Below are 63963 nucleotides of genomic sequence, written 5' to 3' on the forward strand. Positions count from 1 at the left end.
CAACCTGTTTGGCTTCAGAATGAATGAATGAACGTGTCGAGCCACCGTGCCACTGAATTTCACTGAGATCTGAGATCTAGATGTTGTTGATGAGGAGGAGGACAGGAAAACCACATTATTTTGTTGTCACAGTAAAAGTAGAAAAATAAATAGTATAAAATAAAGAGAGTGAGTGGCAGCACGCCGTTGCTGCGCGGAACGCCGTGAGTTCCCCGGTGCAACAGGGGGACACACGTCCCCCCGTCTTTTCAAAATCATGTTTATTTTCCCCTTACTTTTTACAGTTTAAAAACTAACGGTAGGCTCAGCCTTAAATTGCAAATTATCAAGACACTGTATGAAAGCGATACGAGAACGGCCCCGCAGCCCTGCTTCACCACCAATCCCCCCCGCTCCCCCTCCTCCTCTCTCCCCTCAGAGCGGCTCAGGGCGGGTTTATGGTTCTGCGTCACCAACGCAGAGCCTACGGCGTAGGTGCGCGTCGCCGCGTACCCTACGCCGTAGGCTCTGCGTCGTTTTAACGCGGGGCCATAATTTAGGCACCATACACCCGCACGTAAAGGTTTCACGCGCCCGTAAAACTCATATATATGAAAACAAATCTGAGTCCCTTTAGGGAAGAAATGAGGGGCTCCGTGGGGCTCCCTAAACGCAGCCCCTCATTTGTTCTGTCCTAAAGCGGTGAAGGAGGTTCCCGGCGTGTCACCGCGGCTGCAGCTCCAGCAGCACCAGAGTCCTGACTGACAGCTTCACACACAGAGGAACACGATCAGCGCTATATTATTTTATTTTATTACTTTATTATTTTAAGTCTGATATATTTTGTGATATGTGATGACATTATTAAGAGTATGACATGAATCTGGCTTCATTTCACCACCTCACAGCCTGCGTCGCCAGTTCCCCGTGTCTTAAGTAAATTCTTACGGGAGGGTCCTAGTTGCCGTAAAGATAAGCAGATTTTTCGGTTAGTTTTTTCTTTTTAGATCCGAGGATTTGCGTAGAAGGCGGCTTCCGCAACTTTCAGGCGCTTTTTCTGCGCAAGCAAGCTTTATAGATGAGGCCCCTGGACTTTAGCTGTGTATAAATGACTGTATTATCAGGCGTGCACACAAGCCAGTGCTTGAGGACCCGTCTGCTGTGTGTTTTAGATGTTTCCCTGCAGTGGGTTCGGAAATTCATTCAGACCATATGCATAGCAAGGAATTATATTATTACTTTTCAGTATTATCAAGTGCTCTGAGATCAAAAATAGGCCCCACCACACGAACAACGTTTGTTACATTTAATTGGGAATACATTTCCTCTGAGACCTAGATGAACCATGGCAGGTAACCAAATTACTCAGTAGGTTTCTGTTCATGTACATGGAACTGCTGACCAATTTGAGTTTGCTTTCATAATCAATACCCCACCAAGCACCAGTTGTAACATATGGAGTTAACTTTAAGCTCAAAAAGCTCTGCACTTCTGCATGGATTTATAAAGTCCACTTCTTGCTTCAGGAAACCCTAGAAGCTGACACTGCAAATAGCTTTGTTTGCAACACTTGTCGGTCTCAAGATAGGTGTTCATCGCCACTGCAAATCAGCCATACAGATAAAAAGGTATTTTTTCCAAAAGGAAAATATTCTCCTTCCACAGAAACTGGAACGAACGTCTCTAGATAGGGTGACTGCCAGTTAATCTAGCCAACTAGAAAGGACTGGCCCTGTGCACAATGTTCATATTTACTGTTAGACCAAAAACATTTGGAGTAGGTACAGTACACACAGATACGCACATGCACAGGGTCTGTATAATGCATATATAGAAGACAGTGAATAACTGCAGGGAAGAGCACTCAGTGCATGTGAAATTTGGTTCAGTATGGCATCTTTAATTAAACATGCAAATACAGCAGAAAAACCTATGGTTAGAATAACTAGTGTTGTCCCAGAAGAGACTCTTAACACAGAACACCTCCCTTCTCCTTGAGCTTGATGGGGCCCAGTGAAGGAACCCCTCAGAATGCTGATAACTCCCCCACACTATTCACCAGCTCTCTGGTTCATATTTTTGTGGAGGTCCATTGACTTTCTCCTTTTCAGTCTCCCTTTAATCCCTGGGTCTGTGTCCTCGGTGGTTCTCCACAGAGGGGCCATTATTCAGAGCCTTATTACTGCGCCCCTCGCGGCTTATCTCCTTCCTGGTGACAGTCTTTTCAAGCCTCTCCCTAATGACCTGGGGAAGCTCACATGCTCAACTTCCCAGGCCTGCGGGGCCTCGCTGATGTCAGAGGGGGTGGCCCCCCAGGCAAGGTCTCCTGGTCCTGTCAAAGAGAAAAAGGAAGACAAGATCCTGGCAGAACAACCGACACATCACACTTTCATCATGTTCTCTGCCTTCTTCTTCTCACGCAGGTGACACAGCCATGTCTAGCACGCAGGAGGACTAGCGTGCAACCACAATAAAATGAGTTCAGAGGTCATATCAGAGTCTATTTGGACTGGGTATATGCAATACAATTGCTTGTGACTGTTTCCTGTATTGGCAGGAAAACATTTCTGTAAATCTAAAGATACATGAAGATGGGGAAAACAATAATGATATGTTTGTTGAAAGATACTAAATTCAAGTTGATATTCAGAAGTGGTCCGTTGGCACACATTATGTTACATCCTGCTTTCTGAAGTCTTGATTAAAAGTCTTCTAAAGCCACTCATTTATCTTTGTCAAGACTAGTTGGAGGGGGGTTAAATGTTTTTCATTCTGCTAACATTTCCTTTTTGCGGTAAATCAAAGGATTGGAACCCCAGCCGAGACTTTGTGCTAGAATGCCTAAAACCCTATTCAAGGGTTTCAAAAACATGGCATTGCTATGTATAGCAATATCACGTAGAGGCTGTTGGAGTTCAGAAAACTGCAGATCAGCTTGTCCATTCACTTGTGATTTCAATTCACATCAAAGCTGTGAGTCAATGAGGGGGAACGAACTTTCTTTAAGGTGATTGTTGGTGAACATGGTATCCTACTGGCACACCTCCTAATTATCATCCACACCTCCTTGCTAGACCCCTTGGCATCCATGGAAAAGTTCAAAAAGAGCATGACAGGCCAATAAGCTTTCATGTGGAACTGCTCTTCATGAAACAACAAGGCTAATATGATTCAGCCCGTCCAGCAGACAGTCTACTGTATATAGAAAACAGGGAAAATGTGAAGGCAGGTGTTTTCCTGCCTCCTCACATGGTATGCAGACCTGTCATCCTGAGGCCAAGGGGGAAACAACAGACTTTTTTGTTTGTGGTTTTGAATCATAAACTGTTAAAAGACTGTGAGAAAAATGAACTAGTCCATTTAAAAAACGTAATGACTTTAGTAGAGCTATTTACAGCAAAGAAGAACAAGAGGCATGCAGGGAAAGCCCTGGAGGAGGGGATGGAGTTTTCTCTTTGGCTTTTTTTTTCATCCTGCCCTTTTTTTAATTCTTTCCTTCTTTCCCACCTAGTATGTTTTTTATAGCTGTAAAGATAAAATACCCTGGAATACTCCACTAGTGCTGTCTGGTGGACTAATCCAAATACAAATGTATGTATGTATCTTAGTAAATCTGTGTCCTTTTTTGCCCTCTTTATTTCTGTTTCTTAAAGGTTCTAATATCCATCCATCCATCCATCCATTTGCTATACCCCCATTATCCTTTGCAGGGTCACAGGGGTCTGCTGGAGCCTATCCTAGCTAATTTCAGGCGAGAGGCAGGGGTTCACCCTGGACAGGCCGCCAGTCCATCACAGGGCCAGATTCTAATATACAAGCAGTTAGACGTTTATTATGGAATAGAAGATGGAACAAAAACATGATTTAAAGGGGACCTATTATGAAAAACTCGTTTTCTTTTGCTTTAACATATGTGGTCTCCCCTCAGCCTATCAACTCAGAGAAGGAGGAAAGCAACCAAATTCTGCAGTGTCTGTACAGCCGCCCGGATGAGCCGTCCAGTGTGATGTGGCTTCTACGAGCCGTTCAGATTCTGCTCCCGTCGTTACGTAACGACGGGAGCGATGCGTGAAACCACACCCACAACTAACTCTGGCCGGAACAACAACTCCGCCAGCCGGAGCTTCCGCCATTTCCTACGCGTCATTCAGGCAGCCAATCAGCACAGAGCCTCATTATCATAGCCTCCCTGCCCACTCAGAATCCCTCATAGATTATAGGTTAGAGAATAAGTTAGAGAAGACATGGCTCAGAGGCTGAATTTCTAATTTATTTAGCAAAAAAAATCAAAAGCTTGTTTTTAAGACATTCAAGGCCTGTTTAAAATAGGTATTAGATGCCATAATAGGTCCCCTTTAAACTGTTCATTACTAACATATACCACAGAAAATTGATCTGCATATCCCTAGTCATGTCCTGGTGGGGTATATGAGAATGCAAATACCCCCAACTTTTGCCCATGACTGCTGTGGTAGACTAACTAGCTAAATGCCTATTTATGATAATAACTAGCAACTCTAGCAACTAGAAATACCTTTGAAAACTTATTTCAAACTTCAAACTTATAACTGGACCTAACTCCACTGTGACCGGGAGAGAGGCGGGATACACCTGACCCTCGACAGGCAGCCACACCATCAGAGGGTCACACAAGAGAAACAGAAAAATAAAAAAAATAAAAAAACATAGATAAAACATGCCTGATAACATCAAACACTCCTTAATTAATAATACAATGCTTTGTCAATGATTTAATGTTGAAATATGTCTTGCCTGACTTTTCATTTCCATTTCAACAGTAACAACAGTCTTGAGTTGAAGGACATCACAGGCTCCCTGCTCGATCCCCTGCAGTTTGCCTACCGGGCAAACAGGTCGGTGGATGACGCAGTCAACATTGGACTGCACCACATCCTGCGTCACCTCGACACCCCAGGGACTTACGCGAGGACCCTGTTCGTGGACTTCAGCTCGGCGTTCAACACCATCGCTCCTGAAATCCTCCACCAGAAGCTCACCCAGCTCACCGTGCTGCCTCCACCTGTCAGTGGATTACCAGCTTCCTGAGTGACAGGAGGCAGCAGGTGAGGCTGGGGAGCATCACATCCAGCACCCGCACCATCAGCACAGGCGCCCCCCAGGGGTGCGTCCTCTCACCACTGCTCTTCTCCCTCTACACCAACGACTGCACCTCAGGGGACTCTTCTGTGAAGCTCCTGAAGTACGCGGACGACACCACCGTCATCGGCCTGACCTGGGAAGGTGACGAGTCCGCGTGGAGACGGGAGGTGGAACAGCTGGTCCACTGGTGCAGTCAGAACCACCTGGAGCTGAACCCACTTAAGACTGTGGAGATGACAGTGGACTTCAGGAAAAACCCACTGCCACTCCCCCCTCACCATCCTCAACAGCACTGTCCCCACCACAGACTCCTTCAGGTTCCTGGGGTCCACAATCTCCCGGGACCTGAAGTGGTCCACCCACATCAACTCTGTCAGGAAGAAGCTCAGCAGAGGTTGTACTTCCTGCGTCAGCTCAGGGAGTTTAACCTGCCACAGGAACTGCTGGTCACATTCTACTCTGCCGTCATACAGTCTGTTCTCTGCACGTCCATCACTCTCTGGTTCGGATCGGCCACCAAACTGGACAGGCACAGACTTCAACGGAGAATCAGGTCTGCAGAGAGGATAATTGGGACTAACCTCCCATCTATCCATGACCTGTACCGGTCCAGGACCAGGAAACAGGCAGGTATCATCTCTGCAAACCCTTCATACCCAGGACACAGTCTGTCTGAACTCCTCCCCTCTTGACGGCGCTACAGAGCACTGTACGCTAAAACCTCCAGACACAAGGACAGTTTCTTCCCCCAAGCTGTTGCTCTGATGAACTCTCACAATTAATAGAGTCTCAGAGAAACCAATCACGTGCAATAACAATGATAGCAGTTACATGCTGTAACAATGCACCTTCCGGCAATAATCATGTCTGCCTCACTCTGCTGCACCTCTCACTTTTTTGTCAAAGCAGCAAGAGGGGTCGAATGGGCAGTAGGGCATGCCCATATCAAAATTTCCAGAAATTTTCTAGTTATATATATGTTATTTTATTCAGAGCCTTAATTTTTTCTACCTCATACTGCTGCACCTTCAGTTCTTTAATTGTATATATGTCAATAAGTGCCACATTTATTTATTTACTGTTTGATATTCTTTAAATCTAAAGAGCAAAATAACTGGAGTCAAATTCCTTGTTGGACAATGTTCGAACCTGGCCAATAAGGACGATTCTGATTCCTCGTGTACACATTATCTTAAGCACGTGTGAAGCGTGCACATTATTACTGTAGATTCATCCTTTATTCTATGCACACAAAAAAATGCACGTGTTTTTTGTTTATAAACATAATTTAACTATTTAGCTAAGTGGTAGCAGTTTCAAATCAGACAGACACAATCTTGGTAACTTACCAGAGTATAAAAGATGAAATAACTGCCAGTCAACCATTTTATGAAGTGGCTATATTATGCTTCTTTGTGTTTACCAACTTGTATACATAGTTATTACAATGAATGCTTACATTTGTCTGGAGCACAGGAAAAAATAAATTAAAACAGGGAGGCTCACACATGTTGTTGTATTCCTGTGAACAAAATACTCTTCTTCAAAATAGTCTTCAGCATGCTAAGAGCACTTAATTCTGGAGTGTTTCTGGCATTGGCTCCTTAAGATGTCATAGAGGGTGGTATGGTCATTTCTTGTTGTAACAAGGTCAAAAACTTCAGTGGTCAATTTAAAAGTGGAAGTTTATAACTACGCAGCAAGAAATAAGTACGTTCCAGTCGGTCATCTACTACTTCTTATTTTTTTTGTTTTCAAGATGTCTCCATTTTCAAGAGGTCCATCTCGAAAACAAATTATTCTTTTGATAATAATGTAATTTATTTATTTTGGATCCATTTAGTTTTGCTTTTCTGTAATTTCTTTTTTTCCATATCTACTGCATTCATTTTCCCTCCAGCTTTAACTCTAAGGCCACTGGGTTTGAACAACAGTTGGCTTTATAATCTGAGTTACTAAAGCATGAGTTGACTGCTTTACGCACTATTTGATATTTGAAAATCTCTTTTAAAACCCATTTCAGGAAATAAATAAAATCTTCGATTGCAGAAATATACTGTGAATATAATGTCGACATTTTTTTAATTAATGTATTTATTTTTCTGATGTAACAGCAAATTCTGTGACCCATCAGATTTTATGCCTCAATGTGACACGACCCCACAATACACAACACTCAAAGGATCTTTCGCAACCCATCCTTGGATGGTGAAGATACCGTTCAAATAATGGTGTTTGTCCATGGCATTACCGGTTAAATTTGTTTTGGCAGCAAAAATAGGGCAGAGAGGTCATAATGTTGTGGATTAATGGTGTATAAGTATGGGAGATTTGTTTTTAATCCAAATCCATTTAGCTCCCCGTCCAACAACTCAAAAATGCACAAAGGTTTCAGATTCTATAAAAGCCTTTGGAGCAGTCCGCTGATGCCCTTTGACCTTTTGCTTTGGATTTTCATTGGGGCTTTTAGCCACACCTTAACCCAAAACGAATTACCAAAAACACTCATCCCCTCCACTTCCATTACCAGGGTTACTGAGGTGAGGGATGAACGTGCAGGCAGAGAGGTAAGGTGACACAGAAAATGGACAAAGATCTGTATAGTGGAAGTTCAGAATCAGAAAACTGACTGATGGCAGATGAAAGCAGATCCCAATGATTAGACTGAAAAAAAAAAAAAAACATATTTAGTACACAAATTGCCCATATGCAAATGATGGCACTCAGTTGCGCTTTTTCACAGGTTTAATTTCTGCCACATTAAGGCTCTACCGCTAAGTAAGAGTTTTCTTTTATAAATCTGATGTTTTATTTCCCACAATCATAAAATATACAGTGAATAAACAAATAATTTTGCTTAACTAAGAAATAGCTGTTACTTCAGGAGGAGACCTGAGCTCAGTGCAGGGCCCTCCCGGGGTTGGTAGAGGATGGCAATTCCCAGGACTGTTAGGTAGGAGCACTGGGTGGTAAAATAGGGAAAAAACCGGGAAAAAAAAAAGAAATAGCTGTTACTTTACTAAAATAAAAACATTAAGGCGCATCAAGTTCAGGGTTTTTTTTCAGGTTTTTGGCCAAACGTATGACTTTAAACTGCAGAGTTTGATCGTTTTTCTTGTATATGTCAATTTGCTTTTTTTTAATGCTAAAAGCTGGTTGCAAAATTAAATAGTGAACTGTTTCCAGTAAATAATAACATCTTGAAAGTGCAAGTAAAAGAAAGAAAGAAAGTTACATACTGTGTGATGGAGTCTTAAATGTGATAAGTCCAGAGTACATCCTGCTACCAGACACAGTCATTCTGTTCCCTGGCACAAACGTGTACTAATGCTTTTGTGGAACCTGAAAACCAAGTTGAGCTCAAAAAGAGCCAAGGACTTTGTTCATGTGTGGAAACAACTGGCATCAAAGGAAATGTTGGAAAGGAGGCTCTGATAATAATGGAGAGTGTTTTGACATCCAGGTCTAAGTAATTATTGGATTTGGATAAGAGGGGAATTCCATCCGATGTGAGGTAAAACAAACAAAATAGGAGATTTCAATTTATTCCACCGACAACAGACGTCCCGCTGTACCTGCAGGGCAGCTCTAGGAAACTCATTACGTCATGGATTTGATCATACATGGAACAAAGGACAAAATGCATGTTGCTACAGCGCTGGAGAACTTTCTAGCCTTACTGCAGGGTCAGAAATGGGGCGCGTGAAGTTTATTGCACCACAGAAAAACGAAAAGGAAAGCTTCCTTCTGTAAATGAGTGGTGACATGTGCGATTCTGACACCAAACCAACTGTGACCGAACTTGTTCCACATCCTCTTAATCCGTGTGTTCTCTAATTAGAAATTTTACAACAAAATATAACATATAATCATGGGTTCAGAAGCACTGGTTCTTCTTTTTCTCCCAGATGCAGACAGAGACAAATACAAATTATGTTGAAGAAAATTTTTAGTTTCAACATGCAGACGCAAAAGCCTGTAAATAAATATTGCAAACTGAACAAACTGCCTTCCCGTGTCTAAGGAAACACATTCTCATGTACAACATGCAGTTATGAAAATGGGTTGATTGGCTGTGCAGTGTCCAAAAATCACCAAACTTTCTTTTCCTCACTTCAAAGCTCCCATCAGGTGATTCTGAATACTGATCCAAGCCCAAAATAAAATAATCTCTGTGTTGAAGAGAAGATAAACTGAAGAGTTCAGTGATAATTATTTCTTTCTGACCCCAGACACATGTCATTTCATTCATTGGTAATCAAAATGATCTCATGCCATGGTTTATACTATTGTGCTGTCATGCTCCATTTTTTACGGGTAAATAACTAAGACTAACTAGTTCTTTTCTTTGAAAGTGTTTTCAATATTATATCTGTACATGTTCAAAGGTAAGAAGTAGCTAGAGTCATATAGCTGCTAAAAAATCACCAAATACAAATTAAAAAGTCCTGTAGACAGTATGTGAATTTAGCCAGGTCATTCTCAAACAACTCTGACATTGTTTTTTCATCTTTTGGGGGGGGAAATAGTTCCCAATACTCTCCGCTACCAATTAAACATCATGTATCTCCAGTTGGCTGCAGACAGAGACAAGTGTAGTCAGTAGCCTTTAACCACAGACTATGATGATTACTGTCTGAAAGGATGATCTCTCTCCTGACATGTCAAAAAAAAATACCACAGACATTTTCCCATAGCAAGCTGCTCCCCAATTAAAAAAAAAAAAAGTCTGCTAGCTCTCCACATCCATCGCTTTTAAAACAGACCAGGTGAGTATTTGTGGGCATTTGTCACTGCATCAGTTAACTCTGGCAGCTTTCACAAACACCTTTGTCTGTCATCTTTATCTATGGGGAACCTATGTTGTGGTTTATGGCAAGAATATTACAGCTGCCATTAAACATTCCCAGGTTCAGTGAGGCACATCAATCCCTTTAGAAAGTTTGTGGCGTGACGCTATCGCCATGCTCAAAATTCTGGATGAGACACAACCTCTTTGTTTCAAAATGATTTTCGTTTCCCTGTTGGCGAAAATCCTAATTCCTTATTTTAAGGACTTTTATATAGCAGCTTTATCTTGGCAGCTCAGAATCTGGTTCACAAGTGACAGAAGCATTAGATAAAGAGACTTATCTTTATCCTCATATTTTGAAAGCAATACACATAACACTGAAAAGTAAAATAACACAATAAACAATGGTTTTGTTTCTTATTTCATATGCTATACTCAGTTGCAACGTTAGCATGCATAGCTACTACGTAAACTCATAGACCGCACCAGTAAAAGTCAGATTACCAAAGAAACCAAAATTAGCTCAATTTTGTTTGGAGTGACATATTGTTAAAAAAAAAAAAAATAATAATAATAATTTTCATTTTCTTTAGATAAAAACAAAACCAAAATGTTGGAATTCTGGGGCTAGTCACCAAATGTGTGCGTGGCAAAATCAGAAATCAATGGGATTAGCTCATGATTTGAAGGTGACATTAGAGCGAAGCGTTTTCAAGCTCAGGTTTGGATGTAAAAAAAATTTGTTTTTGGGGTCTATCCAAGTTTTAAAACTAATTATCTAAAATTGAGTCTACATGTCGTGACAGAATTATTCAAAAGAAGATCTGTTGATGTTCATCCATCTGGCAAAGGTTAAGAACGTCAAGATGTGTAATTTTCTGGCTAATGTTATTAAGCATGAATCTTTCAGGATATCACTGCACAATGTTGGTGATCAACAAGTAATCAGTGAAAGGTGGAGTTAGTATCATGATTTGTGCCTACTGCTTCCTTCAGAACAGCTTGGCATCATTTAAGTACAAGGAACTTTGGATTACAACTGTGAGTTTTAACAGAAACTAGAGTTGGAGCTGTTCTTTAAAGACAGAAAGAGAAAAGTTACTCCAAGCCAATACAGAGATCAAGGCAACAACTGTTGGAGTTGATTACAGTAATCGGATACTGATCAGTCTTCACAAATCATTTTAAACCGATACATAATGAAATATTATTTTATTTTCATCTACTAAAATTACTTCTGTTTCTTCATTTTAATAAGTCATTTTAAACTGTGGCGACACGTTTATGTAATATTTTTGCTGAAAAATATTAAATGGAAATTATACAAACTTTCACATTTACTACTGGCACTCTTTCCCAAAACATGTAGTTTTATCTAAAAAAAAAATGACGCATTACAGTATGATTCTTGTCTGTGTTTTAAAAGGATTTCAGGTAGTTCAATGAATCACAGATTTATCACAAACTAACCAAACACTTCTTATAAAATGTGGCTTTATCAACCCCAATCTTTTCACATCTGTGGAGAATTTCTAATTTCTAAATCTGCAACTAAAAAAAACACATACCATATTTAAAGGTCAAAAGAGAGTAAGTAGGGAAAACAGAGGTGGCAAACAATCCATTGTCTTGATGTAGTTGAAAGCTGATCCGTGTCGGCCTCCTTCCTTTGTCCTTCTTCCAGCAGCGATAAACGCAGAGAAAAGTATAGGTGACCGGTCCGTTGGAGAGAACAAACAGTGTCTCCCCCAGACCTGGCGGCAATGCGTGCCTGATAACATCTGTACTCTATCAATGACAGACGGGGTGTGACTGGTGGACTCAAGGTTTAGGGACACAAGTGTGTTTGTGCATGATGGGTGTGGGGGTAAGACTTAGGTTGAGCAAACACTTGAGGTTATCGGTCACAAATGGACTTGAAACAATCAGTCCTGGTCTTAGTTTACCAACACTGACATTTGATCAACACATTTTTCTTACTTGCAAACACCTGCAAAACCTTACAGTTTTATCTAATAAACAATTGAGGCGCACCTCCATTTTCATTTTAAAGATTTAGAGCTATTTAGAATGACTGATGAAATGTAACTGCCAGTTGCTGCATTTCCATGAAATTGTGCTACATGTCAAAGTTGTGTTTTCTCCTTCAAAGAATAGCGGCGATGGATGTCCAGAACCTGCTCCATTTTCGGAGGGTATGTCCTACAACCTATTCCTACAACCACTCTAGTTGTCTTTACTTTTACTTTAAAAAGATTTTTAGATTTTTTAGTGAATTGTCACAAGGCAGTATACATGGAGCTGGCCTCATTGTCGTTTTCTATCAAATCTTCAATATAAATACCTTTTGGTGGCTTGTTTAAATTTATTTTCTTTCTGTAAGATAAATGTGGCCATATAACAGAAGAAAAATCTATTTAATTTACTTTAAACCATGGCATAGTTTAAGTAGGAAAGGAAAAATGGAGCAGCAGATCGATAGGCAGATCGTTGCAGTGTCTGCAGTGATGATGAATCTGCAATGATCTGTCCTGATGAAGAAGGAGCTGAGCCAAAAGGCAAAGCTCTTGGTTTACCAGTGGGTCTACATTCCTACCTTCCTCTATGGTCATGAGCTGTGAGTAGTGACCGAAAGAATAAGATCACGGGGCATGGATGGATGGATGGATGGATGGATGGATGGATGGATGGATGGATGGATGGATGGATACTTTAAACTACATTGTAAATAATACTTTTTCCACTGCCTCCCACTAGAGGGTTTATTAAACTTAACAGGCAGCACTCGAGCAAAGTATGTATTTTGGTTCATGATGACACCCTCAGATTGACCTGACAGCAAAGTTTTAAAGAACAGGGGCCTGTTTTGAACATCCACAAACCATTCCTTTCTGTGACAGGCTTTTCCAGAGGTGCAAAGGAGCTGTATGAGTGACTTGGAATCTGAAGAACTCGTCTTTTCCTGAGGGAAACACTAGAAAGTTTCAACATGCAAGGAAGGATTAGCACTTCTGCGTGTGCTCTGCTTGGGTGTTGAAATATTTATCCTGCAAAATATTTCCACATTCATTTTTTTATGGAAACATGAGGGATCGGTTACAGGCAGTGTAAATGAGTAGTTTTGTTGAGTATATTTTTGTTAGAGTAAAGGCTTTCAGTGTTATGTGCTCATTTGTTTGTGATACTTGATGATAACATTTGGAATGCATTTACAAATTCAGCCTTTTGACAGACTTTTACCCAAACAGAGTCAGCGATCAAGGCCATTATAGGAAGTATTGAGTTGGAAAAGCTAGTTCCTCCTCTTCTGATTCTGTGGTTTGTTGTTTTTATAAAAACATAATAAAAATCATCTGATGGAGGGGGTCATAACTCTTAATCATGTCAGAATGCATTCAACCAAAATAATGCCAAAAAGGTAAAGAGAAATCATACAGGAAATTCTAAGTGTCCTCTTACACATATAGTATATTCATTCTATTCATCATCTGATGAGTTTTGAGGTCATGGTTTGGTTCATTGTTGGCACAGTAAGGGGAAAAAAATCCCCAAAACGTAAAAATTGCTTTTCGTTTAATTTTGTTTAATTTTCTACAAACTTCCAGTCCACCACTTACAGTAAGATGTCCGTGTGGGAACTCAGATTTGAAGTATGCTCTGCTCGCTAAATGTTGTATTCAGATAGATAGATAGATAGATAGATAGATAGATAGATAGATAGATAGATAGATAGATAGATAGATAGATAGATAGATAGATAGATAGATAGATAGATAGATAGATAGATAGATAGATAGATAGATAGATAGATAGATAGATAGATAGATAGATAGATAGATAGATAGATAGATAGATAGATAGATAGATAGATGGGTTAGTATAAAGGCTCTGGTAGATCCCAGTGACTCTAAAGATGGATGGATGAATGTATTTCAAATTCCAAAAGCTTCACAACAATTGAAAATGGCATAATGTGCAGAAATTTAACCTTTTTGTGATTCATAATACTAGCATCAAAACTCCTTGAACTCGCTGGACATTTTGAAAACTTTACTTATAAAACAAAAAGCCTAAGATTTTGAAGATTGATAGGGATCAGTCACATGATAAACACAAGCATAGGTCTAATAAATGGAAACTGAGCTTCTGAGGGGTCATTATGAGATGTATTACTTGACTACAAAGAGAACAAAGTAGTCGGGTGCCAATGACCCTATACACTAATATTTTTTGTATTTTATTTTCTACACCTGCATCTAGATTATGTCATAGTGAATGATCAATGGTTTCTGCACCGTATTTGGTCTTGGTATTATTTCAGCACACAGGAAATCTTTACAAGTGAAAGTTATAGTGTATGCCAATGTTTCAGCCACTTTTGTCTCGGTTCTTCACGCTTCCCTTGGCGTGGCCCTTAACGTCGTCCGTCAACAAGCCCTAACAGATTTCAAGTGAGGAACAAATAAGGTGGAGCATTGTTTTAAAGTTTAAAGAATAAACCACCCGTGTCGGTGTTTTGTCATTTGTGAGCTGAGACTTTTCTCAAGGCCTCAATGCTCACATCTACACCCGCTTTGAAACTTCAGGGAGGTTCATTGTGAAAGATCAGAGCAGCCACTCCAGTTCGCCCTGGGTTATTTAACCAAAGAAAGGCTGGTATTTTCAAGAGTCTTTCAGGGTGATAATACTAGGTAAAACCTATGAAAAGGGAGCTCCGACAGCCTTAAACAAATTGGGAATTTGTAAACCATTAAAAAAAAACAGCTTTTGTGTATTTAGACAAGAGCAGATTAGCAACCCAGCCCACCTGGCATTGATTTGTCGTCTTTAGAAGACTCAAAGAAAGTTCCTTCCAAGTGTTTTAGCATTTTGTGTGTAAACTTTCAAAGCGTGACAAAGAAATAAAGACCAACATGGATCAGTCAATCAATACGCCTTTTACGACATTAAAACATACTGATTTAAATAAAGTTGCTATTCCTACTTATTTATGTATCAAAATTCCTCCTTGGTGGAATTAGCTACAGGAGCATACATATTTGTCAGATTTGTTTTTTCTTTGGCTTTAAAAGAGTTGAGGTTAGAGTTGACTAGTGTTGGATTCCAGCGTCCCTGCAGAGAGGTCAAAGAGTTTCAATCTCTCCTTTTAACCTCATCCCTGAGTGGAGCAAAACATCAGTGGCAGGAGGTTACCTTACTTCAATGTGCTTCAAGAAGACCAGAACGCCTTTTCAGCCCTCAGGGTCACTGTTTGTCTGCGGCAGCCACTCTTCCCATGGATTTCACCCCAGATATATAACCCTATAAACCTACACGAAATGATCCCCCATAAAACACTGGATACAAACACTGCAGTTGACAGCTTACTATTAGCTCTTACCATATTATGTACATGGAACGAGATAACCCCAGGGAGTTGTTTCAGGCAGAGCAGTGTGGATGCTTGCCTTTACCCCTCTGCATGCTTCATGGTGCATGGTTTCCCAGCTCCACCAGTAGGCCCTGATGCTGTGGATGGGTGAATTGAGTTAAGCTCATCACTCCAAATATCTCTGCATAAGCCTAATAAATGAGATTGATCAGGGCCCAGATGCCAGAACTCAAGTGTGTTTTCTTATAAAATAGTATTTTTTTATTCTCACCCCATTCATGCAACAGTGTTGGACCAATCCATCCATCTTCATCCCACTCCGGATCACAGAGGACTATTCCAGCTGTTGATAAGCGATAAGTGGGGTACACCCCACTCTTCAAACAGCTTCATTCATTCATTCATTCAGAACATTTAGACTCAACCAGTCAACATGACATGGGTGTTTTTGAACTGTGGGAGAAAGACAGAGCACCTGGAGAAAAACCACTGTTGGCATGAGGAGAGCCTGCAAACTCCCCACAGAAAGCTTAATCCATCTCACATGTGCACTTCTGCCCCGAAGACATTTTCCAAAGGGGGTGGATGTGAAAATGCTAATAGCACAGCTTGATATACACAACTCAGTTGTACTGTATGTGGATAAATGCAGGTACCATGTCTTCCTCAACCTCTCAAGGGCCAAACAATACCCAATTTACTTTTTATTTTTTGTTTGTTTAAAACTATGATTTTACTATTCCACTACGACTCCCAGTGGTTAACCTCTGTTGTATTTTGCACTCCGAAAACAAATTTCTGAGAAAGTAATTAAAAAAAAACCTTGTTTCAAGAAAATTAGGAGACTATTTTAGACAATTTTACTAGTTTTAAGAATTCTAGTCAATACATTTCTTCCGCCTCCATTGCCAAAGAGTTTGCTTAAATGTCAATTTTGACAAGATTTATGGAATATTAAGCTTATTTCCAGAGGGGCTTTTTTGCAGTGTGGATCTTCAAAGGTTGATGCTGTACTGACAGATCCTGATTAGTGTGCCAACACATATCTGCTTTGATGAGGTTGCAGTTGGATTTATTACTTTCTGATGATAATTTTTCAGGAATTATTGTAATTTCCGTTGTATATTTATCTTATCGTGGTGGAGGGGTTTGCGTGTTCCAATGATCCTATGAGCTGGACTTATATCGACTTATATCTGAGAGAACAACACAATGGGAGCAAGAAATCCCATAGGAGGGTCCAGCTGGATAAGTGCTGGTCAGACTCCTGTGAGTCCAGTTGGACACAGGTGCTGCCATGCCAGTGCTAGAGGATTTCTTTGTTCCCTTCCCACCCAACGCAACAGTCCCTTTATTCATCAAAACTAGGTCTTAAGATCACCATCATAATATCCTCTTGGCATAAGTGCATCCAGCTTTTCTCATGCAAAGAGTCATGCAAAGAGCTGAACAAATCTAACTCATTCTAAATGTGGAAATGTTAAAGAGCTGAGTCCTCAGCTTGCCCTTAGAAGTAGGTATGGACGCTGCAGATCGGACAGATTTTGGTAGGTCATTCCACCATTAGGGAACAATAGAGGAAAAGAGTCTAGCTATTGATTTCATACCACGTTGTGGTGGAAGCACCAGTCGCCTTTCACTGGCTGAGCAAAGCTGTTCAGAGGGAGTGTAGCTCTGGATGAAGGAGTGAAGGTAGGCAGGAGCCTTTTGGTTAATTTTTTTGGTAAGCCAGAAGCAGATCTTTGAACTTGATGCACACTGCAACTGGAAGCCAGCCGAGAAATTACCAGCATAGTGACATGAGCTCTCTTGGGCTGGTTGAAGACCAGACATTCTGCATTCTGGATCATCTGCAGAGGGTTAACTGAGCACGCAGGGAGGCCAATCAATAAGGAATAACAGTAGTCAATGCGTGACATGACCAGAGGCTGAACCTGGAGCTGTCACTAAGGGTCTGATTTTCCTGATGTTGTAAAGAGCAAATCAGCAGGACTGGGAAACGAAGGCAACATTGTCCTTAAATGGTCAGCTGGCTGTCTAATAGGACACCAAGATTCCTAGCAAAAGACGTGGTCACAAGTTTGGTGGAATCCAACTGTACGCTTAGTTGAAGAGCTAAGGAATGACTGGCTGGACAGACAACAAGTTCAGTCTTGGACAGATTTAGCTGAAGGTGGCGATCCTTCATCCCTGCGGTTTCCATCCTGGCTGTGGAACGGTAGATCAGCTTTACGCCCTTGGTCCTATAGGGGGCATGGGAGTTTGCCCAACCAGTCCACATGTGTTTTAGGGACTTGGAGGATCAGGAGTATGGGGTGCTGGAATCCCTTATACGTGCTGTCCGGTCCCTTTACATCTTGGTGTCAGAGCTTGGTCTGCATTGTCTGCTGTAAGTCGGAATTGTTTCCTGTGGGGGTTGGACAAAACCAAGACTGCCCTTTAGCAGTAATTCTGTTCATTACTTTCATGGACAGAATTTCTTGGCACAGCCAAGGAACGGAGGGGTTCAGGTTTGGTAGCTTCAGAATTGGGTCTCTGCTTTTTGCAGATTTTGTGGTTCTGTTGGCTTCATCAGGCCAAGACCTTCAAATCTTGCTGGAGTGGATCAATGTGGGGGATGAGATTCAGCACTCCAAGACCCTGGTCCTCAGTTGGAAAAAGGGCGGAGTGCCCTCTCCTCTTGTCAGAAATCAGATACTGCCCCAAGTGGAGGAGTTCAGGTATCTTGGGGTCTTGTTCATGAGTGACGGAAGAATGGAGCAGGAGAGGAATGAGTAGATTGGTGTGGCATCTGCAGTGATGCGGACGCTGCAATGATCTGTCGTTGTGAAGAAGGAGCTGTGCCAAAATGCAAAGCTCTCAATTTACCAGTCGGTCTACATTTCTACCCTCACCAGCTGTGGATAGTGACCAAAAGAACAAGATTGCGGGTACAAGCAGCGGAAATTACCTTCCTTCACAGGATGTCTGGGCTCTCCCTTATGGATCGGGTGGGACATCTAGGTCATCTAGGAGGGGCTCAGAGTAGAGCCACCGCTCCTCTGCATCTAGAGGAGTCAGATGAGGTGGTTTGGGTATCTGGTGAGGATGCCTCCTGGACGCGGCCTTGATGAGGTCTGAGGTCAGAGGCATGTGCCTCTGGGAGGAGACTCGGGGAAAGACAAAGGACACACTGGAGAGAGTGTGTTTCTCGGCTGGCCTCGGAACGTCTTGGGATTCCCCCCGTGAGATGAGCTGGACAAAATCGCCAGGGAGGGGGAAATCTGGGCTTACCTGCCCCCACAACCCGATCTCCTGAATGAAGCGGAAGAAGATGAATAGATATTTTCCACACTTTGCTTTCCAAAACTCTGGAGTAAAACATGAAACCTGGCCCACGTGTCCTGACACTGACAATTCATTTATCATTCTGATGGATTTTCAAAACCAATATGCCATATCAGAGCCAGACCATGACTTATTTCACTAAAATCAGTACGGATGAAGAGTTTAGGTTCTATAAGGATAGAGAAATGCTTGTATGCTCCTCTAAAATGATACAATAAATGATGCCTAAAGATACAACTCCATTAGTCTTGCCATGTCAGATTCAGTCATGTGCCTAAATGGCTTTGGTTTTCCTATCTTTTTGCAATGTACATGTTTTTTATTATGGCCAAAGGTTTGTTGGACAGTGTCATTGACCACCTGAGTGCAACATGGTGGCAAGCTTTCCCTCCAGAGGCCACCAGATCATTTTTAAGAAGAAAACATCTTACTATTGGATGTGGATGTGTTATGTCTGTTTGATACCAATAAACGCCTTTATTTCTGGATGACTGGATTTCTGTAATTTTCACATTTGTATCAGAGGAATCAGAATTTCCTACTTGGTGTCATTTTATGTTTGTGTCTAGTTTTCTATATTTTTTCAGCATGTGGCAGTACTGACCAGACTGGTCTATGATGAGCAGTTGCAGACTGCCCTCTATGTGTCAGACGTGGAACTAAAGCGTCCTCATATGCTCTCAGTTAAGCAGCATTATATATGCATCTGAGAGGTGGGGTTCATAAGTTATATTATAGCTATAAACATTCAAAAATCACAGCAGTAAAACACAGTCCAATGCACCGACTAGAAAAAATCCTGTCCACTCCTTCAGGACTGTTCTTTGAGAGGGAGAGAAAAAACCCTGCTGTGTTTCAGAGTGAAAGGAGAGTCCCTGCAGTGAGCTGTCAGTGTCCATTAATGACACGCTTCAAAAAGCCTTGTATGCTCAAGTAGTGGACATGCAGACAGACACTGAAGCTCTTCTGTTGCTGTGCCCAGACCCCCTGTCACTGCTCTCTGTCCCCGAGTGGGTCCTCCCCATTCATTTGGCTCACTTCGACTCTGCCATGGGAAACCTCCCATGAGTTGGGTGAACCGTTACACTCCACGACAAGACTGCTAATTAATCAAAGTAACTGTATACACTCCATCTTCAGCGTTGATGAGACGCAGTTATGTCAGCTTTATCCGTTGAGCTGGTCATACCTGTACGCAGCCAGTAACTGCACCGAGCCACACAAATGACCGTTTTGCTGTTTAGCTGACCATCTAATTTTGAGTGGGAGACACTCAGACATGAATTTGGTTTTCAAATTTAAATACAGTAACAAACTTAATTTTACTTTAAGATTAAACAGCGATGCAGGAGCCTCTTTTTGACCCTTTTATACAACATTAAAGTAACAATCAAGTCAGAGATAAGCATCGTCCTTTAAGCCATTCTACCATTTCTCCTGTTGTAATGGATTTAATTGTTTTGTTGTTGTTTTTTTTCAATTGCTCTCTCTTGAAATCAAGCTCTTGGTGAGATTTAGCTGATTACATAAAGACATCATTATGACGTCATTCATCCCAAGAAATGCATACCTGAAAGTTTTGGAAAAACCAAGAGGGTAATTTAACAGTTGACTACAGTATGAGGGTAATTCCAAAAACACTTGTAACAATAACAGCAAAAGAACCTATATATGGAAACCCTTGAGGGTTTTCCTGGACATAATCTGGCTTCCTCTGATCGCTTACTCCACCTGCAGAGTTTCCCCCACTGATTTAAGACGCTTTGGCACTCTTCCCATCTCTGTGCCTGTTCTTAAACTGCAGAGGACCTCACTTTCTCCGCCTCCTCGCAGCCCCTGCACTCATACGACTCCATTAAAGAGGTAAAGGTGTGTGACGCCGCAAAAACTCTTCAAGTTTCATTTCACTGTTTATTAGGATAACTGAAAACAGGAAAGTAACATGAATGGGTTTAAATTATGATGTCTTTTCAAGGTACACAGAGTTCATAAATTCAATTCAGTTTGATTTACATAGCCTCTTTTACAATAAAACTTGTCCCCAGGTGCTTTTCAGACCCAGAAAATGACTCCCGTTTTAAAAGTTTTAAAAGAAACAATGGAAAGTAATAAAATAAATCTGTTAAAGATGTAGAATTAGTGAATATTTGTAAATGTTATTAACTACGATTTATGCTAGAGAGGGGCTGCACAACATTAGGAAAACTTACAGTATGAAATGACACAGTTGAATAAAACAGTAACAAAATGTATACAGGTCAAAGTTAAGGTTAAAACCATCTGTGTTCTTTGTGAAATCAAACAAAACCGTTAACCCCTTTATGCCTGATGTATCGTATGTATGCTACATACATTTCTGAGCCATCTGGACCACCCCCAGAATCAAAACAATAAAGAAAATAGTTTTTTACTATTTAAAAAAATAAATAAAACAAAAATAAATAAAATGACTCAGTGTTTTCATAGAGACAAAAAATATAAATCCGAAAACTGTTAAAGACCAGATTTGGGCTGGTTTGAAATCCAATATAGATATACGGGACCCATGAGGGATACAAGTGCGCTGAAGCGGATAAGAAACCGATATGGGCTAAGAAACGGATGTGGAATAAGAACCGGACGTGGAATAAGAAACAGATACGGGCTAAGAAACAGACGTGGGCTAAGAAACAGACGTGGGCTCAGAAAAAGACATGGACTAAAAAAGAGGAAAACTATAGATGACACGCAGTTTTAGTAACATATAACCTATATAGGTTAACATTAAGCAGTTGGGCCCCACCTGAAATCCAGGTAGATCCCACTCACAGTCCAGATGGGCAAACGCAGGCAGGACCACCATGGAACCGGTGAACAAACCCACGTGGGACCCACTTTGCAGCCCACTCTTGGCTCATATGGGGCCCCCATATAAATGCTGACGGGGCCATCTCTGTGAAGCGTCTTCATGGGGATTTGAGGGTTTGAAGAGGCCTGCAGAATGACGGTTTGGCACTTCAAAGGATCTCTGGCGTGCAGGTGTGAGGACTGTCACACCAGCACAGACCGCTCATTTCATTGTTTAAGGTACATAATGGGCCCTCGGGCACCGAGCAACATCTTTACAGTAAATATTACCCTTCACTGCTCACACTAGCCTCATTTCACACCACAACGTAGCACACACACACACTGTTCAACTCATGATGTCAGAGCTGTGTGTTTATGAAAGCTGGTGTCAGACATCAGAAATAATGAGATTACAGCCTGCTGGCCACCACAATTGCTGTAATGAGTCTCATTTTTGTTTTTTGTTTTTTTTTTATTCTCTTTTAACATAAAATAACTTGATTGCTGTTTGTTTACACATGTGGTGAAGCCTGCTTTTCATCTAAATACAGACCACATGCATGGAAGATATAAAAAGCCACTAAAGACATAAAATAACCTCTTGTAGTTTATGACTCACAAACAAGAATTAAAAATGAAAGAGTCTTCATTTTCATTAGCCCTCACTAAAGACGTTACAGACCCGTGTGAGAAGCATGATATAGTTTGCGTGAAGATAAACAGAAATTATGCTCATATGTGAAAGATAATGTTGCGTTTCATTGGGCAAACTAAAAAGCCTTTTTTACACTCATAAAAGGAAGGACGACCAGTGCGATCTGTTTCTGACTGTTAGGTTCAGCATTTTGGAGAGTGTTTATCCACTTTTGACCAAAGGTGGAATAAAACTACTTTTAAATTTTACTTTTAAATTTTTTCATGAAATGATTGAGTAACAAGAGGAATATTTCTGAAACAAAATTCTTCCAATTTTACGGACAACAGTGAAGAGTTCAAGAAGATTACCTCAAATATACCTGTCAACAAATCCACTTCTATTGTTTTTGTATTGTCCCCTCGACTGGGGACATTGTCGGACGGTGGAAGGAATACTTTGAGGATCTCCTCAACCCGACTGACATGCCTTCCACTGAGGAAGCAGAGAGTGGGGATTCTCAATGCTCATCCATCACCCAAGCCGAGGTCACTGAGGTAGTTCATAAGCTCCTCAGTGGCAGGGCACCGGGGGTGGATGAGATCCGCCCTGAGTACCTCAAGTCTCTGGATGTCGTAGGGCTGTCTTGGTTGACACGCCTCTGCGACATTGCATGGAGGAAGGGGACAGTACCGCTGGAGTGGCAAACCGGGGTGGTGGTCCCTCTTTTTAAAAAGGGGGACTGGAGAGTGTGTTCCAACTACAGGGGGATCACACTTCTCAGCCTCCCCGGGAAAGTCTACGCCAGGGTACTGGAGAGGAGATTACGGCCGATAGTTGAACCTTGGATTCAGGAGGAACAATGCGGTTTTCATCCCGGTAGTGGAACACTGGACCAGCTCTATACCCTCCGCAGGGTGCTTGAGGGTTCATGGGAATTTGCCCAACCAGTGTACATGTGTTTTGTGGATCTGGAGAAGGCATTTGACCGTGTCCCTCGTGCCATTCTGTGGGGGGCGCTCAGTGAGTATGGAGTCCGGGGCCCTCTATTAAGGGCTGTCCGGTCTCTATATGATCGGAGCAGGAGTCTGGTTCGCATTGCCGGCAGAAGATCAGACTTGTTCCTGGTGCATGTTGGACTCCGGAAGGGCTGCCCTTTATCACCGGTCCTGTTCATAATTTTTATGGACAGGATTTCTAGGCGCAGCCAGGGGCCGGAGGGGATCCGGTTTGGGAACCTCAGGATTTCATCTCTGCTTTTTGCGGATGATGTTGTCCTGTTGGCTTCATCGGACCTGGACCTTCGGCATGTGCTGGGGCGGTTTGAGGCCAAGTGCGACGCGGCAGGGATGAGAATCAGCACCTCCAAAACCGAGGCCATGGTTCTCCATCGGGAAAGGGTGGCGTGCCTTCTCCGGGTGGGTGGAGAAGTCCTGCCTCAGGTGGAGGAGTTCAAGTATCTTGGGATCTTGTTCACGAGTGAGGGAACAATGGAGCGTGAGATTGACAGATGGATCGGCGCAGCATCCACAGTTATGCGGTCGATGTACCGGATCGTCGTGGTGAAGAAGGAGCTGAGCCGAAAGGCAAAGCTCTCGATTTACGGTCAATCTACGCACCTACCCTCACCTATGGTCATGAACTTTGGGTAGTGACCGAAAAGACGAGATTGCGGATACAAGCGGCCGAGATGAGTTTCCTCCGCAGGGTGGCTGGACGCTCCCTTAGAGATAGGGTGAGGAGTTCGGTCACCCGGGAGGAGCTCGGAGTCGAGCCGCTGCTCCTTCACACTGAGAGGAGTCAGCTGAGGTGGCTTGGGCATCTGTACCGGATCCTCCTGGACGCCTCCCTAGGGAGGTGTTCCAGGCATGTCCCTCCTCCCTAGAGAGGTGTTCCAGGCATGTCCCACCAGGAGGAGACCCCGGGGAAGACCCAGGACACGCTGGCGAGACTATGTCTCTCGGCTGGCCTGTGAACGTCTCGGACTCCCCTCAGAAGAGCTGGAGGAAGTGTCTGGGGTGAAGGAAGTCTGGGCATCCCTGCTGAGGCTGCTGCCCCCGCGACCCGGGAACGGATAAGCGGAAGAAAATGGATGGATGTTGTTGTATTTTTGTTGTTGCCCCATGCTGTCCTATGTTGTTGGTGTTTGTTTGCACTGACACTTCTCGGGAAATGTTATTTCAGTGCACTGTGTACTGCGTAAATGGCTGAAATGACAATAAACTCCCTCTTGAATCTCTTGAATGTTGAATCTGTCCAGAAGCTGATCTAATATTAACAAACAAAACAACATAACCAGACCCAGTTTTGCTTCTTACGTTTGTCCCGACGCTTCAATTTGATGTGGTTGTTTGACGCAGCCTGGCCAGCCATACCATCATTGTACCATTACATTGGTCCAATATAATGTACCAACCCAATCACAACGGGGTCAGGGTGAGCTTTATGCAGTGACCCATACAAGAGTGTCCAAGAGCCACTATTAGAAACACTAAGATGAGAAGCATGATACGCGTTTCTTTGGCTGGTTGCATGTCTATTCAGTGGTGTCCAGAGGCAAATTCTGTCTTTTTTTTTTCTTTTTGGCATCCATTTTTACTGCTACCTTCAAGTAAAAGTCAAAAACCAGGCGACCCAGACTAATACTTTGTATGGAAGCATATAAGAAACTCCCAAGTTAGTTTAATGAAGCTTTTAACGACCAAAGAGAGGTTAGAGAGGTTTTCCTCCAACAGATTGCTTTTGGCTGGACGATGTGACCTGCAAGGTGGGTGAAAACTGGATCTAATTTTTTCTAAGGGTGAGATAACATGACAGCACAATATATGGATTTTATAAATTGTTGCCTTATTATATCACAATGGACTGAATCTGCTTTGACTTCAAATACAATAAGAAGAAGATGGAGAATCTTTATATACAGAAAACACCCACCTCCGTTTGCCATCACATATTCTTTAAATAGATGGCATTAACATAGTGGTTTCATGCATTTTATTGGTGTATTAAGTGTGACATAAGTCATCCAAGTGTCTCATTAATTAAAACAAAACAAAAAAAAGGAACAGCATTTTTTTGCTAGTCTGATTACATTTACAGACTTTTTTTTTCTTACTGGTTCACTTACTTTTTATGTGACTTTGGATGCTGAATTTATGTAGAATACATGATAAAACCAGTAAAAACTGTCTATTTTAAGTTTATTTGCCTGTCTCTGGCGACAGCTGGGGCAGACTCCAGACTCTCCTGGGACCCTGAGCAGAAGAAAGCAGGCTTTGAAAATGAATGCTGGCTGCAGTTCTCTGTGGTGTTGATGCCCAGATGGTAAAGGATACCTGGGCCTCATGTGGCCCACATCGTTTCCTTCAGCCTTGAATGACAGCGTTAACCGCCTTAACACACAGATCTGCAGAAATTGGGCCAAGTCTGCATTATCTTTGGACCTTTGAGAAAGGCTTAGCTCTCACAACACTGAATCTTAAGCTATGTCAAAGCCATCTTGTGACACTTGAGCCACATCTGGTATATGCAACATTTTTCATAGACATTTTGAGAGGTATCCCACGTGAGACTGGCCAATTTGGGCCACGAATGCCCGAAATACCCCAAATTAGACCAGAATATTCTCTGGGTACAAAGCGGCCCTTAAAATTCAATCAATCAATCAATCAAATTTAATTTATATAGCACCTTTCATCCAGGTACATGAAATACAAAGTGCTTTGACATTTTGACTGAAAAATAAGCGTAATAGACAAAAAAATAAAAACTGGGAGACCAATGCACACTGACATACAATATAGTTAATTAAAATGAAAAAAAAAAAAAAAAAAAAATATATATATATATATATAATATATATATATATATATATATATATATATATATATATATATATATATATATATATATATATATATATATATTTTTTTTATATATATAAGTTCAAGGATTAAGGCTAAAAAATAATCAGTCCACAACAATAAAATATAATAATAAAAAAATTACAAGAAATAGATAAATAAATAAAACAGATACCTTTAAAAAATGTTAAACAGAATAAAACTATAAAATTTGATGCTACATAAAAGCCAGACCAAAGAGATGAGTTCTTAGTCTACGTTTAAAAATGTCCACATTTCCAGCTCCTCTCAGATCCTCCGGCAGGCTGTTCCACAGTTTTGGAGCATCGTGGCTAAAAGCAGCATCACCAAATGTTTTAGTTCTACTCTGTGGAACAGCTAAAAAGGAAGAGCCAGAGGATCTGAGGGGCCTTCCTGGTTCATAGAATAAAAACATCTCTGAAATATACTCTGGTGCAAGCCCATGTAGCGCTTTATAAACTAAACTAACAGGTAGCCAGTGTAGGAATTTTAAAATGGGCCTAATGTGTGCTCTCCTTCTGGTCAGAACTCGCGCTGCAGCGTTTTGAACCAGTAGCAGCTGATTGATGGTATTCTTGGGCAGACCAGTAAGAAGAGCATTACAGTAATCTATCCAAAAAATTGGTACTATTGCATCAGCTTTTCAATGCACTGTAATGAATGTTTTATTATATATTTTTTTATAAAGTATTATATGAATGCTGGATTTACTTTTGGCTTTCCCTGAGTGAGTTTAGGTCAAAGAAATCAATTTATGGACACTGGTCTTGTGTGTCTTGTTTGTTGTTACAGACCTGGGTGTAATGTAGTTATATTTTGTGGCCGCAAGAGGGCACTGCGACACTGCATGTTTACTGAACATGTGTACAATCTCCGTATCTCTTTTCTGTCAGATTTGGAACAATTATAAACTTTCAAACGAACATACACTTGCATATTAGTCGTGCACTGACCAACTACAGAAAACACACCATGGACTTTAAATGACCAGCCCATGCTTTGTATTTCCGTGTTGTAGGTGGGGACTGTTTGCGGTGCAGCCCCGTGGTATTACGTTTGGGGAAGTTGCTCAATATCGGAAAACACACATTTCACTGAGGTGTGAACCAAACATTAGTTTGTCATCTTTTTTGCTTTTAAGAGAACACTCGAAGGGTGGTTAATTAACACTCAGAAAGCGCTCATGGGGGTCAATATGACTGTCAGATAAAACCGCAGTGGTCTGCAGACTTGAATCCGTGGGAGAATGGCGAGTTCGGTGACTTCCGCTACTTACATTCGCAACATCAGCTACGGTTTACGTCGCAAGTTGTCCGACTTCCTGGATCCCCAAGAAAGGTGGAAAGAAGTAGCCGTGAATATACTCAAACCCAGCGGGGAGCCGAGGTACTCCCAGCATCATATCAGGTAAAACGGCGGGGAACAATTTGAGGCGTTTGGGATTTACAGCAGGATTTACGGTCCGTGAACGGCACACTTGCATATGTGCAATATCTGTCTGTACCTCACACACATTTTACCTGCTTTTTTGCAGTTTTTTCTCTCTCGCACTACCTCTACTTCCATTGCAATGTACTGTATATATTGTTTATATATAATTATATAATTATATATATTTTCTACTTTTTTACTTTTTTTTACCCCTCCCCTGCATGTGTGTGTTTTGTACTGCTGCTAACAAGTGGGTTTCCCCATTGAGGGAGGAATAAAGGATTATCTAAAGGTTATATAAAGGATGTACTTCCTGCCGCAGCTGAAGAAGTTCAACCTGCCAAAGAAAATGATGGTGCAGTTCATCCTCATCTCCTCCATCACCATCTGGTAGTACACTGCTGCCACTGTAAAGGACAGGAGCAGCTGCAGCGTATCATCCGCTCTGCAGAGAAGGTGATTGGCTGCAACCTTCCATCTCCCCAGGACCTGCACACCTCCAGGACCCTGAAGCGTGCAGGAAAGATTGCAGCAGAGCAGACCCCTCCCACCCCAGACACAAACTGTTCCAGACTCTTCCCTCTGGCAGGAGGCTGCGCTCCATCAGGACCAAAACCTCACGCCACAAAAACAGTTTCTTCCCCACCCCACTCTACGTTACATTAACGTAGACTCCACTCCTGACCTTATGCATTACATTAACGTGCATCCTAGGTCACTTTTGCACGGACTCATATCCGGCACTTTAAAACCTCATGTTGTACATTTTCGCTCATGTTGTACATTCTATCTTTTCATTATATATTTGCTCTTTGTACTGCACCAATCACCACAACAAATTCCTTGTGTGTGTTCAACAAACATGGCAATAAACTTATTTCTGATTCTGATTCTGATCTTATCTTACTTGTAGGAGGTTCGAGGGTCTGGTGTTGCAGGGCCGGAGCCCCACGGTGGAGCTGCTCAACGACTGGGGCACCACCAGCTGCACGGTGGGGGACCTGGTGGACATCTTAAAGAGTCAGCTGTTACTGGCTGCTGCCAGTCTGCTGCTCCCAGGTATTGAATTGAAATCTTTATTTCAAGCATACAAAAAAAGAAAAACAAAAAACAATTACACAAAACAAAAAAGAATTAAACAGTCATTAAACAAAATCAAAGGGAAATAAACCTTCATGCCCGAAAAGGAGTAGGAGGAAGTAAAAAAACTTATGAGGTCCTACCCCTTGTTTCCATTTCAATATATATATATATATATATATATATATATATATATATATATATATATACACATCTTATCATAGACCATATAATAATTATTATATATACCATTTTATATACATACATTATGCTGAATCCCCACACAATCACTACCTCATGTCTCCTCTTCCCTGTATTTGGCAAAAATCATTTCTTTGTATTTGCTTTTGAACCTGTAGATGGTTGGACATTGTTTCAGCTCTTTACTCAGACTGTTCCATAGCCTCACTCCACTGTTTGAAATGCAACATTTTTTGCTTGTAGTTCTACATGACTGTAATTTAAAATTAATTGGTTCCCCTAATTTATATCTCCCCTGTCTTTCCTGAAACATTTGCTGTATTTGTCGGGGTAAAGAGTTATTTCTGGCTTTGTATATTATTTGTGCAGCGCAATATCAAACAATTTTATTATTTTGGATTTAATGAGACCATATTTTTTGGTTTTCCAGACACGGTAGAAGAGTATTCATCAGCTAAGACGCGGGAGGACGCCACAGTAAAACCAAATGGACCTCCTTCGACCAGACTGCTGGGAGACGCTCGTCCTTCACCCACCAGCTCTACTCAACGAACAGAAATACTGTCGGGCAACAGTGAAGGAGGACATGCAGGTGGGGGTAGAATGCACTCAGAGTTTATTATTTCTCTAATTTGAACAACTTTTTAGAGATAGGTTGGCACAAACACAACCCCAAATCAGAGCAAAGTTTTATGATATTGAAAGTTAATTAAAGCCACACTTTGTAACAATAGCATTCCAAACCAGCACTCCTGACTTTCAAAGATTAAAAATGTTAAAATATGTAGTTTTCAGCCCATCTAACCCTCTGTTCAAGATGTTCACAATTATTAAGCAATGAATAAAAGTAGGAAAATCCAGATTAAAAAAAAAAAAAAATCAAAATGACTTTCTGCTTGCCATAGATTCAGTTCAAAAGGAAAAATCATCCAAACTTCTTTGTCACTGTCACTGGCAGCAATGAGTCTGATTGGCTTTCTTTCTTTCTTTCTTTCTTTCTTTCTTTCTTTCTTTCTTTCTTTCTTTCTTTCTTTCTTTCTTTCTTTCTTTCTTTCTTTCTTTCTTTCTTTCTTTCTTTCTTTCTTTCTTTCTTTCTTTCTTTTTTTATTTGTTATAGAGGGTCAATGTACATTAATGAACATTTTAAAAATGTAAATGCACCCAATTGTAGCCAAAAGGCTAATTTCCATTGGCAGTCCCCCTGCCAGAAGGAACACAAGGCGTAGTGATAAAAGCAACAAATCACAGTAAAAACAAATATATGTCATAGGTACAATATTTAGAAAGCAACAGTACACATAACCCCTCCTCTTCCACACACACACACACACACACACACACACACACACACACACACACACACACACACACACACACACACACACACACACACACACACACACACACACACACACACACACACCAGTTGTTCACAGAAATCTGTGAAAACATCACGTCTAAAATGACGTCACTGTTTCTCTAAAACTAATTTAACATGGAATAAAGTTAATTACTTTTTGAGGTAATTTCTATGATGTAAGAAACAAAGGTGCTACAAAAAGGTAGCCACATGTTTTGTTTTTTAACAGCATAAGTTAATCCTTTGTGTATCCTCCATTAGGTTTCTCCAGTTTCTCGTTCAGTGACCTGAGGAGGATTACCGGCAACTTTGACGACCGCTCCACGTCAAACGGTGGCAGTCGCATCGGAGAGGGAGGCTTCGGGACGGTGTACAAAGGTCTGCTGAACGGCAGACTCGTTGCAGTCAAAAAACTTAATCCAGTATGGGAGAATACTTTTTTCATAAAATCCAAACACTGTGTTTTACAGCTTGTATATCATGCTAAATAATACCAATATCTCACTTAGATTGATGACATGCCAATGGACGAGCTGCAAGGTCAGTTTAATCAAGAGATCCAGACTCTGCAAGTGTAAGTTTAACGCGTCTCAACTCTCAGCCAGCAGTGGGATATACTGTATCACAGGTTTACTCTGATTAAATCCTTTGTTCCGCAGGCTCAAACACGACAACCTGGTAGACATGGTGGGATTTTCCTGCGATGAGCAGCAGCTGTGTTTAGTGTATGCCTTCATGGCTAACGGATCTTTGCTGGATCGCCTGGCTTGCCTGGTGAGGGCCACGCAGTGTCCTGCAGACATCCTGCCCTCGCACCCTTGACCTTCTTACAGTTGTCTTGTATGCTGCTGTCCATGCAGGATGGAAGTCCTCTCCTCTCCTGGCGACAGAGATGCTCGATAGCAGAAGGCACGGCCCGAGGTCTGGAGTATCTGCACTCTAACCATCATGTCCACAGAGATGTCAAAAGGTGCACGCAGCGACGTGTTTCCAGATTATTAACGCTCTTTAAATGCTGCTGATCCTAAAATGAGTTTAAGGGTGAAGGGGTGGAACATTTCTAGAAACTAACCATGTGACCAGTGGAGCTAATTTTCAATGATTTTCAAAACAATATTTGCATTAAAATCATCCAGGAAATGTGTAAATATTCCTTTAACTTGAGCCGCTAAAGAGACGCTTATTTAAGTCAGACATGCTTGATGCTTTACTGCTTTTTGTCTCTCCCGCCTTGTTCAGCGCAAACATCCTTTTGGATGAAAATTTAGTGCCAAAAATCTCTGACTTTGGGCTGACCAGAGCGTCGGCCAAAGGCACGTCGACGACCATGATGACGGAGAGGATTATGGGAACCAGCGCTTACATGGCGCCCGAGGCACTCAGGGGAAACATCACCCCAAAGTCTGATGTCTTTAGCTTTGGAGTGGTAGGTTTTCTGCAGACGCCGGTCAAAAATACACATGTGTGCGCGCGCGCGCACACACACACACACACACACACACACACACACACACACACACACACACACACACACACACACACACACACACACACACACACACACACACACACACACACACACATGGACAGAGGAACACGTGAGAGATCATTCTGCAGATTATGTGAGTGTACACTTCCTCCTGTACACTTCTAACACATACCCTTAAAAAAAAACATAATCACAATTTTTTGATCAATATTGACCAAACCGACTGTTCAAGCATGTCATGTTTATCAAGCTAAAGTCGAAAATGTTGAAAATTCCACAGGAAACTTAAATTCTAGACTATTAAAATTTTGAATATTGCTTTTAGAGCTGCTCGAGTAATCCGTTAACCCCTTAATATATGTATCATATTTGATATATGCATTTCTGAGACCTCTGCACCACCCCCATAATCAAAGCAATAAGAAAAAATAGGTTTATACAATAAAAAATAAGATAAGGCTTTTATTTATCCCACTTGTGGGAAATTTCCTTGACACGGCAACAAAGACCCCATAGTGTGGGGGTGAATATAAACCAAATAACAAATACTGTACATAAGAAAAATGAAAAATAATACATGTGTGCGTATGTTTGTATAATGTTATATTATATATGAATACAAATGTATGAATGTTGAATGGGAACAGTTGAATAAGATCATAGAATTTATCAAATATGAATACAATTCCCGTGTTTTCATAGAGATACAAAAAATAGTAATATGAAAACTATTAATGACGAATTTGGAGTTTTTAAAATGTATAATAAACACTTCAAAAAAGAAATTAGGGTTTATTTTTTATTATGGGATTAAAGGGTTACATTTTTTTAAGTCTGTACCTGAAGTTTTGCATGCCATTTAGAACATGTAACAGAATATGTGGCAAAGTAATTGTTTGTGTTTGTGCTCTTTGACAGAAATATCTGCTGAGCCAGCACACGGCAGCAGCTCGGTGCATTCGGTCCCGTAGCCGGGTGAATGTGACCTGTTCCAGACCAATCTGACCATCAGAACTGGGAAGAAATGTGATTTAAGTGTCTTTGAACGTGGCGTGGTTGTTAGTGTCAGTCAGACTGGAGGACTGCAGGAGAGTCAGAGCAGAACCAGTAGAACCGGTACAACCGGCTCTAAGTATTACAGATAATGATCCAAATAGGAAGAATTGTCCAGCGAAGGAGCCTCAGTGATCCCAGACGTCAGAGCAGAATGGTCAAAATCATTAAAGATCATCAGAAAGCAACAGTGACTCCAATGAGAACTTATTCCAACTAAGGGATGTAAAGGACCGTCACACATACAGATGTGCAGATCTGAAGGCATAAGGGGCTTCAAGCCGGCACGAAATGTGTGCACTGAATGCTTTCCTGTACATCAGAGCATGCAGTTCTTCTGTTTTTGAAAGTAGAGCTCAGTGTTATGGATCATCCATCAGTATTTACCCCCTAAAATCTGAATTTATGTAGCACCATCTGACAGACTGATTGGATGAGTCAGCGGTTGAGCAGTTTACTTCTCCATATTTCACTACGTCCGCGACTTCCTGCATAGGAAGAGTCAGGTATAGATCATGCATACTTCAGATAATTCAGTTTGTACAGCTGATACATGCTGCGTATTTATTATGAGCATGACCGTTTCAGCAAAGGTGGGTGGGACATGCTGAAGTAATAAAGGTTTGCCCTTCCCTAAAACTCTTGTAATGAACCACGTCTGTCTTCTGTCCACAGGTGTTGTTAGAAATACTGTCTGGACTCCCGCCAGCTGATGAAAACCAGGAGCCTCAACTCTTGGTAAGCGGCACAAAAGAGGCTTTCACTGAGCTAAAGTTTGTCAGTATGGCTTAATAAAGAGCATATTGACAGTTGACCTAACCTTTTACCTGAACTGCTCATATCCTGAGCAGCAGTGTGGCTGATTTATAAAAAGCAGTCATACTAAGTCGTGTTTATTTTATTTTTCCCTCTCAGATGGAGGTGAGGTATAATATCGATGATGAAGATGAAGAGCTGACTCTGCAGGACTTTGTGGATAAAAAGATGAGAGACTGGGAGATGAGCCAGGTGGAGAGCATCTACTGTCTGGCGTCTAACTGCCTCCACGACAGGAGAAACATGCGGCCAGCCATCAAGCAGGTACAGCCAGGAACGATACTGGAAGATGTTCAACTGTGAAAGGATAACACCATGTTGGCACCTGCACTATTTTCTGTACATGAGCAGAGGTGTCAAAAGTATTCAAATTCATTACTCAGGTAGAAGTATAGATACTAGAGTTTAAAAATACTCCTGTAGAAGTTGAAGTATCAACTCAAGTTTTTTACTCAAGTAAAAGTATAAAAGTACTGGTTTCAAAACTACTTAAAGTATAAAAGTAAAAGTACTGTAAGGGGGAAAAAAGCCATTAAGGACAAAAGCCATTGAAAATGAATGCATCTTAGTATAATGCAAATATATTAAGGAACCATATATGTGTACTATTGAGCATTAACATGTGTTTCAGAGAGCAGGAGATATGATGACTAGTTGCCTATTAGTATTGTCATGGTGCAAAAAGTCAAACTTCAGAGGCATGTTATCATTTATCCTAACCTTTATTGGAATGTACATCCAAGTTTAGTTGCAGGAATCTGAGGGAACGGATGTAAGAACAAAACTGGACAAGAACATCTGAAACAACCACAACCAAATTCACTCTATCCGGATGGAGCAATTTAACTGGATAGTTTTTTTTTAAAGGCCGAAATGAAATAGAGTAACGAGGCTGTTTTTAAAATGTAAGGAGTAAAAAGTAAAAAGTCGTCTGAAAAATAATTACTCCAGTGAAGTATAGATAACCAAAATTTCTACTTAAGTAAGGTAACGAAGTATTTGTACTTTGTTACTTGACACCTCTGTACATGAGCTATATGTACCGATCACAAAGAGCAGAGAAAAGACCAAGAACATCGATGTGACAGTTGTGCTTATAAATACATTTATAACTTATTCTGTGGCTCTGCTTCAAAGGTTTTAGGTGCTTTAATACTTACTCTCTTGTTTTTTTAAACAAGAATCAATAATACACGTATTTGAAACATTTCACCTGCAGCTATGATGCAGTTATTTACCTCGACCGGGGGTGGAGTCACATGACCTTCCGGTTCAGCTGTGCCAAACCCTTCCAAGCAACACATTATGGAGAAAAAAGAGAAATCGGTTTTTACTGACCACCAAAGCAGAAACTCTGATATGACATGTCCTCTCCCAAGGTTTCTCATTCAGGGAACCGGGTCAGAGAATGATCCAGCCTCCTCTCCTCCTTTGCTCCTTTCACTGCCCAACTTCCCATCATATTGCATTTTGTCGTACCTCAAAAGCGGGTGGCACAGTGCTTTAACGTTTGTTAAAGGATCTTTGCACTGGTAGGGGGGTACGGTGTCAGGACAGCAGAGGAATGCATGCAAATGGTACAAAAAAAGAACTGCAGATTCACTGCTAGAAGGCATTTGAACTCCTTTGTTATAGCTCCAAACTCCTGACGATTGCGTTACTCAATTTTATGCAACTTACGCTAAATTTAGTGTGTATAATTTCCAGAACGCTTCATTCTCCAAAACTCATCTAAGAAAAAGTTCCACGTCTTCCTTTTTTCCTCTGCAGGTTGTCCTAACTTTTGTTGTCCCAACAGGTCGTCTCAGAGATCCACAGTGTCGTCAAAAGCATTTTCCTGGAATCTCAGGCTCAGGACTAAAACTTCCCGGAAAAGATGAAGCCAGAACGGCGCCCAGACTGATGACTTTATTCTCTCCTCAGCAGTTTTAAAGACATGAATTTTACTCACCATGGACTGTGATGTTCTCTGTGCAGACCTGCAACCCCGTTATGACTATATTTTCCTCTTTTAGAAGCTTTATTTTTATATGATTTGCCTTGAGGCAAATATATTTTTAAGATTTCACATTAAACCCATTCTCGTCTCAATTCTTTGTATTTGGTGATTTGAGGAAGACAAGAAAAGTAAAGAAAAATGTGATTTTAAATATTTTATTTTTCTTCTTTAAAAGATTTGTAAGAAAACAAATAAGATCATTGATGATTTTTTTTTTCCTCTATAATGAAACTATGAATATAAAGGGTTTTTTCCCTTTACACATGAGGTGAGCTTAGTACTTTGCCTAATATTAATCAGTAGACCAGTGAAAGTGGCAACATGTCGATCAAGAGACTTAGTAGTATTCCCTTTCCTATCTGTGGCTCGGCATTCCCCGCCGCGTGGGAGCCGGCCCAGTCCGAGTAGCTTCCTCTTCGTGAAATCTGAGAAGTATCGGTGTAATATTTCTGGAAGCCCCAGTGCTTTCCACTCTAACCCTCACTGAAGTTTGACATTCATCACAACAGACCAGACTGTTTCTTATTCATAGAGCATCACACAGCTACAATATGTACATTTACAGCACTTGCATAGAAAAATAAGTTTCTCAGCAGATGATTTCTCATGTAAACCACAGTTATATCAAAAAAGAAGTCAATTTCCAATATAAAATGCACTGTTAAACTGAATGGATAGACACAATCGGGATAATTATCATATTTTCTGCTTTGGAGCACCTCATTGTTCAAACAGTAGGAGACAAATCTTCTACATATTAGACACAAACACATTAATTAACACAGACTTAAGGAATGCAAGTTAAGAATTCAAGCAAGTGAACTCAAAATGGGTACTTATATTGGCGCAAGTTCACATTAGTTGCACTAGCATTTCTTTTTTCTTTCTACCTTTCTTTTAAAGTGTCAGAGCTGGCAACAATGTAAAAACCTCATCTTTGACTTTGGGCCCCTTTTAATGAGTTTTTTTCCTCTTATTTTTTTGGTGAATGCACTAACATACATAAATATGCTTCCATTTGGCAAGCTACAAATGGAAAATCGGAAATGTGTCATTGCTCAGTTGTCCTTGGCGTGCATAGTTGGCTCTCTGGGGGGGGGAACTCTGGGAATTTGAGGTTGTTCTTTTTCTTTTAAACAAACGTGTCAAATGGGATTCCTCTCCTCCCCATCGCAGGAATGTTCCAGGTGATGGAGGTGGTGCTCGGCTGCTGAGGTCTGTTTAATCTTCCTCCTCTCCCTCGGCGGGGGGTCGGGTGATTCGACGGCCGCCCCTCTTTCCGGCAGGGCCCTTGGGCTTGGCGAAGGCCTGCTTGTGTGCGTGCTGCTTGGGATGCACCTCCTCGTACATGTAATCGCTCGTCAGTTCGTCCCCATTTTCAATTTCAAGCTGGGAAGCGGAAGAAAATATAAGTTAGTTAACCAAATATAGCGCTGCAACTTTTTTTCTACTGTATTGTTTGTACCCTCAAACACATAGGGGACCTGATTGAATGGAGTCACAAGAAAATCAAAAGACATCCGAAAAAAGACTTTGTTCCATGTTCATCTGTTCAAACAATAACACCCAAATACAAACAGAGGGAGCACACAGCGATCCCATCGCACAGAGAGGAGACACAAAAGGACACTACCTATATTTTACGCTTGGTTGAGGAAGAGTGGAGGGACATTTTTGACACGCCTCTGGGAGGTAGTCACCGAAGCAAAAAGGAAAAATAAAGGAGAAGCCAACAGCTTGCTGGCTGATGCACACTTTGTGAATTTCACAAGTGGAATAGTGTCACTCTAACGCCAGCTGGTTTGTGCCGACGTTGCGTGTACAGCTTGTGAAGATGCTGAAACCAGGAAGAAACTAGGAAAACATTCTGATAATAGAAATCACTAAAAACTGCCATATTACATGATTTAATAAAGTTAATTTTGTCCATGGCTTTACAATTTAACTTGCAGATTCTTTTCATCAGACAAGATTATTTAGGTTTTTAAATACCAGAGGCACCGAATGTGACTGATGAAGGCGGAAGTAATCGCCAAAACATGTCAGGTATTTAAAAACCTAAATATGCTTGTCCGACGAAAAGAATCAGCAAGTTAAAATGCCATATTAGAGTTTTTAAACTCCACTCGGAGACAAAGATCTTGATGGGTCTGATGAGGCTAAAATTGCTAAAAGTTACGGGGCTGCTCTCCTGCAGGGGCATCTGACGTACTTTTACAAAATAGAAAGCATCCTGCGAGAGCGTATCCTGGCTGTCTCTAGATGAAAAGAGGCGTACACCCTCGAAAGGTCTGGGCCACAATTAGAGCAAGATAGTGGTAAACAAGTAAAGAAAAACTTTTGTGCAACCTGATGGCAACTGTAGTTAGTGAGCAAGAGCCTTTATCATTATATCATCACTTAAGATATCTTTTACGTGAAAGTTACTATGTTAACTGCTTTACTGCAAGTGTTGACCATCACATGAAACGAGATTTTGCCAGTCAGATATTCTTTCATCATCATATTTCATTACCTTTTTCTCAATCTCAATCTGGAGTTTGTCTTCCACCATCTCAACCAGGTTATTCTTGCAGCTGGAGTACAGCATCCTCTCTCGGATGCTACACGTGTACCCTGGCATTGTATAAATGAAGACTACAAAGGGAAAGAATAAAAAAAAAAGATGAAGAAGTGAGAAAATACGAAGCTAGCAACCCTGAACGCACTACAAACTAGCACAAAAAGAAGAAAGTCTTTAGAGGATGCTCACAGTAACGAGAGAAATGGCTCACCTGTGGACTCCAGGTAGTCACCTTCGTGGGAATGTTTGTAGAGGAAGAAGTGGTAACGAGGAGAGTCTTTAGGGATTCGCATTGGCAGGTCTTTCAGCTCCGTTGGCTCAGTGCTGCACAAGCAAATCTTCTCATTTTGAGCATCTATATTCTGTTGACAAAAGGAAGGAAAAGCTATGACACCACTTTCACTTCTCGCTGCACAGGTGAGTGTCAAATGTCCCCGTTCTGTTGCCTATTGGAATAATAACTGTAGAAGCATCCTGGTGGTGTTCAGTGGAAACAAAAAGCATGTGAACCCCTTGGATTGAAACCAGAGGACCAGCAAACTAATTACGGCAGTAAAAGATAACTGAAGTCAATAGTTTTCCCACCTGGTGTCGACTTGAGACAAACATTTTAACTCCAAAAGGCTCAACAGAGCGTCATGCTGTGAGGACTGTCAAATACGTAAAGAAACTAACCACAAGTAACAGCTAAAGGCTTGAACATGTCACCGGAACCGAATTATGTGTTCATGAGTCTACGTTAGTCCTTGAACTGGCAGGATGTCTGCAGCAGGGCACTGTGGAGAAATCTGCAGCTTTAAAAAAAAAAACATTGCACAACTCCACAGGGGAAGTGTTTTATGAATATTCAGCGAGGTGCAGAGAGGGTACATCTTGCCAACATTAAAAAAAAATATCAACGGATGAGCACCTGGACTACTTTGAGGGGAGAATGAACTCTCAAATATCCTACAGCACAGTGCCATGTTGGCTGTCTGCTGGGTGAAGCTCAGTAGAAGCTGAGGGGTCCGTGTACTTCGCGGCCATCCGTTTTTTGTTTTGAAATGACAAAATAAAAATAGAGAAATAATCCAAAATAATCCGTTTCCCATCTTTTGTTTTGATAATAAAAAACGGAAAACGGATCGTTATCCATTATCCGTTATCCAATTTCATTGATGTGTTTGAAAATCAAAATTGGGAATTAAAACCGGGTCCGTGTATCTTTTGGTCATTGGATTTTTCCATCATGAGTGGGAATCAAAAAACAAAAAACGATTGGTTTATTTGATTTTCCTTTTAAAACAAAAAACAAATATTGAATTACACTGCATTTTTTCTTTTTCTGTGTTAATATGATTTAACAAAGATTCAAAATACGCTTTTATTTTCGTTTTCTATTTCATATAAGAAAAAGGAAATTACTAGTCAACAGGAACGAAAAAACGAACCAAAAACAACCGTTTATTCATATTCAGTGCAGTGTTTGGCGGGTGTGCTTGTGAGAACTGGGGTCCCTGGAGGTCCTGGAGAGCCAATGTCCCCGTACCGGGAGCTGTCCCCGGTCCTGGCCGGGATCAGTGCAGTGTTTGGCCGGTGTGCTTGTGAGAACTGGGGTCCCTGCGGTCCAGGAGGCAAAGGGAAAGCCCAAGTAGCCTACGTGGTCCCGGTCTTGGCCGGGTGCAGTGCAGCGTTTGGCGGGCTGGGTGTGAGTGTCTGGGGTCTCTGGGTGCCTGGGTCCTGGTCCCGGGACTCGTGGGTCCCTGGGTCGGGTCCCGGGACTCGTGGGTCCCTGGGTCGGGTCCCGGGACTCGTGGGTCCCTGGGTCGGGTCCCGGGACTCGTGGGTCCCTGGGTCGGGTCCCGGGACTCGTGGGTCCCTGGGTCGGGTCCCGGGACTCGTGGGTCCCTGGGTCCTGGCCACTTTCGCCCGATTTTCAGACACTTTGGCCGGCTTTCGGCTTCCTTCGGGCCCGCCTCTGCGGCGCTGCTCCCCCCGACCACCGGGGGGTTCGCAGCGCCTCCCTCTCGGTAGCGAGACCGAGTCGACCCGTCCGCCCCAGGTGTCCCCCCACGGAGCCCCGCCGGCGCCGGGCAGGCCGACCACCGACGTCGGCTGCCGCTCTGGCGGTGGTGTTAGTCCTCCGGGAAAAACAATGTTTCTCAAACCCTACCACGCCGCAGACGGCTGAACCGGGCCCTGGATTGCCGGTCACCCCCAGCCCGAGCAGACCCACCCGCCCGCCCAGAAAACGGTGCGTCGAGGCGGGGCGAGGTTCCGGCCGCTCCCGAGGTCTCCCCGCACGGGGCTGCCGAGACCCGAGTCCCGTTGCTGGTGGATCGGAGGTCGGCCTGCCCGGCGGCGGCGGGGCTCCGTGGGGGGACACCTGGGGCGGACGGGTCGACTCGGTCTCGCTACCGAGAGGGAGGCGCTGCAAACCCCCCGGCGGTCGGGGGGAGCAGCGCCGCAGAGGCGGGCCCGAAGGAAGCCGAAAGCCGGCCAAAGTGTCTGAAAATCGGGCGAAAGTGGCCAGGACCCAGGGACCCACGAGTCCCGGGACCCGACCCAGGGACCCACGAGTCCCGGGACCCGACCCAGGGACCCACGAGTCCCGGGACCAGGACCCAGGGACCCACGAGTCCCGGGACCCGACCCAGGGACCCACGAGTCCCGGGACCCGACCCAGGGACCCACGAGTCCCGGGACCAGGACCCAGGGACCCACGAGTCCCGGGACCCGACCCAGGGACCCACGAGTCCCGGGACCCGACCCAGGGACCCAGAGACCCCAGACACTCACACCCATCCCGCCAAACGCTGCACTGCACCCGGCCAAGACCGGGACCACGTCCCGGTACGGGGGTAGGCGACTTGGGCTTTCCCTTTGCCTCCTGGACCGCAGGGACCCCAGTTCTCACAAGCACACCGGCCAAACACTGCACTGATCCCGGCCAGGACCGGGGACAGCTCCCGGTACGGGGACTTGTGCTCTCCAGGACCTCCAGGGACCCCAGGACACTCACAGACAGCCCGCCAAACACTGCAGCTCGCCGGGGACACCTCGCGCTACGGGGACATTGGCTCTCCAGGACCTCCAGGGACCCCAGTTCTCACAAGCACACCCGCCAAACACTGCACTGAATATGAATAAATGGTTGTTTTTGGTTCGTTTTTTCGTTCCTGTTGACTAGTAATTTCCTTTTTCTTATATGAAATAGAAAACGAAAATAAAAGCGTATTTTGAATCTTTGTTAAATCATATTAACACAGAAAAAGAAAAAATGCAGTGTAATTCAATATTTGTTTTTTGTTTTAAAAGGAAAATCAAATAAACCAATCGTTTTTTGTTTTTTGATTCCCACTCATGATGGAAAAATCCAATGACCAAAAGATACACGGACCAAACCGGGTCCGTGTATCTTTTGGTCATTGGATTTTTCCGTCATGAGTGGGAATCAAAAAACAAAAAACGATTGGTTTATTTGATTTTCCTTTTAAAACAAAAAACAAATATTGAATACACTGCATTTTTTCCTTTTCTGTGTTAATATGATTTAACAAAGATTCAAAATACGCTTTTATTTTCGTTTTCTATTTCATATAAGAAAAATGAAATCCCTAGTCAACAGGAAGGAAAAAACGAACCAAAAACAACCGTTTATTCATATTCGTGCACCGGAAGCTGGCATTTACAACCGAGTGAACTTAGTTCTGGATATTTAACAGGCATTCTTGTGACAATTCTCTCCAGGGGAAGTTTGATTTTAATATTTTATTGGTCGGGTTTACGTGACTCGGAAATGGCTCTGTATGCTGCAGTTCGGGTAACCATGGCAACCATAGCGGCGCTGAAACAACAGATTAAGGATTATTTTTTAAAGATTGATTAAGGACTTGTTCCACAGCGGTTTGACGCACAATGACATTTCCTGCACGTTGCAGCAGATGTGTCTCCTGCAATGCTCAGAAATGAGTCAGAAGACAGAAGACAGAAGATTCTGTGCTCGGCATCATCTGAGGAGAAAAAGGCTACGCAGAGCTGGAGAGCGCTTTGATTCATCATGGCCGAATGACCGGCTATCTGTCTTCACTGGGGGTGCATGCTGGAGAAGGTCGGGTTGGAAGAATTAATTTAGTCCCACGCGTGAGGTATCCACGTGATTATCATTATATAAATTGCACTGCAGCACAAACTTTACCTGACGCCGGAATTCATGGTATGGCTGATGGCTCTCTCAGGGTTCTTCCAACCCGACCTTCTCCAGCAAGCACCCCCAGTGAAGACAGATAGCCGGTATTGCGGCTTTCCTGTACTTTTAAGAGCCGCTTGAGAGTTTATTGTTAGGTCCTGTATATTTGCATGACGCGCTGCTGACAGAGAAGTAGGCTACGCTGAGTCCGACAGAAGTTTTATGGCGTTTAATGACAAAACTCAGCCACAACGGCCTTCCGACATGCTTAATGGGTTTTAAACGTGTACACTGCAAACGTGATCGGGGTGATCAGTGTTCAGTACAAAGCTGTCAACAAAAATTAGGCTACGGCTCCCTAACAGCCTGTCCTAACTGCATGCGAGCGTCCGACTGTCGCGCCGCAATGCGTGGCATCGGACCCGCTCTGAACGCGTTATCGGCCCCACGTTCTACCACGTTCTTTTGATTGACAGCTGAGACTCGCCTTTTAGAAGGCTGATTTATGGTTCCGCGTTACACCAACGCAGACCTTACAGCGTAGGGTACGCGGCGCGGTCACCGAACGGTGCGCGTCGCCGCGTACCCTACGCTGTAGGCTACGCCGTCGATTTTACGCGGAACCATAAATCAGCCTTTATTCAACATTAGCCGACTCCTAAAAGAGTAAAGGGACAAGTAAAAGATGGGTGATTACTTGTAATCTCCCTACGTTTGTACTTTCTAAACAGAAAACAAGCTTATTATTCGGTGGAATAAGTGGGGAAAAAACCGAACAATTAATAACGGCGTGTGATTACGCAATCAAACAGCGAACAGCTGGAGTGACCGGCGTGCGGTGCAAACATGTCAGCATGTCAGATCATTACTGGGATGTGGGGAAAAAGCAGAGGACACGATCAATCCGGCAGGATCCGGGACAAATTAAGCCCTAATAAGATTAAGATAAGATTCTTATTATATCTTATTATCTTATCAGAACCTTCCAGCCTGGCGATCTCCCTCCAGCAGCTGCCACTTTATTGAAGTTCTTGTATTGAAATGACTGTTTCCTACAGCGCTTTACACTTTTTTTTCAACTTTCAACCGGCTTTCAACGCGAGCGACGGGAAGAAAATAGAAGCAGGGCGTGCGACAAAAGTCCAGCTCAAAACGACGCCGCGTCGCTCGCAACCAGTATAGACAGTGCAATAAAAAATAAAGCAATGGAACTGTTTTTGACGCTGACTCTCGCTCGCGTCGCATGCAGTGTGTATATTTGCAATATACTGTGGACATCTGAATAAAAACCTCATAAATAGATTGAATCAAAGCGCTCTCCAGCTCTGCGTAGCCTTTTTCTCCTCAGATGATGCCGAGCACAGAATCTTCTGACGCTCATTTCTGAGCATTGCAGGAGACACATCTGCTGCAACGTGCAGGAAATGTCATTGTGCGTCAAACCGCTGTGGAACAAGTCCTTAATCAATCTTTAAAAAATAATCCTTAATCTGTTGTTTCAGCGCCGCTATGGTTGCCATGGTTACCCGAACTGCAGCATACAGAGCCATTTCCGAGTCACGTAAACCCGACCAATAAAATATTAAAATCAAACTTCCCCTGGAGATAATTGTCACAGGAATGCCTGTTAAATATCCAGAACTAAGTTCACTCGGTTGTAAATGTCAGCTTCCGGTGCACGAATATGAATAAACGGTTGTTTTTGGTTCGTTTTTTCCTTCCTGTTGACTAGGGATTTCATTTTTCTTATATGAAATAGAAAACGAAAATAAAAGCGTATTTTGAATCTTTGTTAAATCATATTAACACAGAAAAGGAAAAAATGCAGTGTATTCAATATTTGTTTTTTGTTTTAAAAGGAAAATCAAATAAACCAATCGTTTTTTGTTTTTTGATTCCCACTCATGACGGAAAAATCCAATGACCAAAAGATACACGGACCAAACAGGGATTGGAAAACTCTTTTTCCAATGTGTTTCCAACAGGGAGGGGCAGTATGTTAGAGTTCAGTACATGTTATTGATTGGACGCTGCTTTTTTTTGGACGCTGCAGCTGAACGGACTGTCACAACTGCAGTTTCATGATGGAGTGAAGACAGATTACAGATTAAACTCATGTTTCACTCCCAGTTTTCATATTTGATTTATTTTCTGTTTCAACATTAAAAAAATCTAAAACTGTTTATTTTCAAATCAGATGAACAAAAGAACCAGAAACAACTTTCTTACTGCGCATGTGCAGTCCCCCCATTTGTCCAATCCTTGTTTTCAGTATTCTTGGAAACAAATAGGAAATAGAGAAAATAGTTTTCCACTCGCTGTTTTAATTCCCGATATTGATTTTCAAACGCATCAATGAAATCGGATGACGGATAATGGATAACGATCCGTTTTCCGTTTTTTATTATCAAAACAAAAGATGGGAAACTGATTATTTTGGATTATTTCTCTATTTTTATTTTGTAATTTCAAAACAAAAAACGGATGTCCGTGAAGTACACGGACCCTGAGGGATGCAGGAGGACGATGAGCCTCAGCACTGAAGTGAATCCACCGCAAAATGGCTTCAGAAAAGAGAGATGAATAAATAAAAACCTAAAAGTGACGGAGTCAGAGCCCAGTTCTCGAACTCGTGGAGATGCTGTGGACTGACCATTAGACAGCGGTTTGCACCAGACGTCCTACCACTTTGTTTGAGCTGAAGCATGTCTGTAAAAAGGAATGGTCCAAATGTGCAGATTTGATCCACAACTACCAAAAGTGCTCAGCTGAAGACACCACTTGAAACAAAAGGAAGCTCAACCAGCTATTAACGTCAAGCGTTTGCTCACTTTTTCTATAGCTTTTAATCGACTAATTAGATTATGATTTGCACAATAACTGTTTTTCATTGAGGTATTAGTTTTTAAAATGAGCCTAAGATTGTTTAAAGCATGTGGCAAATGACAAGAAAACATTGAAAATGATTCCTTTAGTCGATAATTTGGGATTTAATTCATTTGTGTGACAGACATATTTAGTTTAATTTTTATCAGTCTTACGAGCCACAAAGTTAGATCCCCTTTATGACCATCCTGTCATCCCCAACAGAGTACTTCTCAGAACCATAACTCCTCGACTGTTTAAGAAGTCAAAGAGGACATGAAGTAGTTGGTGTGAGAGAAGAGGATGTAGAGGATGGGCTTAGACGGAAGCAGATGATCGGCTGTGGCAGACCCTGAAGGGAACAGATACCAGGAAAAGAAGACGGAAAGGAAAGGAGAGAAATAAAGATTTGCGGGCATATACGAGTCTTTACGGCACTCCCACAACCTCTGAAGTAAAACTACTGACAAGATTCACCAGTGTGTCACACATATATTTAAAGTCTGTGGTTACTATCGTTACTCCTAAATGCATGACACAAATCATTTATCTTAAACAGTGTCGTAATGCAGAAAACGAGAGCTCTCTGTATGATACACTAGACATCATGGTAAATAGATACTGGGCAACTAGTTGCAGATTTGAGTACTGTTTAGTTTGGACGGTTTTATTGTAAAGCAATTCTGAACTATCTGGGTCTTTTACATTTTTCTCTGCTCTCTGTGTCGCTCACGGCAGAGACCTGCCCTGATGACATCACAGAGACAGATGCTTGCACTCTCAGGTGGGACACTCTCACCAGCAGACCGGAAACATGCCAGGAAATAACTCTCCTCAATCACCTGAAATGGAGACTAAAAATATCTACTTGTTTTATAAACATTTTTAGCTGTTATATTCACTGATGTCATTAAAAGAAACCTTAATGCTATTATTCCTTTAAAAAGTGTTTAAGTTCCAATCCGCACCATTAAACAGACGTCGATGACGTAACCAACTAATAATTGATTATCCGCTGCAGCCTTAGCACACAGCGCTCATCTATTATTGTGACTTAGATGAAGTCCAGGTCACAGTTTAATAAAGAAACCCATTAATTCCAGGGGATTTTCATGCTTCATCTTGCTCTTGGACAAAATTCACTTCTTATTTCAGTTCAGGAGAAGTGGATGAACACCAGACCCAAAATAACATGTGCCTTTATTTATAAAGCTATAAAGTTTGGCATCTGAAATTACACTGTGAAGCTGCAATGTTGAAACACCATTAAACTGAAAAATGACAAGGCAGGTTAAAAGAATTGTAAGAGAGCATATTGAGTTCATTTAAAATGTATAAACCACAGGTGGAAAGTTATGAATGGGATTCTTACAGCAAGGCTTTTCCTGATCAATTAAATGTTTTCATAGATCAAACAAAGCCACAAAGTCAAAGTGTGAACCCAAGGCATGTTCAGAAATTAGGCCCCAGTTCAGAAGCTGAAGTCCATGTTGGGGAACAAAGGGGACAAAGCGAAACAAAGCTTTAACAATGCCACAATTATTCCTTTGTACTTGGGACTGATCTAATCTTGTGACACGATGCCCCTGAATTTTAATGAGAAAATTTGAAACAAAGACTTTTTTGGACAAAATAAATAACACATTGTGTTGATCTGGAAACGATTCAGAACCTAAAAAAATGTACATAAAATAAAAGTGTGTGTGTATATATACACATATATATATATATATAAATATATATATATACACATACACACACACACACACGCACATTTTATTTATTACTTTTTCACCCGACGGCAGGAAACAAAGGTGATCAGCACAAATTATTGGGCCTGCAAAGATTTCTTTTGCACTCACGCTTGTTTTTAGGAACTCACCAGTTGAACGTAGTTGATTTTCCTCTCCCTAAAACGTACAAGCGCATCAGCAGCTTCTCTTTGAATGGGGAAAGCCACTCCCTGCAGCGTCTGCTGCTTGGTGTCCACGCTGATGTCCGTCTGCACCTGAACACATCACGAACACAGACAAAACAGATGCTCTTGAGTGAAATATCAGCCAATTATCACCACAATGATGCACAGAAACAGTTAGGGGAATGAATACACTAAATTAGGCTGAATGAAAGATGCAGTATATTAGTATCTCATAATATTACATCACCATGTGAGGAGGAGAAAACAATTAAATTAATCAATACAATATATTCAATTTGAGCTTCAACGGGTCTCCACTGATGATTTCTGTCATTAGCTTGTAAAAAGATTTACACATCCAAGAGGTGGCGATACTGAAAGCGACAAGTCACCTCCACAAATTACACAGAGAACTAGAAATGCTGAAAGGATTACACTGATGGATTGCATCTATTTTTAGAGGCCTGTTTTCACAAAATGAAATGTCGCACAAACATTGAGCCTCTGATGTAGCTTCCTCGCCTACCAAAAAGGATTACAGGTCTTTTATCCATCTGCTTAGCAAAAAGGCAGGCAGTCTCTAACGCTTAGAAAATTCTAAATACACGTGTATGTGTACATATACACACACATTATATATATATATATATATATATATATATATATATATATATATATATTTCATGGCATCTTTTTCATCTAGGCATCAGGGATTCATACTATAATATTATTTTGCCTCAATAGATGTTGAAGTGAGACAGTGAAGAAGTCACTTCCCATTTGCACTGCTGCTTTTACATTGCCCATACTTTAGTGAGGGGTGCATTACTCAAAGGATTTCCTTATAAGGTAAGAAATACGCTTGTTTATGTGGCAGCCTGGGAAGGCAGCATTTTTTTTTTTTAAAGAAGAAAAAAAGGGATTTTAAGCAGAAAATAAGATTAAGTTACTTGAGTAAATTTGTTATGAATGATCCTAAACGTCTAAAAAGTCTGGAACTTCAAATCCTGCTTTCCCTAATGCGTCTCCCCTCAAGCGTGTCTGACGCAGTCCTACAGCCCTTCACATCAGCAGAGTAAACAGTGGAAATGACATCAGCAGCACAGAGCGGCTATCACGTTACAGCATTTCTCTTCCCTATCTCAACGTAGGCAAAACACTACAATAGATCTCACATGTGCCCCGTGCAAGAATCACTGCCAGACTCTCAGATACCGAGCACTACCATTTGCATGTAGATCTCATCATGGAAATGTCCTCTTTGAACACACATAAAGCCTTTCTTGAGCCACTTTGCTGATGAGAAACGAGATTTAAAAATGTCAACAGTACTTTTGATGGATCTATGGGCGTGAGCTCTACAAGCCCAATATATTCACATCTGCCAACATCCTGCTGTTCTCATACATCAGCATCTTTGAGGCCTCTTAATTCTGCCAGGCAAGCAGATGCACTTTTGCACTGCTGCTGACATTGTGCTGTTGGAAGGCTGCATTGCTGGCCTTCATTGATACCCCACTCTTATTCCTGTGGGAATTACGTCAAACACACACACACACACACACACACACACACACACACACACACACACACACACACACACACACACACACACACACACACACACACACACACACACACACACACACAAACACACAAACACACAAACACACACACACAGGAGATGTGATAAGAAGTGCCACTGCTGCAGGATGAGCTAAGCTATTTTTATTTACCACAGAAGCCCCCAGAGAATCTGAAACAGAGAACGACCATAATCCACACCCACTTCAGGACACTTGGACCCAACAAACAGGTGCTGGAATGATCCAGACCAAAAAACTGCAGTGTAACATTTCCTCAGACAGAAGTATTGAGGATGAGCTGAAAGTGTTTACCTCATTGAGTTTGATCTGTCTCAGTTCCTCCTCTGCAGCAGTGAGGGGCAAAGGAGCAGCCTGCGAGGTCAGGTACTTCCTGTACCCGCTGAGGTTCAAATCCTCCTGGAACCAAAAAGTAGCGGGGACACACACACACACACACACATCATCAGCGCTAAAAATATGTGAGTCAGCAACTTTATTTTGGAAAGCTTCTTCTGACAGCTAATTACTTTGGGGGGGGTTCAGAAAGTTGAGGACCAGTGATATAACGTGTAGCTATGCGGACCAACCTTTGTGGTGCCAAATATCTCATCCTTGATGTGCCCTCCTCCAAACTCTTTCTTCAGTGTTGCTCTGGTAGCAGCATACAACATTTTATGTCGCACCTGTTAAGGAAAAATTGAAATGACATTTCTATTTTGGGCAAAAATTGGAAAAAGAGATTAAAGGAATTATGACGAAAAACTTTTTTTTTCTTGCATTTCCCCATCTTTTTAACATTCATTGTGGTTTCTGACAACAACAAAAAAAGATTGATAATACAGAGTAGATTTCTGTTACGAACCAAATCTATGTTCCTGCACTCGTACCAAAACGGCCGGATTACGAATGTGTGCATGTTCTGCTTGAACAACAACCAAATGTTCAAATGCAAAGGATTTAGGAATCAATTTTGGGTGATGTTAGTATAATTCCCATCACAAGTATATACACTAAATATAATCTGGGTCCTACTTAGTCCTAAGAAAATAACAATTAAAAGAAGAAGAAAAATAGAATATTAAAACCATTGCATTACCGGTAATTGATTTTAAATTGGTGTGTATACTCAGACAGTATAAAAGGCAGATTTTAAAAACATTTAAAACATGCATTGTTGATGCATGTTGAACATGCATGTTAAATGCAGGGAGTAAAAGCTGATGATAATCAGCCATATAAATGTTCAATGATGCATTTCCTGCAATAAAACATTGACCCACTTGTGGAGATATAGCTCTAAGGTACAACTAAAGGTCACAAACTGCACAAGTTCTCCCTTTTAGGCTGCATAACTGTGGCCAACTTGACAGGATTACTCAAATCGTGTCCTGTCAAGGCAGCCGCATTTGTCTATCAACATCTGTCGCATCCTTATCAGGGTCACGCTGAAAGCTAAAGCATATCCTTAATGCCATGTGACGAGAGATGGACCACAATCTGGATAGGTGACCAGTCCATCACCGGACAGAAGCAAATGTGGAAAATAACCATCCACACTGCAGCAGCATTCCATTATTGACTGTGCAATGATTCTGCAACTTCCAAGCATGCCTGAACCTGATGCACTGTGCTTTGAGCTGCTGGACAGGAATGTTAAGCTCGACTATAAAGGAAATTTTAGCACGATTATGCTGTGCAGTTACAGAGCTGCAAATCTCCATCTGTCACTCGTGTCCTCTTATTTCTCCTGCTTATGCAGAAACCTCATTTATTTGTCTACTCTGAACTCATCAATGACTAAGGTGACATTTTACAAGGCAAAATCGCACCAAATGCCAAAAACAGAAACAGAGTGACTTCTAAGCCAGTGATGAAGTGTTGAGGTCCAGTACCATGTTATTTGAACAACACCATAATCTACCCATATTTAGCTTTCAAGAGGAAGGTTAGGGAGTAATGAATGAATACAGACTCTAGCTGCTTTGATGTGGCAAACCCCACCCGAGTGACGTCCAAAGCAGAGCAAAATACAAGCCATAAAGAAAGGAAACCTGTTCATTACAGCACGTTTGGTTTACTTACAGTAGAGATGTCCGGTGACCAGGCCAGGAGGATCCATTCATATCCTTGGTTGTTAGTGGAGTCCAGTCGGAATAGAATGTAGCAGGGCACATCATCGTTGAGGAGAGGCAGCACTAAGGAATCATACTCCTGGTCCCACTTCTTTGATGCTTTCCTGGTGTTGCCCAGAGTCAGCTGCTCTGGAAAGCAGATGTGTGCAGTTGAAAGGTTAGAACTGCATGGATTTGTTTGTCATAGAGCCCTGGCAGATGTTTGGACAGAAAGGCGAGTTAAGAGTTCTCTTGACAAAAAAAACTGTAAACAAATACCAGGACTGTGGGACACTGCTTACCGTCCTCAATGACAATCTTTAAGACTCGATATTCATCTCCGTTTCTAGCACTGGCAAAGATATCCTTTACATCATTCCCCGCTGGAAAAAGACAGAAGAAAGAGAATCAGTATCCCATTTAAAAAAAAAGGAAAAAGGAGGCATAACATACTCTCGATTAAAAAATTAGACTGTGAAGCAGCCATCACATCCTGCCATGAAGCAGACCGACTCATGAATGAGCTCTGTATAAAAGAAATGAATGCTAAAAAATCTGCAGTAGATTCAGCCTAAACCATGGAGATTTTTTTTTCTTTTTTTTTTACTTACTGTACACAGAGTTTATACTGTATATAAATATAAAACTAAACTTTATACACAATACAAAATAGGTGAGCACTTTTCCTTAGATGTTGACAAAATTTCCAGATATTTTGCTCTGGTTAACATACCTCACGGATACAGCACAGAAGCTTTCTTTTCAACCATGCACTTACTGCTTTGTTCATATAAGCTGGTTATAGGGGAGAAATATGCGCTTGACTTTTATTTATTACATAAAACATTCCTCTTTCGAGACTGGTGTTAAAGGTTTGCACTACCCATTTTAGGAATACAGCAGAAACAGAAGTTGGGTAGAATGAGAGGGTGAAAAAACTGTGAAATGAGTCTATGATGTCACAGCACCCTGCAGATCTGATCTGCTCACTGGAAGAGACCGTTTCACACCTCAGCTGCCTCAAACAAAGTGACAGCGCTGCATTATGCGTGAGTTTCTGTTGATGGAGACTCAAAATGCTCTTAAAACACTGTTTATCATTATCAATCAGCTGCAAAGAAGAGAAAAACAACAACAACAAAAAAGGGCAAATCTGTCTCCCAGGAAACACATAGATTCAGATGACTTTATTAATCCCTTTGGGAGGTTCCCTTGGGGAAATTAACATCTCCATCTCCATATCTCACACACACACACACACACACACACACACACACACACACACACACACACACACACACACACACACACACACACACACACACACACACCACTGCCATTTACAAATCAAACACCCCAAAAGCCAAACACCCATATAAAGTTAAAACAATTTAAAATAAAGATAAAAATAGAAATAAAAGGTAAAAACAAAAATAAAATCCCAGTGCCATAAAAAGAATGATATATTTTTTTTAAATTGACATCTCCATCTCACTCACTCAGTACTGTCATATACAGGAACCAAGAAAGGAGAAATAAAACCCCCAAAAACCAACACCCATAAAAGGATAAAAATAGACATAAAAAGGTAAAAACAAAAATAAAAAGTGCAGTGCCATAAAAATAATTATATGGGTAGAAAAAGTGTAATATTGCACAAGTTATTGTACACTGACTGACCCCCACTGAAATCACAGTATTGTAACGAATATCGACGTCTCACTATTGACTATAAATAGCTGCAGACAGACATGAGCAAGAGTAGCTTTACTGCAGTTTTAAGGACATGTATAAAACCCCACAATTTGATGGTTGCAGAAAGCACCTATCATCTGCTCCTTTCTAACCTCAGAGCACTCTCATTTTGGAATACAGATTAAACAATCCCTTGTGCGTAGACACCCTGTAAAGTAGCAGTTGACGCCCAACTTTCAGACATTTCAATAACAACAGAGGCTGCTGTCAGTGCTGGTGAAACCACTGGCAGGTATTGGGAGGAGGGAGTCGCCCTCCATTCAAAGCCTCAACTAACCTCACAGGATTACAGCTTTGAGACATAAATGCCCTTTGAAGCAACGTAAATAAAAAATAACTTTGAAACAGCATTGTTTTTGGTAGCTTGTGAGTTCGTAAACGTCTCCTAAATTGGTTTTAAAAGTCCAGGAAGAGAACAAGAGCAGCGCTGCCAAATCACAGTAGCAGGGAGCTAGTTAGCTCGCAGAGGCTACCACGGTAGCTCCTCGCTTGGATTTAATCATTAAAGCTCGCCCGAGTACAGATAAATCTGACAGTAGAACGAATTAAATAAAAAAAACAAACAGAGGAAGTGAAAGCGGGACGACTCGTGTACCTTGAATGCCTGTCTGATGGGACATCGTGTCTCTCGGCGGCAGGAGATGAAGCAGCTGATCGGACCGAAGCGGAGAAGAGAAGCAGGAAGTGGCCGAGCAGCGGGCCACGCCCACGTCTGTCGTCACGGGCAACCAGGTCACGTGACTATGCGACTAGGGTTGCCAACTCCCTGGAAAATAAACAGGGGACACCTCATCGGCAGGGCCGGTGTTTGTTGCTTTCTGCTGCTTTGATCAGAGAACTACATTTAAAAATACTACATAACATATACCCATCTAACACATATATCTCAAAATTCCTTGACATCGATAACAAAAGTCAAAAAATTCAAATCCGACAGCACTCACTGTAAGTACAAAACTTTTAATAAATAGTTAAAGGAGCATGAGGCTCCTTTTAAGAAATGAGACTCATTAGCGCCACCTTCACCACGACGGCCGTTGGGGGTACTGCAGCCAACAGCAAAGCCGGCACGGGAGAACGGGGCCGCGCATACAGCGTCATTTGACGTCACATCCACAGGACAGTGCAGGAAATTCCGGTCCGGAATTGCAGCACATTTTGCAGCACACAGCCTGTTCAAGGCAACAGAGAGATACGCTAGAGGGCTCATTCGTTTTGGTTTGGAACGCTTCATCTGACATTATTACTAGAAAACTTAAAACGTATACGAATTTTTTTCATAAATCCTGCCTCAATCCTGCCTCATGCTCCTTTAAATCACTGCACAGCAGCAGAGAATCGGACGTGTTTCAGCTTACAGCCGTCCTCAGCGATGAATGATTAATTGGGTGTCTCCCATTTAACCAGGTTAGGTTAAAGGGGAGACACCCACTTAATCATTCATCGCTGAGGATGGCTATAAGCTGAAACGCGTCCGATTCTCTGCTGCTGTGCAGTGATTTAACTATGCATTAAAAGTTTTGTACTTACAGTGAGTGCTGTCGGATTTTGATTTTTTTACATGTTATTTGCCTGGCACCCGGTGACACACTTTTGGTCTTTTTGAGTGAGCATGCAAAGTCTGCCGATTATCGATAACAAATGTACCTTCTGCAAAACTGAACCTGAAAGTGTAACTCCACTGTTTTATGGTTGCTCTTATAGACAAGTTTTTCGCGCCGAGACCTGGGCGCGAAAAATTACCCTCCACAAATGCATTTCATTTCCGCCGGAAGTGGTTTGCGCAGCGTCTACCGCTGTAAACACAGCAGCGTGGATGCTAGCTTAAAGCAAAGACTCGCTGCTCGTGAGCTTTTAATGTCGACAACTATGTCAGTGCAATGGGAACACGGTTCTACTACTTTGACTGGAGATGGCGTTACTCTCCCCCACCCGAATTCAGTGCAGAACTGGGAGGATAACATGACGACATGGCCCAGCAGAACGGACAGCAAGATTTGCTCCTACTTCGTGCAATCCATGGCAATAGATGGAAAAGCAATGGACAATCTGAAAGCCTCTGAGGCATATCAATATCTGCACAGCAACAAAGTCGGTTGTGTCATGTCATACAAACATGATCGTTTTGTGTATTTGAAAGCCAATGTAGAGCCTAGCCAGTGTTTGAACAATGCGTGGCATAATGCTTGGGTGCTGGTAACTGAAGCTGGAGAAGTCAAAACTGCGGGATATACGTGTGTTGCTGGACCAGGGAGATCGGAATCAAGTCTGCGTTTCTTTCTCTGGGGCAAGGCAGTGGTCCGCCGGGTGAGTTTACGCCTCTTTGGCAGGGGAGAACAATTGTAACCCAACCACAACTCAGGGAAAGGATTATCCTTTATTGTTTTTTTGTCAACAAAGTGATGCGAACAGACAAAAATGTTGCAGGGTGATTTTTTTAGATTCAACGCCTTCAACCAGGTCCTTGATTCTGAGTCGGTATCAGGCTTGCGAAAAAAAGTAAACAACGGAGCGCATGGACATTGCCTCTTTGTAGCTGGTTCGTGGTCGTAGCACTCTTTCGGTGCGTCCGAAATGCCATACTAAACAGTATATACTAAAAAGTATACTTAAGTTCGGCACACTTTTGAGTAAATATCACTAGTATGCATTAATTCGGACGTACTATTCAGAGCGCACACGTCACTTCCTGCCGTTGGGAGGAAGTGACGTGTCACAGCAACGGTAGCAGCGCACCGCTCCGCTATTTCCCGTTTATCCTGGCCAAAACAAGATGACATTATATAATATTATTATATACGAATATTCTAATATTAATATTATATAATAATATTATTATACTTAATGTTATACTTATGACATATACGTATCACCTAGCAACCAAACACCGCTGCATTGCATTGTGGGAAGTTTCTGCTTAGCTAGGGTCCATCAATCCATACTAATACATTTCTCCGGAATGAGTATGGATAGCGCATACTATTGAGTAGGCTACGTACTAATGTTTCGGACGCACTAAAAAATCTCACATACTGTTTTTGCATATTCATTAGGGTGGAAGTATGCAATTTCGGACGCAGCCTCTATCTAACCACTCGTTCATGTGCTTTCTCGAGTTCTTACAACCAACCACCACCAGCACACGTCCTTCCCGAACCACTTTTCTTCTTTGAAATATCCATGTAGTTGCTATATCCTCTTTGTCAGTGCTATGTCAGCACTCGGCACAATGCCTAGCAATACAGAACTAGAACGTGATTTGCATTTTGGTTACGTAACGAAAATCAGCAGAATCTGAACGTCTCGTAGAAGCCACATCAGACTGGATGGCTCATCCTGACGGCTGTACAGACACTGCAGAATTTGGTTGCTTTCCTCCTTCTCTGAGTTGGCAGGCTGAGGGGAGACCACTTTATATATGTTAAAGCAAGAGAAAACGTGTTTTTCATAATAGGTCCACTTCAAATGATGAACATATGATAACGACAAAAAGATTAAACAAAATCAAATAGAAGTCGGACACCCAGTTGAAAGGTGTGGATTAACACCCATGAACTCCTAATTTGTCGTTGTTGGGCTCCGGCGGCCATCGTGTGATGTTAATGAAAAGTAGGTAGTAAGTGTATGACAAGAAGCAACCAGCTTCACTTCCATCTCTTTCACCTTTCGTTTGAATGAGACAGATTGATGTTTCTTCTTCTCAATTTTCCTCTTTCTCTTCCATCCAAAGAGTTCGGTTCAAATCAAGTTAATGACGCACAGCCGATCAGCGCTGGCTCACAGCTCCGACGCATTCACGGACAGTCGTAACGTAAGGATTGACCTATTGGGGCCCACGCATCTTCTCAAACACACACTGCATATTTTTTAATTTAACAATTCTTTACAATTATACTAACAAACATTTGTGTGCTTTCTCGTCCCGTCAAACGTAAATTCATACAAGTCTCGTCATGATTTAGTCATTGAAGAGCAGGGTTCCCAACTCCCTGAGAAATAAATAAGGGACAACTCATCTGCAGGGCCGGCAAAACCCGATTGCCTTCACCTTTCCTGGCGTGGTGAATTTTTTTAGTCCCTTTTTGTGTGAGTGAAAAGATGGAAAAACAAATTATTATCCAGCAATTCACTTTAATACAAAATGACAAAATTAACTGAATAAAATAAGTATCTTTCTTAAACAGAAACCTGTCCTGCTTAACTTAAAATTGTATACATTGATATAAAACAATAGAAAGCAAGCAGAACATCCATTCTGTAATAGTGCACATTTTTAGTGCAATAACAAAATGGCAAAGTCTGTAGAAAACATATTTGTGCCTCAAAGGCCATGACTGTAGGCTACAGTACACTCAACAGCTCAATGCCATTTTCCATTGGCATTTTATGACTATTTTTTGACTCTCACAGTAATACGGGACAAAGTGCGTCCCTTTTCAGCTCATAAGGGACGCGTACTTTAGTTTATAAATAAGGGAGGATTCGGTTTTTCAAGGGATGGTTGGCAACCCTGAATGCAACTCCTTCAAAAATGTACACTACTTCATCAACTGGTGTTGGCAGGGCATTATTGGCCCAAAGAGGCTGATTTGAAGTTCAGATATAAACCGCATTTATCTTGGTTTTATTTGCAGAGTGACAGGTGCGGCAAAGCTGCAAAAGCTGAAACAGTCCAGACCGTGTGTGTGTGTGTGTGTGTGTGTGTGTGTGTGTGTGTGTGTGTGTGTGTGTGTGTGTGTGTGTGTGTGTGTGTGTGTGTGTGTGTGTGTGTGTGCGTGTGTGTGTGTGTGTGTGTGTGTGTGTGTGTGTGTGTGTGTGTGTGTATGTGTGTGTGTGTGTGTGTGTTATTTTCTAAGACTGTTTTTGATACAATCATTCACCAGACTGGGACCAGCAGTCCTTGTGGGGGTAGTCTGGTTGTAATGAGGCAGACTGTCATTTTCTGTGGTTCTGTTAAGAGTCAGACTAAAGTGTGTATTAAATTGATCTGAAGGTTAGGGTTACATATAAACTGGTGGGGTCATCTATCACTGTTTTAGCTAAGGATTAGTGTTTAAGCCCATGGTAAATACCCTATAGACAGTCTATCCAGTAATAAACAATATGGGACATCATAGGAGAAACACACAGGCCAGGAAAAATGACTGGAACATGTCCACCTTATCTCAATCAAAGTTAGCAGAGGCTAGCAGCTTCTTCAGCTGATCCATGTCAGAGGATCTGCCGGCAAACATGTAGGGGAATGACCACTGTATTTCACAGACACTGAATTAGAACAAATCGCTGATTGCTTCGCTAAGTTTTCTACCATGACATGACTGATGGCGACGTGATACTGACAACAAGAAGGCTACTGCTTTATATAAATTCACCTAGTGTTTCTTATGTGTTTGCTTAAAGCAAACGTCTTATGTTTACAGTTGAATATTAGATTACGTTTCATTTGAAGTAATACTGTTACCGTCTAGCTTTTAGCACTCTCCTGTTCCTGTTATCAGCAAAAGCTACTTTGGACTTTTGTCCTGGTAGGATGACATAGTATTTTTAAGGCACTTTGCATCAATGATGCTATAGAACTGCAGTGGAAATCGTTGTGATTGAGTCAAGAAATTAATTATGCAAGAGAAAATGAGGGCGTGACCAAGTAAGTCTTAGACAGCCATCCACTAAGCAATTTAACTTTAAAGCCTGTAGAAACCAAGAAGCTAAAAGAAATCATTTGTGCTGCTTTAAAGCAGATACAGGTGGGTTTTAAACACCAGTCTGAGCTATTTATTTACCTCAAGGAGACATGTATCTCATGCTACAGACCCATTTTGTCAATATTTACCTTTATTAAGGCTTATACAGGATGCTGCCACCAAATAAAAAAATCAATAGAATAATACACTTATAAATAGTGCATTATTTATTTAAAAGGATAATTACAGTAAGGAATGCACAAATGATTTATTGCCTTCATGAGACCTTTATATTCTTGCCGCTGCTGGGTCTAAGTCTGTACTCGGGAAGCCATCATTTAAATTGATCTATCAGGATGTTTCATTCTTTCTGTTTAATGTAGTCATGCTGTCTCCTATCCATTAATTATCTGATTGATTAACTTAAATTTTAATTATACATGCTGCTCATAGTTGTAGGTTTGACATAATGGATAGCTTTTGAGCCTTTGGTCAAGAAGGTGAACGCTTATTATGGTATAGATTAGTCACATAAAACCATAACATCAGGTTCTTTTTAAACACTCTAATGATGACAATAATGATAATCATGAAAGGATTTAGTGAATATATTGTATTTTCTTAGGTGAATGTGAAATAAAATTTGTATGTGACATTTTTGATTTAGCATAAGATGTAGTGACTTTGCAAAATTAATGTTAATATTGCAGCGTATTTCCGGTTTCCAGCCAGGTTAACGCTCTTGAGGGACATGCTGTATTTCTATGTAGAGCTAATGTTAAAGAACAGTCAGAGTGACTTTTCCATTCAGATTGAAACACATGTACAGTAACATTGCAGTTTCTTTTTGAGACTGTCAAGAAGGGGTTTCACCCAATATAAGTTAAGCATCACTTGAGAGGCATTGTAATTAACTGCAAAAGAGTTTGGTACATAACATACAGCTTGACCAACTGGGGCTCGTCTGGGAATTTAACCCAGGTCCTCTCGCATCCTAAGCAAAAATCATACCACTATAGACCAAAGAGCCACAATGTCACTGATATGCATACATAAAAAAGATTTTCTTTAAATAAACAGTAGCATTTTTTTCCTCACATCAGCTTAAACATGTATACATTTCCTAGAGTAAGTTTAAAAAGTTAACAAAGACGAAGTTTTTGTTGATAGTTATTTAGAGCTTATTGTTGAAATGTATATTTTATAACACTGTGTTGTTCAGTGAGCTACAATAATGAAACATTATAACTCTACTGCATAAGCTCTGACCTAACATTTTTGGAGCTATGCAGAAGTAAACTCAAAAATACAGTTTACTGACTGTAACTGTGGCTTTCCAGCTAAATCCATGTTATGCATTTCAATCATCCAATCTTTTTTATTCTGACTTAGGTATCTGTCTCTAATATCAGACAGATTTCAGCCTCATACCAGCTCATCCTGCTTGAAAGGAAATCATGTTACATCTGGAAGCCACCAGGGTTTCTTTCTGTCTGTCCCTTTTCTCTTTAAATAGCTGTATTTTATGACAGCAGAATTATCTCATCACCAGAGGGAATCTCGCTCTGTGTCAAGCCAACAGGAACATACACACAAATACAGGAAACTGAGTGGATGCTTCTTCAAAGTATATGTGTATCCTGTCACTTCAAACAAGCCAAATACTTAGACTGTAAATCCAGTGGGGGCATTAAAAAAAACACCACAAAGCAAATAAGCAACATTTTTGATTATTCAAACAATAAGCAACAAGGTCTGGTGTCCCGGGCCCAGGGTAGGGAGGGGGGCCCAGAACTGACAGAATTTTTTTTAATTTTTTTATTTTTTTATTCTCATCAAATTATGGAATCATTTTTCAAAATGTTTCAAAATATGCCTATTTGTGGAAAAAATATGTAGTATTTGAGTTACATAAAAGCTTGTTATTTGTTTTCTTCCTAATTGTCCTTGTGGTCAAGAACCCCCAACACAAAAATGGTTTGGCCGCTGATCAAAATTTGATGTTATCATTTAATTCAATCTTTAGAATGGTCAAAATGTCCGGTCTCAGAGATTCTCTACACAAATATTTTAAAAAGGGTGGTGACGGTGAAGCTGGAATTAATAAAGTCAGCGTAGAGCAAGGTAAGAAACAGCACAGCCAACGTTTACCAACCTTGTAACTTAACCTAACTGGCTAGCTCTAATGTTAACGTCCATTAGCTTGTATAAAAACCTGAAGAGCAGAAGGAAAGGTGAGGAAGAGGGAGAGGGAGAGATCCGGGCGCAGGGAGGCCCATCTTAGATTATTTTGTCAGGGGCCCAGGCAAGACTGTCAGCTGGCCTGCTTATATGTCCAGAGCACAACATTTGAAAGGTCCATCTGCTTTATATCTACAGTACACTGGCAATGTAGTAGGTAGCATCATCCTGGTGTCTCACCTTGAAGTTGAACTTTAGAATCAGAATCTAGTTTATATGCTAAGACCCTGTTTAAAGATTGTATTAACATCCATCCTAAATGAGACAATCCTCTGTGTTTTTCGTCACACCTGGCATGAACATGCGTCTTCATGAGCATGTCAAGTGACAACCGGGTTCCATTGTCTACAGACTAAAATAATGATGTTTTTGTTATCTTATGTAGGCATCAGTAAACTAAACCCTCACCAAGTTGCCCTGGGTACTCCATCTTTTTGAGATCATGCTGTTATGGTTGTGTGTTGCTGTCAGCTGCTATGATTCCAAGTTTTTGTTTTGCCCTTTAATATGAATGGGTATGTCCTTTCAGCTGCACAGAAAACATCCGTTGGTGGCTGTCAGTGTGGCTCAGTACTCAGTGTGTTTATGTTCCCAGAAAAATCTGGCCACATGTGGTTGAGACCCCCCTCCAAATGTAGCTGATTCACTGGATCAGAAAGGGTCCTGTGCGCAAGATGGTTAACATTGAATCTTCCTCTTAGAACTGGGGAAAAACAATAAAGCCACAGCAAATTAGTAAACTGCAGCATAAGTACCGGTTAAGAAAGCATTTAGGTGTAGGTTTAAAGGTTAGAAAGATGACGTTTTTAAGAACAGGAGGTACCCTTGGAAATCACTTTGGATTAAAGTATCTGCTAAATGTCTTCCAACTTGCCATTATTCAATGTAAAGTGTGCCATACAGAAGCGGTACTGGTTAGGGTTAGGGTGATGTTCATTGTCAGCCGAGACTGAGAGCAATGTTCGTTGCTGTTAGCTTTTTGTGAAAGAAGAAAAATAATCCATATGTCCAAACTGAAAAGCTAACTAACAGAGAGCCAAATATCTCCACTCAAGATAGATGTCTCCTAAGGACCTTTTATGACTCTGTGGTGGTGTCGGCCATCTTTTATGGTGTGGTCTGCTGGAGCAGCAGCAGCAGCAGAGAGGAAGAGACTGGACAAAGTGGTGAAGAAAGCCGGCTCTGTCCTGGGCTGCAGTCTCGACCCAGTGGAGGTGGTGGGGGAGAGGAGGATGGTGGCTAAGCTGTCATCCATCATGGACAATGTCTCCCACCCCCTTCAGGAGACTGTCAGAGCCCTGGAGAGCTCCATCAGCGACCGGCTTCGTCACCCGCGATGCATCACTGAGAGGCATCGCAGGTCCTTCCTCCCCGCTGCCATCAGACTGTACAACCAGGCCTGCTCACAGTAGCAACGGACAGTAACAACAACATGTGCAATATCTGTCTACCTCATAAACATCCTACTTGCTTTTTTTTGCACTACTTTTATTTCCATTCCAATGTATATACTGTTTATATTTCTAATGATATATTTTTAACTTTTTTTACCCTTTCGTATGTGTGTGTTGAGTGTAATGCTGCTGCACGAAGAGAATTTCCCCATTGAGGGAGGAAAAAGGACAATCTAATCTAAACAGGGCCAAAGAGTTAGATGATGATGATGATGATGATGATGAATGAATTTATTTCGAACATGTATATAAAAAAATAAAAAATAAATAAACAGTAACATCTTCATGTGCATATAAGTTCGAAAAAAGGAGTAGGAAGAAGTATAGACGTTTTCCTAGTTCCTACCCCTTTATAACTCTATGAATTTACATATTATATCTACACAATATCCATATAAATATAGTCTATATAAGTACTACGTAAACATGCCTATTACTACATAATTATCCATATACCGGTAAGTATATAGAAAATAAAAATATATAAATCTATATAAATATACTCTATATAAACAACATAAATATCCCTATAAATATATATATGCTACATACATAATAAATATATAACATATATTACATAATTATAACTATCCTTCTCAACATATAATCTATACTACATAAATATCCACATAAATATCTAAACATACAACACACAAGATGATTTACTATTTACCTGTACTTTCACAAAAAGATGGGTAAATAAGTAGTATTTTGGTCGTTGGTAGAGAATTGTCCAGATTTTCTTTATTGTTGATACATACCAGATAATAAGAAACCGCCTACTTCTCATTGATTGCATTTACTGACTCTTATTCAAAAACAACATTGAAAAACATTGAAAAGAAGGATGATTTCTCTATACCAAAGTAATGAGTGGTGATGCTTACTATGTTGATTTGGGTATTCATTTAATTGGTGATTTGATTTGATTATTCAAGGATGAAGGAAACATGTAGACTGCACCTTTTTTTTCTTTCTTATTTTTCGAGGAATCTTTGTTATCCCCATGGAGGCAATTTGTGTTACTGGCAGTCTTATCTCTTACTGCTTGCTTTTATTGCATTACTTTAAATAATCCTTTTGAGGGTAGGCAATGAATAAGCTTTGCTTCAGCCTACACCATTTTCGGTCTAGATGTTATTTGTATATTGGAAACATTTTTGTAATGTTTTCTTTGAACAGTATATTCGTTTCCTTGTTGTCATTTTTTTTTTTTTTTTAATTTTGTAAAAGCTATTTTGAAACTTGTCTTATTTTTATTCTTTTTTTTGTGATGTCATGACCGAAATAAACTAAACTAAACTATTACCAGATACATAGAAACAGTCTACTTATCATTGATTGCATTTACTGACTCTAGGGGGCTATTTTTTTTACAGGCCTTAACAAGAAATCAATCAGGCAGCTGCAGCTGATCCAGAACGCTACCGCCAGAGTCCTTACAAACACCAGGAAACTGGACCATATCACACCGGTCATGAAATCACTACACTGGCTTCCAGTGAGTCAAAGGATAGAGTTTAAAATCTTACTGCTGGTCTACAAAGACCTGAATGGTCTTGGACCAAAATACATGCTGGATCTGTTAGTTCCTATGAAGCTCCCAGACCCCTGAGGTTCATCTGGATCTGGTTTGTTGTGGTTCCAGAACCAGAACCAAGCAAGGTGAGGCAGCGTTCAGTTATTCTGCTCCTCACCGGTGGAACAAACTTCCTGTAGACCTGAGGTCTCTCAAACTGTCAGCTCCTTTAAATCAGGCATAAAAACATTACTGTTTACTCAAGCGTACTCCTAAATTAAATACTTACCTGCTGTACTCTACTGCCCTTATTTAACAAACAAGCTAAATGCCCGGACAAAAACCCGGATCTTGGGTTTTGGTAATTCTAAAATTACTAACAATATCAACAACAGACACATAGAATAACAATAGTGATGATAAAATTGTGTAATTCGCAATGAGGAAGTTTTATGAAATAATAATACAATTAAATAGAATTACAGCACTAGAAAAATAATGCAATGCAAAAAAAATGTATAGAACATTTCTAGTATTTTTACTGAGAACTGTAAAATTTTGCAGGGCTGATCTGCAAAATATAAGGAATGGGCATTTAGTTATTCACATGTTATAAAGTATTTTTTTATTTTGTCAGTAAGTATGTTGGACTAGCGTATGAGTTTGTAATTTGGGGCGCATTATCTCGCTGAAACAGGACAGGGGGGTGGGGGTGACTTCACTAATAAAACCCTAG

The 63963-nt window shown here is 41.4% G+C and overlaps 2 protein-coding genes across 2 annotated transcripts; one reads left to right on the forward strand and one right to left on the reverse strand.

Moving 5' to 3' along the window:
• Positions 1-26977: 26977 nt before the first annotated feature.
• On the forward strand, positions 26978-35468 carry irak4 (interleukin-1 receptor-associated kinase 4). Its single transcript, XM_061721074.1, has 11 exons — positions 26978-27344; positions 28282-28427; positions 29080-29241; positions 30271-30431; positions 30519-30583; positions 30669-30783; positions 30870-30979; positions 31249-31435; positions 33227-33289; positions 33467-33631; positions 35166-35468. Exons 1-11 carry the CDS (start codon positions 27184-27186, stop codon positions 35226-35228), a joined length of 1398 nt encoding a protein of 465 aa, XP_061577058.1. The 5' UTR covers positions 26978-27183; the 3' UTR covers positions 35229-35468.
• A 37-nt stretch (positions 35469-35505) lies between these two features.
• LOC133443812 (twinfilin-1-like) lies at positions 35506-53011 on the reverse strand. Its single transcript, XM_061721075.1, has 9 exons — positions 52928-53011; positions 50880-50960; positions 50549-50727; positions 49054-49149; positions 48779-48883; positions 46845-46970; positions 38141-38291; positions 37882-38003; positions 35506-36755 (listed from the first exon to the last, which is right to left on the reverse strand). The coding sequence occupies exons 1-9, from the start codon at positions 52950-52952 to the stop codon at positions 36588-36590; spliced, it is 1053 nt and encodes a 350-aa protein (XP_061577059.1). The 5' UTR covers positions 52953-53011; the 3' UTR covers positions 35506-36587.
• Positions 53012-63963: the final 10952 nt, after the last annotated feature.

This window comes from Cololabis saira, chromosome 5 (genome assembly GCF_033807715.1).
Source record: "Cololabis saira isolate AMF1-May2022 chromosome 5, fColSai1.1, whole genome shotgun sequence".
Lineage (NCBI taxonomy): Eukaryota > Metazoa > Chordata > Actinopteri > Beloniformes > Belonidae > Cololabis > Cololabis saira.

What these genes read in the sequence shown, in the direction of transcription:
- irak4 (XM_061721074.1), top strand. Translation starts at nt 27,184, where the DNA reads ATGGCGAGTTCGGTGACTTCCGCTACTTACATTCGCAACATCAGCTAC. An exon ending in CAGTGAAGGAGGACATGCAG is followed by an intron (nt 29,242 to 30,270) that starts GTGGGGGTAGAA and finishes ATCCTCCATTAG; the next exon opens with GTTTCTCCAGTTTCTCGTTC. An exon ending in TGGATCGCCTGGCTTGCCTG is followed by an intron (nt 30,784 to 30,869) that starts GTGAGGGCCACG and finishes CTGTCCATGCAG; the next exon opens with GATGGAAGTCCTCTCCTCTC.
- LOC133443812 (XM_061721075.1), bottom strand. Translation starts at nt 52,952, where the DNA reads ATGTCCCATCAGACAGGCATTCAAG. An exon ending in CCATCAGACAGGCATTCAAG is followed by an intron (nt 50,961 to 52,927) that starts GTACACGAGTCG and finishes GTCTTTTTCCAG; the next exon opens with CGGGGAATGATGTAAAGGAT. An exon ending in AGATATTTGGCACCACAAAG is followed by an intron (nt 48,884 to 49,053) that starts GTTGGTCCGCAT and finishes TTTTGGTTCCAG; the next exon opens with GAGGATTTGAACCTCAGCGG.